The sequence below is a fragment of the Myotis daubentonii genome, chromosome 2, assembly GCF_963259705.1.
Source record: "Myotis daubentonii chromosome 2, mMyoDau2.1, whole genome shotgun sequence".
Taxonomy (NCBI): domain Eukaryota; kingdom Metazoa; phylum Chordata; class Mammalia; order Chiroptera; family Vespertilionidae; genus Myotis; species Myotis daubentonii.
Window position 1 is genome coordinate 105435823 of NC_081841.1, and position 68593 is coordinate 105504415.

General features: G+C 46.0%; 2 protein-coding genes across 2 annotated transcripts; one reads left to right on the forward strand and one right to left on the reverse strand.

Annotated features, from left to right (window-relative positions):
* Nucleotides 1-21332: 21332 nt before the first annotated feature.
* LOC132228152 (small ribosomal subunit protein uS2) lies at nt 21333-22290 on the reverse strand. Its single transcript, XM_059684096.1, has one exon. The coding sequence runs from the start codon at nt 22210-22212 to the stop codon at nt 21352-21354; it is 861 nt and encodes a 286-aa protein (XP_059540079.1). The 5' UTR covers nt 22213-22290; the 3' UTR covers nt 21333-21351.
* A 16331-nt stretch (nt 22291-38621) lies between these two features.
* On the forward strand, nt 38622-58268 carry MEDAG (mesenteric estrogen dependent adipogenesis). Its single transcript, XM_059684097.1, has 5 exons — nt 38622-39058; nt 50013-50122; nt 51783-51895; nt 53867-54152; nt 56159-58268. The coding sequence occupies exons 1-5, from the start codon at nt 38778-38780 to the stop codon at nt 56281-56283; spliced, it is 915 nt and encodes a 304-aa protein (XP_059540080.1). The 5' UTR covers nt 38622-38777; the 3' UTR covers nt 56284-58268.
* The last annotated feature ends 10325 nt before the right edge of the window (nt 58269-68593 follow it).

Genomic DNA, 68593 nt, shown 5'->3' on the forward strand with positions numbered 1-68593 from the left:
TAGATTCCACATATAAGTGAGCTTATGAGACACTTGTCTTCTTCTAACTGGCTTATTTAGCTTAGAACAATACTCTCCAGGTCTATCTATGCTCTTGAAAATGTTGTTATTTTTTTTTTTTTTTTTACAGCCGCATAGTTATTCCTGCTGTAAATGTACCACAGCTATTTTATACACTCATCTACTGATGGGCACTTGGACCATTTCTAAATCTTAGTTATTATAAACTAGAGGCCCGGTGCACAAAAATTTGTGCACTTGGGAGGGAGGGCCCTCAGCCAGGACCCCTTGGGGGATGTCCACCTGTCCACTTAGGCCCATTCCCCGGGGGATCAGGCCTAAACTTGCAGTCAGACATCCTTCTGGCAGCCAGGAAGCCCTTGAGGGATGTCTGACTAAAGGCTTAGGCCCCCAAGGGATCGTGTCTAAACCATTAGTTGGACATTCTTAGTGCTGCCACGGAGGTGGGAGAGGCTCCTGCCACCACCACTGGGCTGGCCAGCCATGAGCCAGCTTCTGGCTGAGTGGCACTCCCATATAGAAGTGCACTGACCACCAAGGGGCAGCTCCTGCATTGAGCGTCTGCCCCTGGTGGCCAGTGCGCATCATAGCAACCGGTCATTCTGCTGTTCAGTCAATTTGCATATTAGCCTTTTATTATTATTATTATATAGGATGTCCCTATTTCCCCCCTTTTGCCCCCTCTAGCCAGCTCTTGCCCCCCACTTCTCTCTGGCCATCACCATACTGTTGTCTGTGTCCATGGGTTGTGCATATATTTTCTTTGGCTAATCCCTTCTTTAAATTCACTTCTTTAAATTTTTATTTTCAGATAAGTGCTTATAACTGCACTATTATATATTTTCTATTATATCATTTAGAATTAAGATTTTTTTAATTGAACCCTTGTAAATTTTAGCACAATTTAATAAATTATGCTAGAAGCAATTAGGAGATTTTTCATGTAATGCATACACATTTCAATTAATATTTTATTAATTTTTAATTTTTTAATATTTTAATTTGAAATAATCTCATACATGTAAAAAAAAACTATAAAATACTACAGCATATTATATGTACCATTCACCCAATTTCTTAGGTGTTAATAATTTAAGCATAACCATTATGCAACTAACAAAATTTGGAATATATTTTTCTTATAATCTCTTTAATGTTACTTAATCCATTTACTTTGTTTTTGTTAATCTTCACCCAAGGATATGTTTCCATTGAATTTTAGAGAGCGTGAAGGGAAAGGGAGAGACACATTGATTGGTTGTCTCCTGCACATGCTTTTATAGGGACTGGGGATCAAGCCAGCAACTGAGGTACATGCCCTTGACTGGAATCGAACCTGGGACCCTTCAGTCCAAGGGCTAATGGTCTATCCACAGAGCAAAATAGGCTGCAGCTTAATTCATTTACTTTTAATCTATCTGTGTTTTTATATTTAAAGTGGGTTTTGTTTTTGATCCACCCTCATAATCTGTCTTTTAATTGATGCATTTATGCCATGACTTTCAGAGTGCTCACTGATAGAGTTACTACCATATCAGGTAGATGCTGGGGCTTCTGAGGCGGGCCTGCCTTGCCACCCGGGACCCACTGATGGGGTCCCAGGCGGCCGGCCTGCCCTGGATGGTGGTTCACTGGCAGTTCGCACTGTCCCACCCTGCCTGCAGTATGCAAATTAGCCGCCATCTTTGTTGGCAGTTAATTTGCATATCACACTGATTAGCCAATGGGAGGCATAGCAAAGGTATGGTCAATTATCATGTTTGTCTATTATTAGATAGGATTGTGGTGCTATGAACATAGGGGTGCATATATCCTTTCTGATTGGTGTTTTGGGTTTCTTGGGATATATTCTTAGAAGTGGGATCACTGGGTCAAATGTCAGTTTCATATTTAATTTTTTGAGGAAACTCCATACTGTTTTTCACAGTGGCTGCACTAGTCTGTATTCCCACCAGCAGTGTACTAGGGTTGCCTTTTCTCCACATCCTCTCCAGCATTTGTCATTTGTTGACTTGTTGATGATAGCCATTCTGACAGGTATGAAGTGATATCTCATTGTCATTTTAATATGCATCTCTGATGATTAGTGAATGAGCATTTTTTCTTGGCCTTCTGTATTTCACTTAGGTCCTTTGCCTATTTTTTTTTTAATTGTGTTGTTGGTCTTCCTTTTGTTAAGTGGTATTAGTTCCCTGTATATTTTGGAAATTAACCCTTTATTAGATGTATCATTGGCAAATATGTTCTCCCATGCAGTGGGCTCCCTTTTCATTTTGTTGATGGTTTCTTTTGCTGTGCAGAAGTTTTTTATTTTAATATAGTCCCATTTGTTTATTTTTTCCTCAGTTTTCTTTACCTTAAATGTATCGGTAAACATATTGCTATGAGAGATTTCTGAGATTTTGCTGCATATGGTTTCTTCAAAGATTTTTATGGTTTCACGTCTCACATTTAAGTCTTTTTATCCATTTGAGTTTATTCTTGTGTATGGTGTAAGTTGGTGGTCTACTTTCATTTTTTTTGCATGTACCTGTCCAATATTCCCAAAATCATTTATTGAAGAGACTGTCCTTACTCCATTGTATGCTCTTGCCTCCTTTCTTAAATGTTAATTGAGTGTAATGGCTTGGGTTAATTTCTGGGTTCTCTGTTCTGCTCCATTGATCTATATGCCTGTTCTTGTGCCAGTAGCAGGCTTTTTTATTACAGTGGGGCTTTATAGTACAACTTGATATCTGGTATTGTGAATCCTCCAACTTTGTTCTTCTTTCTCAAGATTGCTGTGGCTATTTAGGGTCTTTTTTGGTTCCATGTAAATTTTTGGAATATTTTTTCTAGATCTGTGAAATATGCCATTGGAAATTTAATAGGGAGTGCATTGAACCTATAGATTGCTTTGGGTAGAATGGACATTTTAATATGTTGATTCTACCAATCTATGAACGTGGTATATTTTTCCACTTGTTTATATCTTCCTCTAGCTCTTTTTTCAACGTCCTGTAGTTTTCCAAGTACAGGTCTTTTACTTCCTTGGTTAAGTTTATTCCTAAGTATCTTATTTTTTGTTGTTGTTGCAATGGTTAAATGGGATTTTTTAAAAGTTTATCTTTCTGAGAGTTCACTATTGGTGTATAAAAATGCCATAGATTTCTGGGTGTTAATTTTGTATACTGCTACATTGCTGAATTTATTTATTAAATCTAGTAGTTTTTTGATGGAGTTTTTAGGGCGTTCTATGTACTATATCATGTCATTTGTGAATAATGATAGTTTTACTTCCTCCTTTCCAATTTGAATGTCTTTTATTTTTCTTCTTGTCTGATTGCTATGGCTAGGACTTCCAGTATGATGTTGAACAAGAGTGGTGAACGTGGGCATCCTTGTCTTGTTCCTATCCTTAGAGAAAATGTTTTTAGCTTCTGCCCATTGAGTATAATGTTGACTGTGTGTTTGTCATAAATGGCTTTTATTATGTTGAGGTATGATCCTTCTATTCCAACTTTGCTGAGAGTTTTTATCAAAAATGGGTGTTGGATTTTGTTGAATGCTTTTTCTGCATCTATTGATATGATCAGTGATTATTGTCTTGCAATATGCTTATGTGATGTATCACATTTATTTATTTGTGAATATTATACCAGCCTTGCATCCCCAGAATAAATCCCACTTGATTGTGGTGTGTGATCTATTTAATGTGTTACTAGATCCAATTTGCTAATATTTTGTTGAGGATTTTAGCATCTATGTTCATCAGGGAAATTGGCTTGTAATTCTTTCTTTGTCATGTCTTTATCTGGTTTTGGAATTAGAGTAGTGCAATCCTTATAGAAAGATCTTGGAAGTGTTCTTTTCTCTTGAATGAATTTTTTTGGAATAGTGTGAGAAGGTTAGGTGTTAGTTCTTCTTTGAATATTTGGTAAAACTGTGTGAAGCCATCTACACCGGGGCTTTTCACCAGGAGATTTTTGATCACTTCTCTATTTCATCAGTTGTTATTGTCTTATTCAGGATTTCTGATTTTTCCTGATTCAGTTTTGGAAGATCGTATTTTTTTCAGGAATATGTCCATTTCATCTTGTTGAGTTTGTTGGAATAAAGTTGTTCATAGTGTGTTTTTTTTTATGATCCTTTGTGTTTCCATGGGGTCAGTTATTACTTCACCCCTTTAGTTTCTGATTTTGTTTATTTGGGTCTTCTCCTTTTTTTATTGTTTTTTTAAATTGTTTTATTGCTTAAATTATTACAAAGAGTATTATATATGTCTCCTTTTTTCCCCCGCTCTTGACAATCCCTGGCCTCTCCTACTCCTCAGTGTCTTATGTCCATTGGTAATGCTTATATGCATGCACACAAGTCCTTCGGTTGATCTCTTACCCCCCCCTTCCTGCCCCTCAACCCTCCCTGGCCTTCCCACTGTACTTTGACAGTCTGCTCAAGTCTGCTCTGCCTCTGTATCTATTTTTGTTCATAAGTTTATAATGGTCTTTATTATCCATAAATGAGTGAGATCATGTGGTATATTTCTTTCATTGACTGGCTTATTTCACTTAGCATAATGCTCTCCAGTTCCATACATGCTGTTGCAAATGGTAAGAATTCCTTCTTTTTTACAGCAGCATAGTATTCCATCGTGTAGATGTACCACAGTTTTCTAATCCATTCATCTACTGATGGGCACTTAGGCTGTTTCCAGATCTTAGCTATGGTGAATTGTGCTGCTATGAACATAGGGGTGCATATATCCTTTCTGATTGGTGTTTCTGGTTTCTTGGGATATATTCCTAGAAGTGGGTTCACAGGGTCAAATCATTTTTAGTTTTTTGAGGAAACTCCATACTGTCTTCCATAGTGGCTGCACCAGTCTGCATTCCCACCAGCAGTGCACGAGTGTTCCTTTTTCTCTGCATCCTCTCCAGCACTTGTCGTTTGTTGATTTGTTGATGATAGCCATACTGACAGGTGTGAGATGGTACCTCATTGTTGTCTTGATTTGCATCTCTCGGATGATTTGTGACTTTGAGCATGTTTTCATATGTCTCTTGGCTTTCTGAATGTCCTCTTTTGAAAGGTGTCTATTTAGGTCCTTTGCCCATTTTTTGATTGGATTGTTTATCTTCCTTTTGTTAAGTTGTTTGAGTTCCCTATAAATGTTGGAGATTAAACCCTTATCAGTGATAACATTGGCAAATATGTTCTCCCATGCAGTGGGCTTTCTTGTTGTTTTGTTTATGGTTTCTTTTGCTGTGCAGAAGCTTTTTATTTTGATGTAGTCCACTTTGTTTATTTTCTCTTTAGTTTCCAATTCCCTAGGAGCTGTATCAGTGAAGAAATTGCTTCGGCATATGTCTGAGATGTTGTTGCCTTTGGATTCTTCTAGTATTTTTATGGTTTCCTGTCGTATATTTAAGTCCTTTATCCATTTTGAGTTTATTTTTGTGGATGGTGTAAGTTGGTGGTCTAGTTTCATTTTCTTGCATGTATCTGTCCAATTTTCCCAACACCATTTATTGAAGAGACTATCTTGGCTCCATTGTATGTTCTTGCTTCCTTTGTCAAATATTAATTGAGCATATTGGTTTGGGCCAATTTCTGGGCTCTCTAGTCTATTCCATTGATCTATATGTCTGTTCTTGTGCCAGTACCAGGCAGTTTTGAGAACAGTGGCTTTGTAATACAGCTTGATATCTGGTATTGAGATCCCACCTACTTTGTTCTTTCTCAGGATCGCTGCAGCTATTCGAGGTCTTTTATTATTCCAGATGAATTTTTGGAGAGTTCGTTCTAGATCTGTGAAGTATGCTGTTGGTATTTTAATGGGAAGTGCATTGAATTTATAGATTGCTTTGGGTAGTATGGACATTTTGATGATGTTGATTCTACCAATCTAAGAACATGGTGTGTTCTTCCATCTGTCTATGTCTTCCTTTATCTCTTTTTTCAACGTCCTGTAGTTTTCTGAGTAGAGGTCTTTTACCTCTTTAGTTAAGTTTATTCCTAGGTAGCTTAATTTTTTTGGTGCGATGGTAAATGGGATTGTTTCTTTAGTCTCTCTTTCTGTAAATTCACTATTGGTGTATACAAATGCCATAGACTTGTTGGCATTAATTTTGTATCCTGCTACATTGCCAAATTCATTTATTAAGTCTAATAGTTTTTTTATGGAGTCTTTAGGGTTTTTGATGTATAATATCATGTCATCTGCAAATAAGGACAGTTTTACTTCTTCTTTTCCAATTTGGATGCCATTTATTTCTTCTTCTTGTCTAATTGCAATGGCTAATACTTCCAGTACTATGTTGAACAGGAGTGGTGAGAGTGGGCATCCCTGTCTTGTTCCTGTTCATAGGGGAAATGGTGTTAGTTTTTGTCCATTGAGTATGATGTTGGCTGTGGGTTTGTCATATATGGCTTTTATTATGTTGAGGTATGATCTTTCTATTCCCACCTTGCTGAGAGTTTTTATCAAAAATGGGTATTGAATTTTGTCAAATGCTTTTTCTGCATCAATTGATATGACTATGTGGTTTTTTTCTTTCAATTTGTTTATGTGATGTATCACGTTTATTGATTTGCGGATATTGTACCATCCTTGCATCCCTGGGATAAATCCTACTTGGTCATGGTGTATGATCTTTCTGATGTACTGCTGGATCCAATTTGCTAGAATTTTGTTGAGGTTTTGGCGTCTATGTTCATGAGGGATATTGGTCTGTAATTCTCTTTCATTGTGTTGTCTTTCCCTGGTTTTGGTATTAGGGTGATGCTGGCTTCATAGAATGAGCTTGGAAGTGTTCCTTCCTCTTGGATTTTTTGTAGTAGTCTGAGGAGTATAGGTTTTAGTTCTTCCTTGAATGTTTGTTAAAACTCCCCTGTGAAGCCGTCTGGTCCTGGGCTTTTGTTTGATGGAAGCTTTTTGATGACTGCTTCAATTTCTTCCATAGTTATTGGCCTGTTGAGATTTTTAGATTCTTCCTGATTGAGTTTTGGAATGTTGTATTTTTCTAGGAATATGTCCATTTCCTCCAGGTTGTCTAGTTTGTTGGAGTAGAGCTGTCCATAGTATTTTTTAACAATCATTTGTATTTCTGTGGGGTCTGTTGTTATTTCGCCTCTATCATTTCTGATTTTGTTTATTTGGGTCCTTTCTCTTTGCTTCTTGTTGAGCCTGGCTAGAGGTTCATCAATCTTCTTTATCCTTTCAAAGAACCAGCTCTTGGTTTCATTGATTTTCTGTATTGTTTTTTTGGTCTCTATGTCATTTATTTCTGCTCTAATTTTTATTATCTCCTTCCTTCTGCTCACTCTGGGCTTATCTTGTTGCTCTCTTTCTAATTCTTTGAGTTGTAGATTTAGATGATTTACTACCATTTTTTCTTGTTTGTTGAGATAGGCCTGTAGAGCTATAAACTTCCCTCTCAGGACTGCTTTTATTGTGTCCCATAGGCTTTGGATTGTTGTGTTTTCATTGTCATTAGTTTCCAGGATGTTTTTAATTTCTTCTTTGATCTCATTGGTAACCCAATCAATATTTAATAACATGCTATTCAGCTTCCAAGTGTTTGAGTATTTTGAGTTGTTTTTATTGTAGTTTATTTCTAATATTATGCACTTGTGGTCTGAGAAGATGGTCGGTATGATTTCAATCTTCTTGAATTTGGGGAGACTTTGTTTGTGACCCAATATGTGGTCTCCTTTTGAAAATGTCCCATGAGCACTTGAGAAGATCGTATATTCCCTGGCTTTGGCGTGAAATGTTCTGAAGATGTCAAATAGGTCCATCTGATCTAGTGAGTCATTTAGGATTACTGTTTCTTTGCCAATTTTTTGTCTAGAGGATTTATCCAGTGATGTCAGTGGTGTATTAAAGTCCCCTACTATGATTGTATTGTTGTCAATCTCTCCCTTGATATCTTCCAGGATTTTTTTTTTTATGTATTTGGGTGCTCCTGCATTGGGTGCATATATGTTTATCAGGATTATATCCTCTTGTTGTATTGATCCCTTTAGTATTATGAAGTGGCCTCCCTTATCTCTTGTTATGGCCTTCACTTTGAGGTCTATTTTGTCCGATATAAGTATTGCTACCCCAGCTTTTTTTCATTTCCATTTGCCTGAAAGATATTTTTCCATCCCTTCACTTTCAGTCTTTGTGAGTCCCTTCTTCTGAGGATGGTCTCTAGTAGACAGTAAATGTATGGGTCATGTTTTTTTTATACATTCAGCCACTCGATGTCTTTTGATTGGAGCATTTAGTCCATTTACGTTTAAAGTTATTATTGAAAGGTACTTGTTTGTAGCCATTTCTATTTTTTGTGGCTGTTTCTTTCTGAGCTTTTTATTTCTTCTTTTTTACACCAGTCCCTTTAGCATTTTTGCATTGCTGGCTTGATGGTGATAAACTCCCTTAGCCTTTTTTTGTCTGTGAAGCTTCTTATTTCCCCTTCAATTTTGAATGATAGCCTTGCTGGATAGAGTATTCTTGGATTCAGTCCTTTGCTTTGCATCACTTTGTAAATTTCCGTCCATTCTTTTCTGGCCTGATGTGTTTCTGTTGAGAAATCATTTGATAATCTAATGGGAGATCCCTTGTATGTAACTTTCCGTCTCTCTCTGGCAGCCTGCAAGATTCTCTCTTTGTCCTGAACATTTGCCATGTTAATTATGATGTGTCTTGGTGTGAGTCTTTTCGGGTTCACCTTGTTTTGGACTCTCTGGGCTTGTGTGTCTTTTTTCTTCCCCACCTCAGGGAAGTCTTCTGATATTATTTCTTCAAATAGGTTTTCCAAGTCTTGTTCCTCTTTCTGTTGTTCTGGCACCCCTATTATTCATATGTTGTTTCGTTTCATGGTGTCCCATATTTCCCTTAGGCTCTCCTCCTGTCTTTTAATTTTTTTCTCCAATTGCAGTTCAGTTTGGGTGTGTTTTGTTTCCCTGTCTTCTGATTTGCTAATTTGGTCCTCCACTTCTCCTAGTCTAGTGTTGAAACTTTCAATGGTGTTTTTTATTGCAGCTATATCACTCTTCATTTCTTCTTGCTTCTTACATAATTTATTGATTTTTTCATCTGTTTTTTCTTGCTTCTTGCATAAGTTGTTGATTTTTTCCTCCATCCGGTTTATGCATTCTAGGACCCTTAATCTGAATTCTTTTTCTGTCATGCTGCATGCCTCGGTTTCACTTAACTGCCTTTCTGGTGAGTCCTCCTTTTCTTTCCTTTGGGGATTTCTTTGTCTACCCATATTTGATCTCACCGACATATCTAGATGTTGAGTCGTTCAGGGGCTGCTCCTTGGGTGGCAGTGGCTCCTCGGGCTGTGGTTGCTCCTCTGGCAGTTGTTGTGGCAGCTGCTCCTCAGTTGGCAGGAGCTCCTGTGGTGGGTGCTGTTCACCGCTGTGGTGGCTCCTCTGGCTGGTTGGGAGAGGCTTCACACACAGCTGCTGTTCCTCAGACAGAGGATGTGCTGATCACGAGGCTGCTGTTCCTTGGATGGGGCAGGCTACACATGCAGCTGCTACTCCTTGAACTGGGGCGGACTGCTCATGTGGCTGCTGATCCTTGAATGGGGGCTGGTTGCATGCTGCTATTGTTCCTCTGATGTGGTGGGCTGCTTGTGGGGCTACTGCTCCTAGGACTGGCAGCTGCTCATCGGACAGGTGCAGGCTGTTTTGGCTCTGCTCCTCGGACCGGTGCATGCTGCGTAGAGCTACCACTCCTCAGATGTTGGAGGTCTGCTCGTGTGGTTGCTGGTCCTCGGACCGGAGTGGGCTGCCACTGCTCCTTGGATGGGGGCAGGCTGCTCACACAGCTGCTGTTCCTCGGATTGGGCAGGCTGCTCGTGCGGCTGCTGCTGCTTGGGCGAGGGCAAGATGCTTGTGCAGCTGCTGCTCCTCAGACTAATGCAGGGTGAGGGCTGTGCGCAGCTGCTGCTCCTTGGATGTGGGCGGGCCACGCAGGGCTGTCTCTCCTCAGACGTAGGAAGACTGCTCGTGTGGCTGCTGCTCCTTGGACAGGTTGGACTGCTTGTGTGGTTGCTGCTCTTTGGACGGGGAAGTGGGCTGCTCACACAGCTGCTGCTCCTTGGACAGGGGCAGGCCACATGAGGCTGCTGCTCTTAGGCTCGAGGCAGGCTGCTCACGGGGCTGATGCTCCCTGGACAAGAGCATGCCGCTCACGTCTGGGTCCTCTCTTTGTTTCTTGATGAGTCTAGCTAGAGGGCCATCAATATTTTTTATCTTTTCAAAGAACCAGCTCTTGGTTTTATTGACCTTTTTATTGTTTTTTCAGTCTGGTTGTCATTTATTTATGTTCTGATCTTTATTATTTCCTTCCTTCCACTTACTCTGGGCTTTTCTTGTTGTTCTCTTTCTAATTCTTTAAGTGGTAGGGTTAGATAACTTATGAAAAGTTTTTCTTGTTTTTTTGAGGCCTGTGATGCTATGAACTTCTCTCTCAGGACTGCTTTCACTATGTCCTAAAGATTTTGGTTTGTTGTATGTTCATTTTCATTTGTCTCCAGGATGTTTTTTATTTCTTCTTTGATCTCATTCATTGTTTAATTGCATGTTATTGAGCCTGCATGTGTTTGAATGTTTTTGAGTGTTTTATTATAGTTGATTTCTAGTTTCATGCCATTGTGATCTGAGAAGATGCTTGATATGATTTCAGTCTTCTTGTACTTGTGGAGACTGTGTTTGTGGCCTAACATGTAGTCTGTTTTTGAAAATGTCCCATGTGCACTTGAGAAGAATTTATATTCTGTAGCTTTGGGGTGAAATTTTCTGAAGATGTCAATTAATTCCATCTTACCTAGTGGGTCATTTAGGATTGATGTTTCTTTGCTGATTTTTTTGTCTAGAAGATTTATCCAGTGATGTCAGTGGGGTATTAAAGTCCCCTACTGTGATTGTATTGCTATTAACCTCTCCCTTGATATCCTCCATAAGTTTTTATATATTTGGATGCTCCTATGTTGAGATCATATGTGTTTACCAGTGTATATCCTCTTGTTTTATTGATCCCTTTAGTATTATGAAGTGGCCTTCAATGGCCCTTGTTATGTCCTTCACTTTGAATTCTATTTTTTTCAGATATGAATATTGCTATCCAGCCTTTTTTAAATTTCCATTTGCCTGGAAAATATTTTTTTCCATCCCTTCACTTTCACTCTGTGTGTCTTTTGTTCTCAGGTTGGTCTCTTCTAGACAGCACATATTTGGTCATATTTTTGTGTCCATTCAGCTACCATTTAAGCCATTTATAATTGAGTTTACTATTGATGGGTACTTATTTATTGCCATTCTTATTCTTTTTTTCTTCCTTTATTGATTAAGATATTACAAATGTGTCCTTATCCCACCAAAGTCCCCTCATCCCCCCAATCCTGCCCTCATCCTCACCCCTGTAGTCCACATCCATCGCTTATGCTTATATGCATGCATACAAGTCCTTTGGTTAATATCTCCCTCTCACCCCCACCCTCCCCTATCTTCCCTCTGAGTTTTGAACATCTGATAGATGCTTCTCTGTCTCTACATCTGTTTTTGTTCATCAGTTTATGTTGTTCATTATAATCCACAAATGATTGAGAGCATGTGATATTTATCTTTCTCTGACTGACTTATTTCACTTAGCATAACACTCTCCAGCTCCATCCATACTGTTGCAAATGGTAGGAGTTCCTTCCTTTTTACAGCAGCATAGTATTCCATTGTGTAGATGTGCCAAAGTTTTTTAATCCATTCATCTGCTGATGGGCACTTAGGCTGATTCCAAATCTTAGCTATTGTAAATTGTGCTGCTATGAACATAGGGATGCATATATCCTTTCTGATTGGTGTTTCTTGTTTCTTGGGATGTATTCCTAGAAGTGGGATCACTGGGTCAAATCGAAGTTCCATTTTTAGTTTTTTGAGGAAACTCCATACTGTTCTCCACAGTGGTTGCACCAGTTTGCAGTCCCATCAGCAGTGAATGAGGGTTCCTTTTTCTCTGCATCCTCGCCAGCATTTGTCATTTGTTGATTTTTTGATGATAGCCATTCTGACAGGTGTGAGGTGATATCTCATTGTCATTTTGATTTTCATCTCTTGGATAATTAGTGACTTTGAGCATGTTTTCATATGTCCCTCACCCTTATGTATGTCCTCTTTCAAAAAGTGTCTATTCTTAGTCTTTATGCCTGTTTTCCCTTTCTCTCATTTTTTCTTCTTACAACAGTCCCTTTGCATTTCTTACAGTGTTGGTTTGGTGGTACTAAACTCTTTTAGCCTACTTTTGTCTGCAAACCTCTTTATTTCACCTCTAAGTTTGAATGATAGCCTTGCTGGATAGAGTAGTCTTGAGTTCAGTCCCTTGGTTTTCATTACTTTGTATTCTTCAATGCCATTTCCTTTTGGTCTGAAGAGTTTCTATTGAGAAGTCAGATGACAGTCTAATGGGAAGTCCCTTGCAGGTAACTTTCTCTCTCTCTCTTGCAGCCTTTAAGATTATTTCTTTGTCTTTAATGTTTGCTATTTCAATTAATATGTGCCTAGATGTGGGTCTTTTGGGGTTCATCATGGCCGGGACTCTATTTGTTTCTTGAACTTGAGTGACTTTTTCCTTCACCAGGTTAGAGAAATTTTTCTGCCATTACTTCTCAAAACAGGTTCTCCATTTCTTGCTTGTATTCTTCTCCTTCTGGTACCTCTATGATGAGAATGTGGTTACCTTTCATGTTGTTCCAAAGCTCCCTAAATTCTCCTCTTGCTTTTTAATTTTTTTTTTCCATTTGCTGCTTTTGAATGTGTGTTGTTGTTTTTTTACCTTGTCTTCTAATTCACTGATTTGGTCCTCAGCTTCTTGTAGTATACTATTTAATCCTTCCAAGATGTTATTTATTTCAGCTATGTCATTCCTCATTTCCAATCAATTCTTATTTATTCTTTCAACCCCTCTTTTCATGTTGGTGTAACTCCCATTACTTTCCCGAATTTTCTCATAATTCTCATTGAGTTGCTTGCAGTTCTCACTGAATTGTTTTAGTACCTTTATCATCACTACTCTGAATTCTTTATCTGACAAATTGCTTACCTCCATTTCATTTAGTTCCATTTCTGACAATTCCTCCTTTTCTTTCATTTGGGAGTTGTTTCTTTGTCTCCCCATTTTTGTTGTCCTTTTGTATTTGTTTCTACATATTAGATAAAACTGCTATGCCTCCCACATTTTTGCAGTGGTCTTATGTAGGTATTTTGTGAGACCCAGTGGGGCAGTCTCTTAGATGTCCTGGGCGTGGTGCTCTCGGAAAGCCCCTTACTTGAGTTATTTGGGTTCTCCTGTTGTAATTGGGTTTTTATTGTTATTCTTCCATTAGTGGATAGAATCTCCTCTCAGCTGTTGTGGAGGTGATGATCTAACAGAACAAAATACAACAAAACAAAACTCAAAACAGAAGAAATAAAACAAAAACATAAACAAGACCCCTACAGCATCAACAAATGGAACCACCAGAGAAGAGAGAATTAGAAAAGAGAAAGAAGAGCAAGAATTATAGAAAAAATAAAGTAAAAATGTGAGGAGAAAACACAACAAAGCAAACAAAAAAAGCACAAATATAAGCCACCAAGAAAAGGGGGGGGAAATATGTAGATGCAGAGCTGAAATAAAGTAAATAAGAATAAATAATTAGAGGAATAGGGGAAGGAAAATGGTTTAAAATAAAGGAGGGAGAAAAGAAATTAAAAGACAAAGAAAATTTAAAAATGAAAATAGAGGAGAAAGCAGACAGATCTAAAATAAGAAAAAGAAAAAGATGAGACAGCTGGAGTAAAGGAAAAAAGAATGAAAAGAGAGAAAAAAGTTAATAGTGAAAAAAAGAAAACAATTGACTAGGAAAAGGGAAGAGGAAAATTAGATATATGAATGAAACAACAGAGACTAGAATAATAACTAATCAATAAAGCAGACAGATAAAGAAGATAAATTTAAAAAGGGAAAAAATAAAGGCAAGAGAAAACCTCAAAAAAGAAAAGAGAAGAAAAAAGGGAGAAAAAAGGAGAAAAGAAAAAAAAATGGAGAAAAAATTTTTTAAAGTAAAGAAAAAAGTGAAATAGTGTTTATTTCAGCAGAGTTTAATGCCCCATGGGCGCTCACTTTGGATCCCACTCTTCTATTCTGTCTGCCAATTCTGGGCTTCATTTAGGTACTGTGGACAAAAGGGGCCACATGCTGACCTGATAAGCTTGGGAGAGGCCTGCATGGCAGTTTTGCAGACTCGGAGACCTAAAGTAACCACAAAGGATGGTCTGAAATTAAACCTTAACTAAAAGCAGTTATGGTGGGCAGTTACGTCCTAAGCCGATATCTTCACTGAAAAGGTCAACCTTTACCATAACTGAGCCTATCTGTCTTTTTGCATCTATGATAACATACCCTTGAAATATCTGGGTAACTTGTGATTTCCCTGTATCTGGAGCCCCTGGGGGCACGGCCAGGTGTGCTGGGCCCAGGACAGATGCAGCAGATTCTTTCATTTGTCATGTTAATTGTTCCTGCACCCACCTAAGTATGTGTCCATCATTTTACTTTTTATCCTATCACAGAGGTTTCTCCCACTTCGCTTAATCCCACCTCCTTAGTGTCACCAATGAATTTCATGTATAAATATGGATGTAACCCCACCATTCTCCGGAGCACAATCTCAATTCGTTGAGGTTCTGCTTCCCGGCATATGTCGACAGTTTGGCTCAAATAAACTCACAAAAATTCTTTACAGGTTTCAATGGTTTTTTTACGTTAACAGTACTTAGGTGTTAACCACTGTCAGGCATTGTCTTTTGGCTTTCAGCAACCTGCTTGAACCCTTAACTGATCCACCAATCCACCACTTGTGTCTGTCTCCACAGGCCTTGGTGGCTAGGCAGGAGGGGCCAATCTGCCCTCTAAAGTAGGTTTGTTATCAGCATGGGGCCCAGGGCTGGGTCAGCGCACTTCCCCTGGTTTCTCAGCCTCCACCTCTGCCTGCCTTTGCCTGCTAGCCAGCTGTCAGTCTTAATCACTCAAATGTCTGCTTCTGAAAGTTTTTAGGCGGGGGAGGTGCTGTTTAGCTTTCAGAGAAAATGGTGGGTGTGTTTCTCTTTCCCAGAGCTAGTCCTCTGCGAGTGGCCCAAAATATTTCTCTGCCCTTGGCTAGACAGAGATCCTTGTATAGAGACCAATGGGATTGGCTGGGAACCTGGAGTTTTTATCAGTTCTCCTGTGTGTGGGAAATATCAATCTGGTTCCCAGGATAGTGGGGTAGACGGCCCCTCCCTTAATTCAGTCACTGAGGGCTCCTGGAGCTTGGCCTCTGCTTTTGTTTCTTCTGAAAAGCTAAACATGCAGGGTGTGGCATGCAGGGCACCTGAGGGTGGGGCAGGCTGAATTACCTAGGGCGGGTTTTTTTTCTTTTCCTGCCCTCTGGCTGCTGGGAGTGGCTAGCTCCTCTCAGGAAAAATGGCCATTTTCAATTTGGGGGCCTATGACCAAATGTTCCTGGCTGCTGTTCCATCAAGTCTCCCTGCAATGCTTCCCACCCCAGCCTCTCCCCAGGCACCTCAGTCCACGTTTCCCTCCTTGCACCAAAGCCTCAGGTGAGTAGTTGCAAATGAAAACTCCTAGGCTCTGGATTTAGAGAAGAAAAATAACAAAAACTCCAACCAGCTCCAGTCTATGGGCTCCAGGCTCCATTGCAGCCAGCAGCCATGCTGCCTTTCACGCTGGGTGTTATGGGGGCCACAGGTCTTGGCTCTGGTGCTCGGGGCTGTGAAGTCCAGCTTGGGGCCCAGGCCTCTAGCAGTGGTCAGCAAACTCATTAGTCAACAGAGCCAAATATCAACAGTACTTCTTTAAAATAGACTCGCCCAGGCCGAAAACCGACTTCTGCGCATGGGCTACAAAGTTTCAATGGCACTGTATGTGTGCACCCGCACGTGGTATTTTGTGCAAGAGCCACACTCAAGGGGCCAAAGAGCCGCATGTGGCTCACAAGCCGCAGTTTGCCAACCACGGGTCTGAGGGAACAGACTCTCCTGTAGTCAGGAGTCTCCTCCTCTCTCAGACTGCTGGCCTGCCACCCCTGGGAGCTGGGTCAGCTCCTTCAAGACCTCACCCTTCTTACATATTTCCAGGTGTTTTCTGTCCTTCCTTGTTTTCTGTCCTCACTGGAGCTCAGTTGGTAATTCCAGGTGAATGTTCTCCAATTTAGTTGTAATTCCAGTCTGACCCTGGGATGAGGCACATGACAGGTCTGGCCTATTGGGCTGCCATTTTCCATTCCCTCTCTATACCCTGTTTCCACTCTTGCAGTTCAAGGCAATCTATGTCAAAAAATTAGCTGAACAGCCCTGGCTAGTGTGGCTCAGTTGGTTGAGGGTCGTCCCATGCACCAAAAGGTTGCCAGTTCAACTCCTGGTCAGGACACATATCCAGGTTGCAGCTTCAATTCATGGTCAGTGTTCATATAGGAGGCAACTGATAGATGTTTCTCTTTCACATCAATATTTCTCTCTCTCTCTAAGTTGTGTTTTAATTATTCATTTCTTTTCCAACAGATATTTACCAAATGCCTACTATGTATCAGACATGAGACTAAATGTTTAAATTAAATGATGTTGGTACCAGTATCTCCAGTGAAAAAAAAGAAAAAAATTTGATATTTTTAATATTTTTGCACTTTTTAAAAAATATATTTTTATTAATTTCAGAGAGGAAGGGAGAGGGAGAGAGAGAGAGAAACATCAATGATGAGACAGAATCATTCATCAGCTGCCTCCTGCACACCTCCTACTGGGCATGAGCCCTGACTGGGAATGGAACCAGGACCTCCTCATTCATAGGTCCATGCTCAACCATTGAGCCACACCAGCTGGGCTTTGCATTTTTTTAAAAGTTTCAAACTGTTAAGAGGTTATTTATATTTAAAGTCATGCAATAATTTGCTAGAGAGGATCCTCTGTTATAAAACCTCCTTTCTACTATATGTGTCCATGGTATCCACCTCATATGCCTTGAGAATGGACACTTCTTGGGTAGAAAGACATGTGAGTGGTTGTATGTTGTAAGTGTTTGATGCAGTCTGAATACCTCACAAATACCGAATTACAGTCTTTTCAACATCTAAGTCTCTTTTGGGTGTATGTTAAGTTGTTCACTCATTGAAATCTCTGGAGAACCAATAAGATTGGTTTTTACCTTTGTATTTTAGTATGTATCATAGTAGATCAAAAATCCATATTTAACAGGAAAGGGCATTATATATAAATTTGAGACTCAGATTTTAGAGTGACAAGAAAGCAGAAAGAAGATCACCCTGTGGGGTAAGGCACTCACCACGACGTCAGGGAAACAGCCTGGAATGTAATTCCCCTGGCGGTGAGATGGACCACTGAAAGAAGACACAACTAACACATTTAACTCCTTATATCTAATAGAACCTCAAAAATTAAATTCACAGAATCAATGGATGAACATTGTTTCAAGATTTAAAAACTCAATAAGGTTCTCGTTCCTCTTGTCCTGTCCTGCCTGAGAGCAGAGAAAAGAGAGAAATTAATTTGGTTGCATTTTGGAACTCAAGTCTGGGAAAGTCAGTCCCGAATAGTGGAAACAACAAAAGCTCTGGAATGAGAGGGAGAAGGGTTCAAATCCTGCCTTTGGTAATTTAGGCAAGTTATTTAATCCTCCTGGGATTCCTTTCCCCACCTGGAAAACAGTGACAATATTTACCTTAATGAGGTGTTATGGCAATTAGATACAAGTACATAAAGTGTTTGGCATATACCAGGCATGGGAAACGGCTGCTGTTATTTTGTACTTTTTATATAAACTGGGGCAACTTGGACTCATTAAAAATATGTTGTCACTTATTTCTTGCTTTTCTTAACAGAAAAAAATATGTGTTTTCAGAAAGTGTCCAATAGCACAAAAGGAAAGAGCAAATTAAGAACACATAGTACTTTCCAGAGAATCAAAATTTCTTACTCAAAGTTCAGTCGTGGCTGTGAAATGAGGGGGGACACTGCTGTCTTATATCCCTTATTACTAATTTTACTAATATTTATCTGAAAGAAGGAGGGAGGCCTCAGTTCACATCCTTGAATAGCCATTCAAAATGTCTCATGTTTCTGATAATGTCTTGCAGAACCTTGAGCAATCTACACTAATAATGTACAAATATGTAAATTGACCATACCTTTGCATGCCCCACAGCCAATCAGGAGGGAATATGCAAATTAGCAAGACAAAAATGGCAGCAGCCATGGAGCCAGCCAGAGCAGGCAGGAGGCTTGTGTTGCCTCCAGCAATGGAGGAAGCCAAGCTTCTCGCCTGCCTGGGTCTGCCGCCAAAGGAGGAGCCTGTGGGCAGTGGCCATGGAGCCGGCCTGAGCAAGCAGAAGGCTTGGGTCCCCTAGGCCAGCCACTGAGGGAGGGGCCTGCAAACGGCCCTCAGCCCCTCACCCAGGCTGGCCATGCCCCCATGGGGTGAGGGTCCATGTCAGGGGGCATGGAAAACCTGCAAACAGCCATCGCCCCTTACCCAGGCTGGCCAGGCACCCCAGCAGGGACCCCCACCCTGAAGAGGGTGTGGCCAGCCTGAAAACAGCCCTCAGTGCCTCACCCAGGCTGGCCACAACCCCCCAGTGGGGACCCTCACTCCATGGGGGCATGGTTGGCCTGAAAACTACCCCAGCCCCTTGCCCAGTCTGGCACCATCCCCAGTGGGGAACCCCAGCTCAATGGGGGCGTGGATGGCCTGCAAACCACCACAGGCCCCTCACCCAGGCTGCCCCACCTCTAAGGGAACCCCCACCCTGATCTGGGACACCTTTCAGGGCAAACCAGCCAGCCCCCACCCATGCACCAGGCCTCTATCTATACTAATAAAAGGGTAATATGCTAATTAGACTGGGATACCTTCCAGGAGACCTTCCAGACATTCTTCTGGACAAAGCCATGGCAGTGAGGCCGAGGTAGAGGTGGTTAGGGGCCAAGAGGGGAAGGCAGTTGTGGGTGATCAGGCCAGGATAGGATGGCAATTGTGGGTGATCAGGTCATTGAGGGGAGCCATTGGGGGTGATCAGGCTGGTGGAGGGTAGTTGGGGGTGAGCAGGCTGGAGGAGGGGGCAGTTGGGGGCAAGCAGGCTGGCAGGTAGAGTGGTTAGGGGCAATCAGGCAGGCAGGCAGGTGAGTGTTTGGGAGCCAGCAGTCCCAGATTATGCAAGGGATGTCTGACTACTGGGGATCAGGCCTAAACTGGCAGTTGGATATCCCCCGAGGGGTCCTGGATTAGAGAGGGTGCAGGCCAGGCTAAGGGACAATGCCCCCCCCCCCCATGCACAAATTTCATGCACCGGGCCACTAGTCTAACAATAGAGATGTATGACTGGATTTTTCAGCAGGTTTTGGGTATCCTTTCAGAAACTTTAAAAACAGTTTCTTAACTGTTCACTCATAAACTTGGTGCTGTCTCCCCTAAGGTAATGTCTCTCATCTTTGAAGTTGAGTCCATGCCAGTGTCAGCTGTTCACTGAAGGAAATGGGGTGGCCTGGCCGAGCACTTCTGATCTATTCTTTATATGCCCTATTCTGATTAGAGAAAATAACAAGGTGAAAGTTTGCCAATATTGTGCAATGGAAGTGGGAGTTTGCATAATACTGATAAACTTGGCAGGAGATTTATGGAGAATCAGAAGCAACTTAGGAGATGCAAATTTTTCAGCAGAAAAACATGATAATTAATTACTTATATTTAAAGTAATAGAACTTGTTTTTCCTTTTTTTGGACAGTATGTAAAGCAAATTCTGAAACATTCTAAAGGTATAAAGGTGTCATTGACTTAATTAAATCATGTCTTTATCCCAAACAATGTCAAATGCTTCCCTTTACCTGGCTTAGGAAAATTAAGTGAGTTAATTGGTCATTAAGAATCAGGAAATATTTTTGGAGAAGAACATTAATGTTCAAAAAAATTGAACAACTTGGATAATTATAAACTTCTAGAATCATTGAGCCTAAAGAAGAAACCATATATTTTTAAATTCAAGTTGCAAAATAAGTTTGACATAAATTCAATTTTAAAATGTAAACATAAAGTTTTAAATATTTTAGTAGAAAATTAAAAAGAAAATTATAATTTGATGGGTAGCAGTAGAAAAAATCTTTATAACTATGAATCTCAGGACAAAAGTCATAATAAAAATATTGCTAGGTTTGAGTATTTAATACGCACACATTCACACATACATGCAAATGTCTGCATGGTGAAAAAACATACTCTGATATGCTTTGGTATTTAACCAAACTAACAGGCAAATGATAAACTTTAAATAAAAGTTAACAACTTTAATTTATAAATAGCTCTGGCAAACCAATAAGCAAAACAAGAATCCATATGTTAACAATGGACATAAACAACAAATTCACAGTAGAAAAATAAAAATGGCCAAAAACATAAGCAAAATTTTTTAACCTTTTTGGTAACAAAAATAAATAAAGATTAGAATAATAAAACTCACTTATCTGGTGGGGAAAAAATGGAATAGAATGAACATACTCAAGATTGGCAAGGATTTATAGAAATAAATACTTTTATGCTGTGTTGTTTGGAATTTAAATTAGTACAACTTTTAGGAGAGCAATTGGCATTATGTACTCAAATCCTGAAAAACAAGCATAACATCTGATTCAGTTTCTAGGTATGAATTGTAATCAAATAATTGGACAAGTTACCAGAGATCTAAGTGCATAAACACAAATGGCAGTATTTTTTAAATAATAGTGAAAAATGAGAAACAACTTAACATACTGACAATATGGTATCAAATAAATGATAATTTACACATTGAAAGAAAGGCTACCAAATACCATGAATAGTTTGATGTAATTTTATTTAAGAAAATGCATATATATTAAGAAGTGTACACACACAGACACACACAAAACAGTGCCAGTCACTGTTCTGGTGCTTTACATATAAGAATTCATTTAATCCTCACTATAGCCCTGTGAAGTGGGTATTATAAAAAAACAAACAAACCTCTATTTCACAAATGAGAAAACTGAGGCAGAAAAGTAAGGTCACACAGCTGGCAACGGCACAGCTAGGATTCAAATCCAGGTCCTGTGGCTCCAAAGTACTTGGTCTTCACTCATAACTGTCCACACTGGGTGAAAACATGTTTTTCTTTTTTTTTTTTTTTTTTTTTTTTTTTTACGACTTTTAGAAACTGTTTATTTTCCATCAACCTTATTTCCGTTCTGTTAAGAATTTGTGGAAGAACAGCTTAGGACCACTCAGTGGTTGTTCCTACTCATTCAGTAGCCTGAGCAGTGGGAGCTGCAGACCAGTCTTCAGTGGCAGGCTGAGCACTCCAGTCTTCAGTAGGAAACTGCTGAATGGGTACAGAGGGCACCTGCACGCCTTCAGACCAGTCTGTAACCTCAGGCTGAGCAGCAGTGAACTCGGGAGCAGGAGCAGTCCATTCGCCCTGAAATTCCTCCTTGGTCACAGCCTTTTCAGCAGCAGCCTGCTCTTCCTTTTCAATCTCTTCAGGATCTCTGTAGAAGTAAAGATCAGGCATGACTTCCCACGGGTGTTCACGGGAGATAGTGCCACGCATGCGGAGTACTTCCCGGGCCAGCATCCACCACATCAGACCCACTGAGTGAGCCCCCTTGTTGTTGCAAGGGATGGCGATGTCCACATAGCGCAGCGGAGAGTCGGTGTTACACAGAGCGATGGTGGGCAGGTTAACGTAAGACGCCTCTGTGAGAGGCTGGTGGTCAGCCCTGGGGTCAGTAACCACCAGAAGTCTTGGCTCCCGGAAGGCTGCCTGGATCTGGTTGGTGAAGGTTCCAGGAGTGAAGCGGCCGGCAATGGGAGTGGCTCCAGTGGCAGCAGCAAACTTCAGCACAGCTCGCTGGCCAGTGTTCCTGGACGATATGACACTGACGTCAGCTGGGTTTTCGATGGCAACAATGGCCCGAGCTGCCAGCAGAAGCTTCTCCCAGGTTCTCTTCAGATTGATGATGTAGATGCCATCACTTTTCCTTTTGTAGATGTACTGTTCCATTTGGAAGTCAAGGTTGGTGCCACCTAAGTGGGTTCCTGCTGCAAGGAACTTGAGGACATCCTCCTCCTTCATTTGCAGGACATCAAGGGCTCCGGACATTGTGAAAAGTTTCCCTTTAAGTTACGTGGGAACCGAGAACAACGCCGTATGGAGCCCTCCCTGGGTAGCGCGGAAAAGCGAAAACATGTTTTTCAAGTTCAAGTTTACTTTACACGAAGAGAGAAAGGCAAATGACCAGCCTGACCAGCCTCTGGGTGGGAGGATGATGGAGGGAATGGGAGACTCTAGTTAATACTTTAAAAATCAAATCAACCCTGGACGGGTGGCTCAGTTGGTTGGAGCATCATTTCATACACCAAATGGTTGCAGGTTTGAATCCAGTCAGGGCACATACCTAGGTTGTGGGTTTGATCCCTGGTCAGGATGCATACAGGGAGGCAACTGATGGATGTTTCTCTCACATCGATGTTTCTCTGTCTCTCTCTCAAATCAATCCTATATAATAAAAGAGAAACATGTAAATTGACTGTCCCTCCGCTACACTCACCAGCCAATCAGGAGTGGGTATGCAAATTAACCCAACAAAGATGCCAGGTTAATTTGCATATACAGGTGCAGAGCAGGAGAGGTGGTGGAGAGTGGAGTGGCTTGGGGAAATTGGCTCCCCAAGTCACCAGATGGAGAGCGTGGAGGTAGAGCTGGTGGCTTGGAGGGCTTGGCAGAGTGGGAGGCCATGGGATGGAGACAGAGCAGGAAGGGAAAACCAAGATTGTGGGGAGCACCAGGAATGCTGGGAATAGTAGTTTTGGTGGCAGCCCCAGGACCGGAAGAGGAAGCCCAGAGCCTGGGGAACACCAGGAATGCTGGGAATCATAGTTCTGGTGGCAGATGGATCTCCTAGACCAGGGTGGGCAAACTTTTTGACTCGAGTGCCACAGTGGGTTCTTAAACTGGACCGGAGGCCAGAACAAAAGCATGGATGGAGTGTTTGTGTGAACTAATATAAATTCAAAGTAAACATCATTACATAAAAGGGTACGGTCTTTTTTTTCAATAGTTTTATTCATTTCAAACTGGCTGGATCCGGCCCGTGGGCCGTAGTTTGCCCACAGCTGTCCTAGACACTAGAGCAAAGTGAGCCTAGAGCAAGTTACTGTTGTGGTGGGGGATGAAAGGAAAGCAAAGGTGAGAGACATAAGTAAAATCAGAGTGTCTAGGAAAAATTAAAGGGAAGATATCCTAAAACTTCCAGGAAATCTCCACCAATGAAGCAAAGAAAAAAAAAATGCCTCTATAATTCTGTGAGCAACAAACCAATCTGAGATGGGGTCTCAGATAATTCGCTCATATGATTGCAAAGACAGACAGAAACTCCCATATTGAAGAGGGCTCCCCTTAGGGCTCCCAGATTGGAGAGGGTGCAGGTCGGGCTAAGGGACCCCCCCACCCCCAGTGCATGAATGTTGTGCACCAGGCCTCTAGTCTATAATAATTAAAGGGTAATATGTTAATTAGACCAGATGTCTTCCGGACATCATTCTGGATGTCCTTCCTGTCAAAGCCGGGGTCGGAGGGAAGCAAGCTCAGGTTGTGGATGCTTGCAAGTGGCCCAGGGGAAGCCAGCCTGGGTCCTGGGTGCCTGCAGGTGGCTTGGAGGAGGGAAGCCCAGATCCCAGGTGCCAGAAGGAAGCCAGTGCTGGCAGCCAGGGGAAGGAAGGCCTACACTTGCATGAATTTTCCTGCACCTGGCCTCTAGTCTTATATAATAAAAGCCTAATATGCTAAGTGTCTGACCGTTCGTTGGACTGTTCAACCAGTCGCTATGATGTGCACTAACAACCAGGGGGTAGACGCTCTGACCGGTAGCTTAGCTTGCTGCTGGGGTCCGGCCAATTGGGACTGAGCAAGTTGGGCGGACACACCCTGGAGCTCTCCTAAGGTCCCTCCCCAACCCCTATCATGCACTGGTGGGATTCCTCGGCCTGGCCTGTGCCCTCTCGCAATCTGGGACCCCTTAGAGGGCTGGTTTTGGCCTGATCCTTGCAGGCCAGGCCGAGGGACCCCATCAGTTCATGAATCCATGTACAAGCCTCTAGTAAAATATAAAAATAAAAAAATTAATATATTTTGTTGTTTTTGCACTTAATACATATCACCCAGCTGTAAAGAATTGCAAGTTTTTCAAATTTTCTGAGCTCTCACAAATGTTGAGGAAATATTCATTTTTTCCCTTAGTTCTGCTGCTTTGGTAATTTAAAATAAGATTAAAAAACCAGCTCAGCCTCCCAAACCCCTGCCTCTGCTGATCCCTTGACTATAATGCCTCATAATGACACAAAGTGTGTTTTTCTTTTAAAAATTTCCTTTCTTTCTGAACATTCTGTGCCTGTCTCTTTTTTTCTTTTAAAAGGATGACTGGGCTGGGCCCAGCATTCCTAAGACCTGACGTTGGACCAGCGTCCTGCCTCTTCCCAGTGCTGTCAGCCTCATGTTGCCAAGAGCCTTCTTTTTCTACTCTGTGTTTTCTCACAATCCCAGAGGATGGTGGTGAGGAAAATTCCCATTTTTCTCCTGACTCAAATCATTTTGGCTCTTGAGATTGTTACAAATACCACGGTGCTTAGAGATAGATAGTACAGTGTTTCCTGGTATTATATTTTTTAGAAAGAGAAGACTTTTTCTAAATCTGCATCAGCTTTTTCTGCTCAGAGGTAGCCTGGGTAATTCTTCAGCAACAGTAGTGATGCCGAGGGTGCTGATGGCTGAGGCAGTTTTCTGGGGTTGGTTCTGTGCCCTGTCCTATGCAAAGGGCCTTGCAATGATACTTTATTGGCCATTCTAACAGGAATGGCAGGCAGGTAAGAGCACCGCACCTCTTGCAGGGCGCTGTGGGCCAGGGTCTTGTGTATGGTCAGAGCTCAGAAGAGGGAGAACCAGGATCTTAACCCTGGCCTGTCTGCTTCAAAGTCTATGCCTGACCATCCAGGTCAGGGTCTAAAACCAGAGGTTCCTATTGACTGCGTGGAGACTGAGGGTCCAGTTCTCCCTCCCTCACCCACACAAGAAAGCACCAGGGCTCAGGGATCAACCAATGTTTGTGGAATGAATAAATGACTAGGGGAAAGGAATGCACAAACTGAGTCACCACCAACTTGCCAAAGAGTGTGAAAATGGCCCTTAAGTTAATTTACTCTTTATTTGAGAAAGAGACTTTGGGGACTGAGGATGTGGGTTTTGGGGGTGGCTTTTATTCTCTTGTAGTCTGTAGTCTCTTCAATGGGGCCATTGAGGGGTTGAGGAGTTGTGTTGCCTAGAGAAGAACTGACTCTACTAGATCCCAGTCTGGACACAGGAGCAGGAACTGGCAAATTTTCTCTGTACAGGGCCAGACAATAAATATTTTAGGCTGAAGGCTCAACAGTTTCTGTTGCAATTCCTCACCCTGCTGTCATACCCATATGTCAACAAATTAGTGTGGCTGTTTTTCAATAAATTTTATTTACAAACACTGAATTTTGAATTTCATAAAATGTATACATATTTAATCCTCACCCAAGGGTATGTTTATTGAGTTTAGAGAGAGGGGAAGGGGAGAGAGAGAGGAAGAGAGAGAGAGAGAGAAACATTAATGTGAAAGAGAAACATCAATTGGTTGCCTCCCAATGCCCCTGGGTGGGGATCAAACCTGCAACATTTTGGTGCACAGGCTGACACTTCAACCAACTGAGCCACCAGTCCAGAGTTGTATAATTTTTATATGTTATAAAATACTGGAGGCCTAGTGCATGGATTCATGCACCAGTGGGGTCCCTTGGCCTGGCCCCTGCCCTCTCACAATCTGGGATTCCTCGGGGGATGTCGGACTGACAGTTTTGGCCTGGTCCCCGCAGGCCAGGCCAAGGGACCCCACCAGTGCACCCGGCCTCTAGTATGTATATAAGATCTTTGGTTAATCTCTTCCCACCCTCCCTCCTCCCCTCTTCCCTCTGAGATTCATCAGTGTGTTCCATGTTTCCATGCCTGTGCGTTGAGCATCTGCCTCCTGGTGGTCAGTGCGCATCATAGCTACCGGTTGAACAATCTAATGGTTGAATGGTTGCTTAGGCTTTTATATATATATACTAGAGGCCCAGTGCACAAAAATTTGTGCACTCGGGGAGGGGGGGGGCGTCCTTCAGCCCAGCCTGTGCCCTCTCGCAGTCTGAGATCCCTCAGGGGATGACCACCTGCTGGCTTAGACCTGCTCCCCGGGGGATTGGGCCTAAGATGGCAATCAGACATCCCTCTGGCAGCCCGGCAGCCCTTGGGGGATGTCCACTTGCCAGCGGGGAGCAGGCCTAAACTGCAGTCAGACATCCTTAGCACTGCTGAGGAGGCAGGAGAGGCTCCCACCACCACCGCTGTATTGGCAGCCATCAGCCTGGCTTGTGGCTGAGCAGAGTTCCCCCATGTGGGAGCTCACTGACCACCAGAGGGCAGCTCCTGCATTGAGCGTCTGCCCCCTGGTGGTCAGTGTGTGTCATAGTGACCAGTCATTCCCAGTCTTTCTGCTGTTAGGGTCAGTTTGCATATTACCCTTTTACTATATAGGATAGAGGCCTGGTGCACGGGTGGGGGCCAGCTAGTTTGCTCTGAAGGGTTTTGCGGATTAGGGTGGGGGTCCCGCGTGGGTGCCTGGCCAGCCTGGATGAGGGGTTGATGACTGTTTGCAGCTGGCCGCACCCCCTTCAGGGTGGGGGTCCCCACTGGGGTGCCTGGCCAGTCTGGGTGAGGGGCTGAGGGCCGTTTTCAGGCTGGCGGGTGACTGAAGCTCCCAACCTCTCCTTTTTTTCTTTTTTCTTTTTTTTTATTCTGGGATTTATTTACCTTCTATGGCTGTCACTGGAGCTGAGAGCCGGCTTTAGCTCTGAGACCTCAGCTGGCTGAAAGCAGGTATCTGGGGTTTGTTTGGCTTCTATAATTGAAACACTGTTGCAGCTCCAGCTCTGAGGCCTCCGCTGCTGAAAGCAGGTATCTGGGGTTTGTTTAGCTTCTATAATTGCAACATTGTTTCTTAGAGTGCAGCTCAGAGCCCGGCTGCAGCAGGCAGGGAACCTTGGCTTCCTCCTTCATTGGAGCAAGCAAGCCTCCTGTTCGCCTCAGCTGCCTGGCTGCCAGCCACCATCTTGGTTGGGAGTTAATTTGCATATCGCCCTGATTAGCCAATGGGAAGCATGTCGGAGGTACCATTAATTACCCTATTTGTCTTTTATTGGATTAGATAGACTAGAAGCCTGGTACACAAAAATTTGTGCACTGGCAGGGGGAGGGGGCATCTCTCAGGCCAACCTGTGCCCTCTCACAGTCTGGGACCCCTCGGGAGATACCCACCTGCTAGCTTAGGCCCACTCCACTGGTTGCAGATGGCACACCCGATCCCGCGGTGCCTGCCTCGTCTTCCCCAGTCGCACACGGCAGGCCCGGATCCCATGCTGGAGCGGACAGTGGCTGGGGATTGCGCTGTTGCCTGCCCCCCTGCCCCAGGCCGCACACAGCAGGCCTGGATCCTGCAATGGGGCAGGCGGCGGTTCATGATCATGATGCCGCCCTCCCGCCCGCCCCGCACATGACAGGCCCGGATCCTGCACTGGGGTGGGCGGTGGCTGGGGATTGCGCTGCCGCCTGCCCCCACCTCCCTGGGCTGCACACGGCAGGCCCAGATCCCACACTGGAATTGCGCTGCCACCCACGCAGGGTGGCTCAGCGGGATCTGCCTGCAGTATGCAAATTTAATGGCCATCTTTGTTGGGTTAATTTGCATACTCTTCTGATTGGCTGATGAGCATAGCGAAGGTACGGTCAATTAGCACCTTTGTCTTTTATTAGTGTAGATTACTTTTCATTTTTCCAACTGTTTAAAATATTCTTCATCACTGGTGTACAGGTACAGAAATGGGCAGCAGATTGTACTTGGCCTGTGGGCTGTAATTTGTCCGCCCTTCTGTGGAGTCCAGGCCAATGGGAGGGGTGGACCTTTCCATCCAGGAGGTCAGTTTAGCTGCTGAAAATGAGAATGACAAGTGCTATTCCATTGTACCATCTGTGTAACTTTGGGCAAGTTATTAGAGCTCTGTGTGCCTCTATTTCTCCTTCCATAGAATGGGAATATGAGTCAACCCCTGTTTGGAAGATTAAGTGACATGATCCATTGAAAGCAGAATGGTGTCTGGCAAAGGGAAGTCCTCACTAAATATCAGCCATTATCTCTATGGTTACTGTTATAGCTGATGCTATTCCAGGAGGATATGCAATCCCAATGCTGGTTGGCACTTTTGTTTCTTCCAGGAGCAGCAGTGACTTTAGAGGGTGTTATGGGGTTTGCTGGGCCCATCTGTTGGCCTCACAATCTGCTAATTTTAGAGTATTAAGTGTTTAGAGGAGGAGGGGTTCCAAGAAACCTGCTAGTGCAACCTCCAGTACAAGGTAGAAATCTTATCTGCAGCTACCATTATACCAGGGGTGGGCAAACTTTTTGACTTGAGGGCCACAGTGGGTTCTTAAACTGGACCGGAGGCCGGAACAAAAGCATGGATGGAGTGTTTGTGTGAACTAATATAAATTCAAAGTAAACATCATTACATAAAAGGGTACGGTCTTTTTTTTCAATAGTTTTATTCATTTCAAACTGGCTGGATCCGGCCCGCGGGCCGTAGTTTGCCCCCTGCTGCATTATACCAACCCCATTATAAGTTCCAGTGATGTCCTTGGTTGTCCCCTGTACTTAATCAGCACTTCTGTTCTTGGGCTTCAAGACCCTCCATCCTGGCTGCACTCTTGGCCCACTCCTTCTTTCTCTGTTTTCGTCCATCTCTTCCTTCAACACTTGCAGCTGGCTTGATGTGAGGACTTCAGCATCCTTGTGCCCCAAGCACTGAGCCATGTAAGCACCCAGTCAGCGTTTGTAGAACTGAGTTGCAACTCCATGCCCACACTTGGTTCTCATCAACAGACTCGCTCCTCTCCCACCATTTGCGCTTCCTCTAGACCAGTGGTTCTCAACGTTGGCTGCACATTAGAATTACCTGGGAATCTTTTTAAAATCCTGATTTCTGGGCCTCATCCTCCGGAAATTCTGTTTCTTTGTTATGGGGTGGGGCCACAACATTAGTAACAAAGAAACAGAATTTCCAGAGGATGAGGCCCAGAAATCAGGATTTTAAAAAGATTCCCAGGTGATTCTAATGTGCAGCCAAGGTTGAGAACCACTGCTCTAGAGCCTAGACCAGTGATGGCGAACCTATGACACGCGTGTCAGAGATGACACGCGAACTCATTTTTTTGGTTGATTTTTCTTTGTTAAATGGCATATAAATATTAAAAATATAAATCTTTGTTTTACTATGGTTGCAAATATCAAAAAATTTCTATATGTGACAGGGCACCAGAGTTAAGTTAGGGTTTTTCAAAATGCTGACACGCCGAGCTGGGGTGGTTGGCAAACTGCGGCTCGTGAGCCACATGCTGCTTTTTGGCCCCTTGAGTGTGGCTCTTCCTAAGCCTTAGGAGTTCCCTAATTAAGTTAATAACAACGTACCTACCTATATAGTTTAAGTTTAAAAAATTGGCTCTCAAAAGAAATTTCAATCGTTTTACTGTTGATATTTGGCTCTGTTGACTAATGAGTTTGCCGACCACTGCCCTAACCCAATTCCCCTCAGTGCCCACAGCCCTCCTTGCCCCACCAGCAATCAAAGAGAAAAGCCGAAGTGTTGAAGAACAGAAGAGGACTGGCCAGGGTGTGCTTCCATGTGAATTCCGTCCCACGAGGGAGTGTTTGCTTGGGCAGACAAGAAGCAGTGAACTCAGAGACTAACATAGCCAGAGAGCCCAGTGAGCTAAGCACACAAGGGAGAGAGTCAAGTTTTCCATTCTAGTTCAGCCATGATTACAGTTGTCAGGGATCAGTGCCATTTGAGCTGATTTGCATGGGTGAATCTCTTCAAGGAGCTGGGTATTTATTTTGCCATATGTTCTTAGCTTTCATAGGACTTCAACAGATATGAGTGCAGAAAAAATGATCTGCAGCATGTTCAGTATATTTTTATTCATTTACTTAACAAACACTCAATAGTACGTATTATGTAAGGTACCATTCTAAAAAACGTCATATATAACCATGACTGAAGCTGCCTTTCATTCATTTATTCATGTGCTCAATAAAAATAAATTGGATACTGTCTGTGAGACCACATTGTGTTAGGAATAAAACAACATAAGATACAGGTTTTTAAATTTCTCTCATGGATTTAGTGGGAGAGACAAACACATAAATCAGTAACAACGACTATAATAAAAGCATATACGGCGGATGCCATTTGTCACTCAACCCCGAGGAAGTGATGTTTAAATTTTGTTTTGAAAGGTGAGTGAGACCTGACTGGTTTGGCTCAGTGGATAGAGCGTCGGCCTGCGGACTGAAGGGTCCTGGGTTCAATTACGGTCAAGGTCATGTACCTTGGTTGCAGGCACATCCCCAGTGGGGAGTGTGCAGGAGGCAGCTGACTGATGTTTCTCTCTCATCGATGTTTCTAACTCTCTATCCCTCTCCCTTCCTCTCTGTAAAAAAATCAATAAAATATATATTTTTAAAAAAGTGAGTGAGGATCTTGAACAGTGAAGAGGGAGCAGTGTTGCAAGAACAGCATTGAGGGAGAGCCAGCCTACACCTTCAGGGAGCTGCAAGCCATAGTCCCCAAGCAGCCGAGAGCAAAGCCTTCAGTCTGCTCTGCCCGCCATAGAAAGTACCACAGACTGGGGCCTTAAATAACAACTATTTTCTCACAGCCTGGAGGCTGGAAGTCCAGGATCAAGGTGGTGTCAGTTTAGGTTTCTCCTGAGGCCTCTCTCTGGTTTATCAATGGCTGCCCTCTCACTGTGTCTCCATATGGTCACCCTTCCATGCAAATGTGCCTGGTGTCTCTCTACTTTTAGCGACACCACTCAGATTGGATTAAGGCTCCACCCTACCAGCCTCATTTAACTTAATCATGCCTGTAAGGCCCTATCTCCAACTTCAGTCACATTCTGTGGTACTAGAGGTTAATATTTCAACATATGAATTTGGGGGTGTACACAATTCAGCCATAAGCCATGAGAAGGAGAGGTTAAGGGGCCGGGGGGGGGGCGGGGGTGGTGAGGCTGGTATGACGGCTACTGAGATAGTCCAAGGGAAAAGTGATGGAAGGATGAGCAAACATCAGCAGTGGAGGTGAGAAGAAAAAGATTCCTGAGATTTGTAGGATGATCTGCAGGGGGGATGCCAGCTGGCTGGGGTGGAGGGTGTGGGAGGAGTGAGGAAGTGAGAATGCAGGAGATAACGTCAATGTTCTGGAATGAGCATGGAGACAGAACACAGAGGTGGAGCACATATGGAGGTGGAGAAAGGTGCCAGTGGACAATCCTGGGGAGAGCTCAGCAGGGAGGTTTAGAATCAGAAAGGAGGAAGAGATTCAGGAATCATCAGCTTATATAGTATCATTAGAGCCAAGGATTTGGACAAAGTCACTTGGGGAAAGGGAAGGTGGCCAACAACAGAACTCTGGGACTCAGAAAGGGTGGAAGACCAGGAGAAGACGAAAAACTGTGCCAGACACTGTTAGCATTTAACACTACAGAATATCCTGGTGTAGGCATAAAGCAGAAACTTAAATAGCACCGACTGTGAATAGGCAGTGCTCAGAGTCCTTTGCAGTAGCTCATTAAATGCCATATTTATGCCCGAGGGAACTGAAGCCCATAGGCGTGATGTGCTCAAGGTCTCAGGCTGGACGTGAACTCAAACCCAGGTGATAAGGCACCAAAGTTGAGCTCTTCACCACATTGCTGTTCTGCCTCACCCTATCTTGCATCAACCTTAGAGACGAGAAGAGATTTAAGAAATTTGCTCAAGATGATATGGTCACGTCAGGTTTTAAAGTAAAACCTTTGCACTTTCCACTATGCAACTTCTTCACAAGCTAAGGGGGAAGAGAATCGCAGGGACAAGTGTCCTCTAGTGTGATTAGAACAGAAAGCATCCATTAGATTTGGCTACTGGGTTTTAAAGTCTTGAAGAGTGAATGGTAGCAGGGGAGAATCTAGATGATTCTTTCTGGGAGTTTGGCTATCCAGAGAAGAAAAGAGATGGGAAAGTGTGAAAAAGAGAAGTGGGATGTAAAAATGCTTAAAAAATATTTTTTGTTTAAGAGGAAGAACCCTGTAGCTATTTGTACACCTAGGAAATCTAAGAATGAGGAGAGCTGGTTTTCAATCTGCTGTGGGTTTGCTTCCTTTGAATCAGGGTCTCTGAGCCTGTGGACCTTCAGGGTCTCTGCGCCTGGGATGGCAAGGTCATCACTGTGTCTTCTTTAACTGAAAACATAGCCACAGACTCGCTGATGGGCTACTGCTCTGTGGTAAATGGTCGCTAAGTCTGAATGGTAACATCATAGCTAAACTGCTAGTAAATAGCGATGAGGTACCATACCCATAATACCAGAGGTTTAAAACTGTTAGAATTCACTGCTGATGACAAGGCTGCTACAATTCTTTTGGAAGACAATGGTACACATTTCAAGAACCTCACACCTTGTCATATCACTTGTCTCAATAATGTCATATCTGAGAGTTTGGATGCAGAAACAAATGAAAGTATGAAGATATTTACTGAAGCATTGTTTATAAATAGAAAATCAATCAAAGTATTCACATGTAAATAAATGTCTAGTAAACCCACTTGATTTTTTTTTAATTAAATCTTTATTGTTCAGATTATTACATTTGTTCCTTTTTTTTCCCCCCATAACTCCCCTCCTCCCAGTTCCCGCCCCACCCTCCGCCCTCACTCCCCACCCACTGTCCTCATCCATAGGTGCACGATTTTTGTCCAGTCTCTTCCCACATCTCCCACACCCCTTTCCCCGCCAAGAATAGTCAGTCCATTCCCTTTCTATGTCCCTGATTCTATTATAATCAACAGTTCATTCTGTTCATCAGATTATTTATTCACTTGATTCTTAGATTCACTTGTTGATAGATGCATATTTGTTGTTCATAATTTGTATCTTTACCTTTTTCTTCCTCTTCCTCTTCTTAAAGGATACCTTTCAGCATTTCATATAATCCTGGTTTGGTGGTGATGAACTCCTTTAGCTTTTCCTTATCTGTGAAGCTCTTTATCTGACCTTCAATTCTGAATGATAGCTTTGCTGGATAAAGTAATCTTGGTTGTAGGTTCTTGGTATTCATCACTTTGAATATTTCTTGCCACTCCCTTCTGGCCTCCAAAGTTTCTGTTGAGAAATCAGCTGACAGTCGTATGGGTATTCCCTTGTAGGTAACTGAGTTTCTTTCTCTTACTGTTTTTAAGATTCTCTCTTTATCTTTTGCTCTTGGCATTTTAATTATGATGTGTCTTGGTGTGGTCCTCTTTGGATTCCTTTTGTTTGGGGTTCTCCGAGCTTCTTGGACCTGTAAGTCCATTTCTTTCACCAGGTGGGGGAAGTTTTCTGTCATTATTTCTTCAAATAGGTTTTCAATATCTTGCTCTCTCTCATCTTCTGGCACCCCTATAATTCTGATGTTGGTATGCTTGAAGCTGTCCCAGAGGCTCCTTACACTATCCTCGCATTTTTGGATTCTTTTTTCATTTTGCTTTTCCGGTTGGATGTTTTTTGCTTCCTCGCATTTCAAATCATTGACTTGATTCTTGCGCTCCTCTGGTCTGCTGTCGGGCGTCTGTATAATATTCGTTATTTCAGTCTGTGTGTGCTTAATTTCTAGTTGGTTCCCCAATATAAGATCGAGGGTCTTATTAGTTTTCGTGTAGATCTCATTAAGTTTATCGGCAGCTTCTAAACAGTTCTTGAGAGACCTTAAAAGTGTGGTTCTGAACTCTATTTCTTCCATTGACAATTTTGTCCTGTTTCTTTGTCTCCGCATTTTGTTATGCTTCCTTGGTGCACCCCCTAGTGGTCTTTGTTCGCAGTCTTATAGTTAAATCTTGATTGTTGTAGCTAATTCCAGGGAGGGTTTGACCTCCAGGCCAAGTGGCTATGAGAATCAGCTGTGTCAGCAGTGAGAGAACTTCTGCCCTCTAGGGAGGTGCTAATCTAGCCTTTGCCTGAGGCTATCCGGCAAATGCCTTTGCCTGAGGCTATCCGGCAAATGCCTCTGTGCAGGGCTTGGGCGGGGCGGGTCGCACAGGATCAACAGGGTGGGCCGGAGAGAGCAGTTATGGCGGCTCTCAGTCCTGTCCCAAGGGGCTCTGCCTCTCTGAGTCCCAGCACCCGCTGCAAAGCTCGGAGAGAAAGCTGCACTCGCTCTGACCGAAGCCAGACAGTCCCGCTTCTCCCGTTTGAGTCTGGGTCCCTAAAGACTCGCCCGGATCTGGTGCCCAGAGTCTGCGACTCCCTCCCGATTGAAAACAACAACCGCGCCCTCCGCCGCCAGCCCGCTCCTCGCACTCTGCACCTCAGAATTTGACTTCAGCACTGCGCCTCTTCTGAGTGTCCGTATGCGTTTCTCTTTCCTCCTAGTTGTAGGATTTCCACTCAGCCAGCGTTCCTGTGGTTCTGGGTGATGTCCCTTCCGTTTTTTGGTTTCACTTTTGAAGTAGTTGTTCAAAGCAGCAAACTCCGGCGTTAACCTATGCCGCCATCTTGTTTCTCCCCATTTCTACCATTGTATCTGCAGGAGGAGGCACAGAAGACAAACCCACTTGATTGATAGAAGTTAATATGGTGGCTTAAAATACGACAATTTTTGAAAAATGGCATTCATACAGTGTTAAGTGAGGAAAGCAGGATAAAAATTTTTCAATATCATCACAAGTACGTAACTATATAAAAAAGACTAAAATATCTTCACTAGCAGTAATTTTGTTTGCCTACCTCTTACTTTGATAATGAAAATATAGTAAACATAAAAAGATTGCTATAACTCTCCACTAATTAGCAACAGCCAAATACAACCAATATTATTTTTTTCTATTCACTTTTCATATGGTTCTCTGGTATTTTGGTAGAGCACACATTATCCATAAAGAAATGCAGTGGTTTTCCTGAAAATGCATCAAGTGGAACCTCTGCATCACCCATTAGGAAAGCATCTTCAAAATGTTATCTTTCTGCTCAACATCATTTTACTGTAAAAAAAAACAAAAACAAACCCACACTCATTTGGAAAATGCAGAAAATTGTAAAATCAGAGAACTATGGAGAAGCAAAGAAAAGTCTCACTTAATTCTTATATTGAGATAATTAATGTTGATATCCTATCTAATAAAGAGGGAATATGCTAATTGACTGCCCCACCCTCAAAGATGGCAGCACCCACAGCCAATAAGGAGGAGATATGCTAATGGCTGCCATGCCCTTGAAGATGGAGGCACCCACAGCCAATAAGGAGGGAATATGCTAATTGGCTGTCATGCTCTCAAAAATGGCAGCACCCACAACAACAAGATGGTGGTGCCCAGTCCCCTCAGCCCCGCTGGGGTGGCAGGCGTGCAGTATCCTCAGCCCCCCAGTCTCCCAGGGCTGGTCCAAGGTGCAGGCAAGCCTTGGATGGCGGCTGCCCAGCTGCCCAGGGCCGCCCGAGGCTCAGGTAACCAGGGATGGCCGAGGAGCTGCCGGCAGTGGCAGCAGCAGAGGTGTGATGGGGGTGTCGCCTTCCCCTGATCGCAGTGTTGCCTCCCACCCCTGAGGGCTCCCAGACTCTGAGAGGGGCAGGCCAGGCTGAGGGACCCCCCCCTCCAGTGCATGAATTTTCATGCACCGGGCCTCTAGTTTTATAATAATAGGAACAGATTTTGATGGGAGGGACTGCTATGATTGTGTTAAACTAATATAGCTAACTCTGACATAAAATGGATGTTACATTTCACTCCTCAACAAAGCCAAATCATCCATTGACAGTGCAGGTTTAAGGGCAATCAACAGTATTGAGCTCGGTCTGTGTGGGACTGGGCTGGGCTCCACAGTAGACCTGCGCTCAAAGACCTTATTAAGAAGGCAACTTTGTAGCCATTGTTGAGAGTGTATTCCATCAGTAGACCAGAGACTTGCTGTATGAAAAATATGACTAGGCTTCAGCAATAAGTCTGGACATGGTGCCAGGAGATGAGCTGTGCTGATCCCTTCATTCCTTCTCATTGCTGGCGCACAGGGCCATCGTCTATCTATCACTTCTGAATCTTGCAAACCACTGGCCCTGGAACATAGCAGGTGCTCAATAAACACTTATGCAAGTAAACTAGAGGCTGGGGTTCAAATTTCTACCCTAGCACTTCTCTGGCTTCACGCTCATAGAAGCTAATGACTTTTAAATCTCAATCATTGATCCTGTCTTCCCTCCAAAACTGCAGACCCAGCTCACTAGCTGCCTCATGGACTTTTCCACTTGGAAAAGTTCCATTACCATCTGTCTAGGTGCCCAAGCAAAAGACTAAATGTCTCTTTCCACTCCTTTGTTTCACTCTTCCCTCGTCTATATATTTGCTCAGCAAATCCTGCTGACTCTAGTTAAAACATATCTCAAATTCATCCTGTCATTTCCATCCCCATAGGTGCTATGTGAACCAGTTCAAAGCCTCATTATATCTTACCTGGATCATGTCTCCAGCCTTCCTGCTTCAAAACGTCATCTATGTGGCCATAACCAAAGGTATCTATCTAAACTCAGGTATAATTTCTTCAAAACATTAAAAAAAAAAACCTCCCCACTTCCTTCCTTCAAAACATTCAAAACCTTCCCATTGCTTTAGAATCCAAATTCTTAGGCAGCTCAGAAGGCCTCTCATAGTCTGGCTCCAACTTCCCTTTCTGGTCTCATGTCATCTCTCACCCCAAATAGGCCTGGTATGCTTTAGCCATATAACATTCTCCAGTCTTCCTCAAATAGATCATACCTTCTCTCTTAACACAGACTGGTCTAGAATCTTTTCTCCCAGTTTCCTGTTGATGGTGCTCCTTCACCTGGGAACTCCTTCCCTGTTCAGAGTCCAGCCCATTGAGAAGCATTTCTGGGGCCTCTCCCAGGTAGTAGCCACCACTGTCTTGACCTTACTTTCAAAATACTTAGTTTGTACATCTATTATATCACTCATCTTGACCAGGTTCTTTGTTTTGTTGTTGTTGGTTCTTTCAGAGCTTAAGATGCTGCCTGATGCACAGCAGTGAGCATGTCAATGTTTGGGCGGAGAACCACCACCTGTGTAGGGTTGCTGGTCTAAGGCATGGTACCACATCTCTCCCGGTGAATGCAGCCCCAGCCCAAGGTCCTGCCTCTGGCCTCAGCCCTCCTCACACCCATCCTCAGTGCAGTGGTCAGGCTTCACTTCACCAAAGAATCCTCTTGGATGCTGGTTTCACAGGCAGATTCCCCCTTCTTCTCTGTAAAAGATTGATCGATTGTGGTCAATGCATGTTGGGTGATTTAGATTTGTTCAGAGAAGCCCGCATGTGGGGGATTGAGCCTGAGGCTGAGGGACACAGGTCAGGAGGAAGGACTGGTGAATGGAGTTCATTGATATTCTGGGATTTAAGTGAGATATGATAGGACTCTTCATTGGACTTGATTAAGTCTGAATGGGCCCATGATGGGCATACACAAAGACTAATGAAAGCTACTCTCTAAGTTGTACTCAACTTTTAGGAGCTAGCTTAGAGTTCTAAATTATAGGACTTCGGGAATCTGCTGCTCAGCTCCTCAGAACTTGGCGGGATTCTCCTCCCATTAACCCAGGGACATCCCCAGCAATGCTTTTCACTCGGTGCTGTGGTGGCTGGAATGCTTGTCCCCCCATTAGATTGTAAATTGGGCAAGGTCAGGGTTTGTGTTTATTTTCCAGTCTTCTCAGAATTTAGTCGGTTATCTGGCTCCTAGTAGATGTTTCGGAAATAGTTGTCATGAAACTAAATAGTGCTTTCATACCCCAGGAAATCAAGCCATTGGATGTGTCTGCAGAATGGGCACTCAACTTTCTGTAGACCGATTGAAAAAAGTGAACTTGTTGGGGACTCGCGGAGGCAGTCAGGAGGAAGCCCTGCTGGCCCCTCCAACCCCCTGCTGGGCCGGCTCCCCGCGGCCTGCGCTCCCGCGCAGAGAAGCTATGGGGCGAAGCGCACAGGGGGTTCACAGAGGCTTCATGAAAAAGTGACGTGACGATCTGTGGGCTCTGTACCAGGGGGGAACGCAGGGTAAGGGCCAGGTCGGAGAGCAGGCGAAGGGCGCGCCTCCTCCACTGGCACGCTCCGCTCGGGTGCGGCGTCTGGGGCCTGGGTGGGTGCTGGCCCTTCCCGCCCACCAAGCGCCGACCCGGCTCCAGGGCCCCTGTCCCCACCCCGCCGCCGGTGTCCTCCCAGCCCCCGGTGAGGAGTTGCGGACCCGGGCCGGCGCCCGGGAGGCGGGTGAGTAAGCGTTGGCGGCCGGCCGGCGGTGGGGCGGGAGCGCGCCCAGCTGAGTGGTGCGCACTCGGGCCGGAGCCTGGGGTCGCGCCCGCGGCCGGCCGGGCGGGGCGGCGCTGAGGGCGATAAAAAGGCCGCGCGGCGCCCGCGCCGTCTCCTCTCCGCTCCGCTCCGGGCTGCAGCGCTCCTCACGGGTGGGCGGCACCGGGGAGGGCGGACCGGGACCTCCGGGGCGGCGGGATGGCGGCGGCGGCGACGTGTGCACCCCCGGCCAGGCCCAGCCTGACATCCATCTCGTCGGGGGAGCTGCGCAGCTTGTGGACGTGCGACTGCGAGCTGGCCCTGCTGCCCTTGGCCCAGCTGCTGCGCCTGCTGCCCGGCGCCCTCCAGCTGCGCGGGGACCAGCTCGCCGTGCCCGGGTCCGGGGAGCCGGCTGCCACCAGCGGGGGCTTCAACGTCTTCGGCGATGGTCTTGTGCGCCTGGACGGGCAGCTCTGCCGCCTCGGCCGCTACATAAAGAGGTGGGTGCGCCACCCCCCCACCCCCACTTCGAGGTCCCCGGGAGGGAGTCACCGCTGGCCTCCGCTTCTTGGAGCCGTCACCGGGGCCGCCAGCTCTCCCGCCCGGGCTTTTCTGCCCTGCGCCCACCTCGACATTTGCAGCTGCGCTGGAAGCCGCCCGGGGGAGCACCCAGCTGGCCAGTGATTTTCCCTTTCTGACCCCTTAACTGGGTCAGATGAGCTCAAACTGGGGCACACCCTTCGGGGATGTTTCAGAGGAGAGACTCACATCCTGGCTTTAGATTGGTGGGAGGGGGGAGAGAATGCTCAATTTTGTGCACTGCGAGCTTTATCCGGTGAGGAGACCCAGTGGAGAGTCGTATAAAAGTTCAGTGTCCCATCTTTTAGTGTTTCAAGTAAATGAATAAATAAATCACAGCTGAGAAGGGAACAAAGTCCCATAAAATCTAACCCAGGGTCCTCTGTGCCATCGTGTGGGCAAAAGTAAGTGTTGTGTGCAAGTGTGTATGTGTCATACTTTTCTGAGAACTGACTGCCTGGAATCGTGCAAGAGCAGCCTAGAGCTTAATTCATAGATGAGTAAGCCGGCCAGCTATTACAAAGCCTTTGCTACTGGGAAAGACAGCAGCACTATGCCACCCCGTGGGTGAGATGCAGCCAAGAGGAGGCAAGCAAGAAAAGACATTTAAAATGCCTTCTTCAAGCTGCTGGGAAAACCTTGCTTTTCCACACAGTGAGAAGGAGGGATTTGAATGCCTGAAAAAACCACCCCTTAGCAAGAATTTCTCCCTTCCTTAGTGAATAGAAAATCCCAACTCATACGCAGGAATTCCAACCCTGGGAGGAACGGAATTAGAAATCAGATTTGTAGAGATTTAAAAAGAAGTTAGGCATTGCATTTGAGAACGATATGAAAAATAGAAATGCCCAGAATTAGTTGAAGATATAGGTTAGGCTTTTGACAGAGCCAGCACTCCCAGTCTTAGCAAACAGTGCTGCAAATTTTTAAATGATTTTGTAGTCTGGTCATTAAACTCTTGCTTCAAACATCTCCTACATAAAAGAATATAAAACAGCAGTGGAACCCTGGCAGTTTAGAGTTCAGAATAAATAATAACCAGGCAACACAGACCAGGGTGCAAACAGTCAGAAATACAAGATTTTTGTCATCTAAGCAATTGTGTGAGGGTTTTGTACTGTGGGAAAGAGCAAGGAGAACCTGAAAATAATTCAGGGACTGGAAGGAACCATCTGTCTTCCTCTCAGGAACATACTATGGCAGGGAAAGTAGGCTTTTGTAACGGGGTGTGTAGTCCTGAAGGATGACTGGGAAGGAACCTAGTGTGAATGGAGAGAGCCCTCCAGAAAGAGAGGGAAGACTGAGTCGTAGGCCACAGTGCAAGGTTTGCCCTCATGGATCACGAGGTGGATGCATAGTCAGAATTCAGACTTCCAAAGTTGCTGCTCCTCAGCTTGGCCAAATTTACCCGGTTGTCTTCAGCCTTGGGGCTAGCATACAACTTCCTTTCTCAAAATATTGCTCCAGAGCAGTGATTTATTCCCTCCTTCCCCTCCTTTCTTCCTTCCCTTCCTTTCTTCCTCACGTCTTCCTTCAATAAGTTTTGGCCAGTTTTACTAAAGACACATTTGGCATGATTTGCTTTTTACCCATCTGTTCTGGCAGACTGCTAAAGGTCACACATCTCCTGGTACCAGCCAGTGTGCATACTCTAGTGTTTCTAGCAGCTGTGCCCAGGTCAATATTTCCAGGGTAGTGGTGAACATCAGTTTTGGCTAACAAGGAGTAACACTCTATTTGGGACTTCCCCAAGGTTGGGCAGTTGGAGAGGATGACCAGTTTCTCTTTGCCTTGTCTGTCATCTTCAGAGTTGGCTGTACCCCCACACGTACTTTCCACTTTTCATGAGTTGGGATCTAGAGCTGATGGACTCCAGTGACTTTTTCATCTTTGCAGTCACCATATTCCTGCCATAGGTATGATGGCCCCCACCCAAGAGCAGTCGAGAAGGTGTGTGTGTGTGGGGGGGTGGGGGTGGGGGCGGGGGTAGGGGAACGAGAAAGCAGAGCAATCATCCTTAATCACTTTGGACTGTAGACTTTGGGGGATCAATCACATGTAGGCCTTCTCCCCAGAAACAAAGAGACACACCCAATGTTGCTGACCGTTTGGGTAGTTTATGAGATAGTTGAATTCAGCTAAGAATCCTTGCTCTGCTAATTATTTTTTTCCATTGCACAAGTATTTTTGGTTTGGGATAAGCCCACAGTGTAAGCAGGACTTTTTTCCAGGGCCTCAGAGGTGTGTACTGTGGCTTTCACTAGGTCCTTTTCTGAGGAAACCGAAAAGTTCAGAGCTGCTGACCCTGACATTCCTATGGCTCACTCGCTCAACTTACTGTGGTTTGTTTTCTGATACTTTAACACTTTTCTACATACATACCTGCCAAATAAGCCCAATGCAACATAGGGTGATGGGAAGGTTTCCTGATGGCCCTCAGGGCTTTAAAGCTTCTGAGGACCTGCTTTAAAAATATTTGTCCTACTTTGTGGGATTTATGGCAAGACCTTTACTATTATTTTTTCCTTCAAGCTCGGGATTTCTGTTGGTATTACAAACAAAACCTGCTCAAGACACAAGGTACAAATCATCGTTAACTATCACATACACACCTTTTTCCTGTAATGCAGCCTCTGAGTGAAGTGTAATGGCAAACGATGGGCAAAGTGGAGCTATAATCCCTGCTTTTCAGTGTTTCCCTAGCATGAGAGGGGCTGCTTGGGCAATAACAATTAGCCCGACAATAATAACAGGGGTCACTAATATTTGCTTGGGTACCAGGAATGGGGCACAATGTTTCACAGCTGTTATTTCACAAAAGTTTATGAAGTTGGCGCTGTTGTGTCCTCTTTGTGCAGTTGAGAAATTAGGATTGGGAGAGGTCAAGTCCTGCACCTGAATAGGATCCTGGGAAGCATGGAGTCAAGGCTCCTATGCAGCCTTGTCTAACTATGAACCCCTGTGTTCGGCACACCGCCCAACCCGAAATCTTTCTGCATTACTGTAGAAAGCAGTTTTTTGGTAAGTTTCCTGAATCTACAAAAAAAAAAAAAAATAACGGAAATTACATTAGTCAGGACTCATCTTGTATAATCAACCCAAAAGCAAAAGTAAGTCCAGTGGTTGTAAAGAAGCCACTAAAAGCAGAGAGGTGACCTGTTCCTGCCTGTGTTCAACCAGCTTTTAGTGATGACAGTCACACTCGCCTGGAGGGCAGCCGCCAGGGGCAGAGAGTGAGGGGTTGAAAGAGGAGACTCATGGAGTTAAAGTAAGGACCCCAAGGCAGAGCTGGAACATAGTCAGATTTGTACTGGGGAAGCCTCACCCCCACCCCACAGTGGAAGTGCTTGGGCTCCCTCTGCCTGCCCAGGCGCACCTCTCAGAAGTGACCTTGCCTGAGGCCAGGAGGTGTGGAAGCAGTGACAGCTCCACATACAGAGGGCAGAAGGGTTACCCTTGCTGCGGCTGAACTCAGCGGGCTCCCATCCTGCCCTCTTGGCTGGTCTTCGGCTTTGGTTCCCATGTTTGAGTTTTGGCTTTGGTGATTTGCCCAGTTCAGCAACCCCTTCACAGGGCACCGAGTGATACTGATGAAGTAATTTTCATTGCGTGTTGAGCTGTGTTTTTATGAGTACAGTCTCAAGCACATGTGGACGGGCAGGAGGGCCAGCACCAGATGGCCTTGGTTGGAATCCGGGTTCTGCACTTACGGCCTCAGTGACTTGGGAAAGCTACTTCATCTCCGTGACTCAGTCTCCTCAGCTGTAAAATAGGAATGGTAATTCCTCACTCTTACAGCGTTGCTGTTCAGAGTAAAAATTCATAAAGTGCTTAAAATAACTTTCAGCACATATTGATTACTTGACAAACATTAGCTGTTATATTATTATTAAGCAGCCCCCAAAGCCAAGTGCTTCACACACATTATTTAATCTTTTAGCCACTTCATAGATTTCCTTTTTTAAAAATATATTTTTATTGATTTTAGAGAGGAAGGGAGAGGGATAGAGAAATAGAAACGTCAATGATGAGACAGAGACATTGATCAGCCCCCTGCACGCCCCCTACTGGGGATCGAGCCTGCAACTCAGGCATGTGCCTTTGGCCAGATCAAACCTGGGCCCCAGCAGTCCGCAGGCCGACACTATCCACTGAGCCAAACCAGCCAGGGCACGGATTTCCGTTTGTCAGCTAGATTTTACAGGTGAGGATATGGATCTTGTCAAAGTTAAAAGTCACAGAGATAGAAATCAATTCCAAATCAGATGATTGAAAAGCCTCAAGCCTTTGCTGCCTTCTCTCCTGCCTTCCTTCCTCGGGAGCCTTGTTCTGGGCTTCCAGACACACTCTGGTTTACTTCTTGCTTTCAGCTCACCTGATGCTTGCCACATGCCTACCTAGAGGAGTGGAGGCCGCCACCCCATTGTCCCCAAGGCCTGGCGAAGCCATGACTCCTCCTGGGATCCCTATCTTTCTCCCGCTTTGCTCACCCATCCGTGGAATGCTGGGCCCAACAGGAGGATCACTTTTCGAGTGTGTGTCTCAGCTCAATAAGTGGTTCTGACCCCAGGACTCTCCCACTTTGCTCTTATTTAAGTAACTGGGACATAACCCTGTTGAGAGTGGACACTGAATGTAGAGAATGAGCATTCCTCCAGTATTTGTGTGTTTGAACCATTAACTAGTTTGTAAACCTCTGAGTGGGAGGGACCATGTCTTAAACCATTGTTTTGCAGACTTTAAATAAGCATGCTGGTCTCCTGGGGATTGTGTGGATGTACGTTCTGATTGAATAAACCTGGAGAGGGGCCGGGGAATCTGCAGTTTCACACGCTCCCACATGATGCCAGTGCTGCTGGTTCAAGGGCCACACTTGAAGCAACAAGGTCTAAGACAGTTATCGTTTCATATTGAAATGGTGCATCTTCTTATCTGTCTCCTCAGTGGACTATATGCTTCTTGAAAGCAAGACTATTTCTCAAGCGTCCCCCCTCAGCACATCATTGGTGCAAATGTTTATTGCATATATGAATGAATGAATGAATGAATGAATGAATCGTTCTGTGCACTATCACAGTGTTTCACTGCATTGTGTGTCAATAGTTGGTGAATGAATGAATGACCATGTGTATCCTCAGTGTGTGGCAGAGACAATATAGTGATAAATCTAAAATTTTTTGCTTAATTTCACTACAGTAGGGACGGAGGAAGACTGAGAGGAAGTGAAAGAGAATTTTGATGCGGTTCTGTAGAAAGCTATCATGTTAACACTGGAACCACAGGAAGGCCATCCTGCGTACTCCGAAGGGCAGAAGGTTCCTGCAGGCTTTTGCTATTAAAGCAGCGGTTCTCAACCTGTGGGTCGCGACCCCTTTGGCGGTCGAACAACCCTTTCACAGGGGTCGCCTAAGACCATCCTGCATATCAGATATTTACATTACGATTCATAACAGTAGCAACATTACAGTTATGAAGTAGCAACGAAAATAATTTTATGGTTGGGTCACAACATGAGGAACTGTATTTAAAGGGCCAGAAGGTTGAGAACCACTGCATTAAAGGTTTATGAACTCTTAAGCAATTTTTGGGCCTTCTACAAGAACTGTTCTAACATGTGTTTCTCTTTTTCTCTGCTCCCCTCTCTACACACACACACACACACACACACACACACACACACTCTAGAGGCTCAGTGCATGAAATTCATGCAAGGGGGCGGGGGGGGGGGTTGTTCCTCCTCCTGGCCTGTACCTCTCCAATCTGGGACCCCTTGGGTGATATCAGTCAGACATCCCTCTCACAATCCAGAACTGTTGGCTCCTAACCACTCACCTGCCTGCCTGCCTGATTGCCCCTAACTGCTTCTGCCTGCCAACCTGATTGATGCCTAACTGCTCCCCTGCTGGCCTGATCGCCCCCAACTGCCCTCCCCTGCCGACCTATTGCCCCCAACTGCACTCCCCTGCCAGCCTGATCGCCCGAACTGCCCTCCCCTCCCAGCCTGGTCACACCCAGCTGCCCTCCCCTGCCGACCCATTGCCCCCAACTGCCCTCCCCTGCTGGCCTGATCGCCTCCAACTGCCCTCCCCTGCTGACCCATTGCCCCCAACTGTACTCCCCTGCCAGCCTGGTTGCCCCAAACTGCCCACCCCTGCTAGCCTGGTTGCCCATAATTGCCCTCCCTTGCTGGCCTGGTTGCCCCCAACTGCCCTCCCCTGCTGGCCTGGTTGCCCCCAACTGCCTTCCCCTGCCAGCCTGATCACCCACAACTGCCCATCTTGTGGCGATGTGAGAGCAGCCATCTTGTGGCAGCCATCTTGTGTTGGCCATCTTGTGATGATGTGAGGGCGTTGCATGAGGGCACGAGGACCATCTAGGCTTTTATTAGTATAGATATTTCAGAGAGGAAGGAGAGGGAGAGAGAGAGATAGAAACATCAGTGATGAGAGAGAATCATTGATCGGCTGCTTCCTGCATGCCCACTACTGGGGATCGAGCCCACAACCCAGACATGTGCTCTTGATCAGAATCGAACCCAGGACTCTTCAGTCCACAGGCAAACACTCTATCCACTGAGCCAAACCAGCTAGGGCTCCATATTTTTTTAATGAACACACACACATTCAGATGGAAGCTAAAGGTTTGAATTTTCATTCATCCTTGAGCAGTAAATCGTTAGAGCCAAGGGAACTTTGGAGCAGCGTTTTCAGATCATGCTACAGATGATGTGAAACCTGAAGGCACTTCAGAAAAAGGGAGGTGTCTTAGAAGGTGGGCAATCTTTCAGCCAGTCCTGATTCACTAGAAGCAAAGATAGTGGTGTTTTCTCATCCCACCTTTCGACTATTGCCTTCATTCAGCTGTTCTCTTTTGCCTTCAAACAGGAGAGATGAGGACAGAAATTGGAGCAATGAAGGAGAAACTCTTGCTCATTTCCCCAGATGCTCAGATTTCCCTCTTTCCTGGTCACTCAAAGGAACCCAGCCCTGGTTGGTGTCAGCAGCTTACAGAACTTCATCACCCGTGGCTAGCAGAGTTGGCCAGGATTACAGATACTAATTATTTTGTTGAGCATCTACTATGAACCCAAGTATAGTACATATGTCAACACTACTTGCACTGCATTGAATTGACAAACAGAAGGTAATACTGTTGTATCCCTTTACAGAGGGATGAAAGCACAGGTTCAGGCCAGTTAAGTAACTCACTTAAGGTCACAGTGGGTTGTGTCTGTGGGACTGAGTTCATACAGTCAGTCAGTTAGGGCATGAATTGGATCTTTTCATTTCGAATCATTATGCTCTTCATCACATTGTTCTGCTTTTCAGTCTTTGGATTGGAGGCAAGTGTAAAAAACTTCAGCCTAGAAAAAAGCATTTTGGGGCCAGGGTAAAAGCAACAATGAAATGAGAGTTTAAAGGAACCATCTTCAGTTGTTTGCTTCTCCTCCCTAATGATAACATCAGCAAATATAGTTAAGTACCCAGTACACAGAAGCAATGTTTGCATTAGTCATTCAGAAATGTGCACAATTCAAGATGAAACAACTAGTCCCTAATACAGTCTAGTACGGCTCCTCCAAAATAAAACAAGTGATTGGATGCCAGATACTTAAATATCTGTGAGACTTAACAACTCGATTCGCAGTCTTTTTGCATTTTGGTGACTTACATATCCAAATTTCATAACAGCGAGTTCCAAAGGAATGCTCATATTTCTTTATTTCATTGGAATTTAGAGGTGTTTAACAATTGGACCATAACTGGGAGGTTGGGAATAGATGACTTGAGGAGGTATTTCTTGCAACCTGGATCAGTAAATAGGGATTTTGCCACCATCTCCTTTCTGTGAGTTCTGTTACCCGTTCTCATATAAGCAGCGTTTCCACACCTTTGAGGTACAGGGATAACTGACATGCTCTGCCATGATGTTAACAGGCCCCTTAAGATCCTTAAAAGTGCCTCTAAATCATCAAAGGAAGAATACATTATGTTGAGCATAGCTTTATTATTCAGGGGATCTTATCCAATTCAGACTCTAAAAGAAAAGGACGACTCATGTGTAGGTGACCCATTAAAGTCAGCATGTGGCTATCCAGAAGCTCCACCCCCCCCCAGCCCCCTTCTCTGAACACGCCAAATCCATAGTGTTCCGAAAGCCTTCCATAGCATTCTGGAGCAAACTGATTATTTTCACACCCAGTGGTCATTTCTCAGCTGAAATTTTTATCTTTTCCCTACCAATGACACCTTGGATCAGACGTCAATGGATTGTATAGGCAGAGGCACGTGGTGTCATTTGCATCATCAGAATAGTAATAAAAACTACAGATTTTCTGGTTGTGCTGGAGAGTGACAATCTAACCATGGATGTTGAGAGAGCAGAGGAGGTGCTTTGAGGAAATGTGACTGCTAATTGACTCTGTGATAAAAAGGTGGGAGACTGTGAAAACCCACCTTGGATGGCTCACAGGTGGTACCTGACTCCTGCCCTGACATCGCTTATTTCTTTTTTATGTTTAATCCATTCAGTCTTGCCCTTTTCTTCTATTGCTATAAGAGATTCCCCCCTCTACACCTCTCCTCTCACCCTCTGCACCCACAGGTCTCACCGGCCCCTCCTCTTCTCAGTTCTCTCTTGTCTGCTGGACCATGTCCTTGGCAGCTGAATAGATGGAAGGTAGAGGGAACAGGAGAGCTCTGGGAACCCCTGTACTGCTACCCTCTTCCCCAGCCTCACTTCTAGGCCCTGAGCTCCTCAGATGTGATAAGGCCCATGTGAATGCCTACCTGGTACCCAGCACATCTTAGGTACTGAAGGAATGTCGTTCAGTGAAGGAATAAGAGCGAGTGAACCGAGTAGTGGTGGCCCCCCTTTCTTTTCCCTTCTCCTTTGCCTCCTTTCTCCAGTCCCTTTTGGCAGTTGATCAATTATGACTAAGAAGAACAGGAAAATTCTCTCTCTGCTAATAACACAAGTGCTTCTCCCTTTCAGATACCCCGTCTCATCCCATTCTCCCTCCACACAGTTCTGACTTGGTGAAGGCAAGGGCAGGGGAGGGATGGAGAAAGGACCAAACAAAGTCCCCAGTCTGGCCTGGCCAGTGTAGCTTAGTGGTTGAGTGTCTACCTATGAACCAGGAGGTCACAGTTGAATTCTCAGTCAGGGCACCTGCCTGGGTTATGGGCTCCATCCCTAATAATGGGTGTGCAGGAGGCAGCCAATCGATGATTCTCATTATTGATGTTTCTATCTCTTTCTCCCTCTCCCTTCCTGTCTGAAATCAATGAAAATATATTAAAGACAAAACAAAACACAAAACCCAGTCTGCATTATCATACCCAGTCTGTCCCCTTATTACTCCTCAGGTCCCCCACCCCTTCTCCATTCCCACCCTTGTCTTCCCTACTCCTGTCCTCCTCACAAACACCCCTGCACCCCTTCCCTCCCTTCTTCCTCTTCCCCACCACCTGACCACCACCAGTGCCCATGGGTTGGGAAGTGGAGACTGTGTTAAAAGCCTGGCCAATCAGAAGACAGGAAGCACTTTAGAGGCTCCCTCAGGGGTCAGGTTTTAAATGCTCTCAAAATCAGGTCTGACAAGCCCAGAAAAAAATAGTGATATATTTCTAAGAAACCAAGTTGGGAGACAGACAGCAGAAGCTGTGTTTTTCTGACTCAGGGGTAGATATTCTCCCACATGCTCTTGACCCATGCCTAGGCCAGGGTCCTGTGTGCTGGCCCCTCTAACTGGATTTTGGGATATGGGCGAAGGGAGCTCTCCAGCCCTGTGATTTTTTCAGGTCAGACACTGAAGGACAAGCCGGAAATAAACTCTGGAGCTGTCTCTGCCTTTGACTAGGTGTCAAAAGCAGACATGCTACTGCCGTGTTGCAAAAGCAGCTCACACTGTTGCCAGGCTGGCTGTCCACCAATGCACGTGTCCCCAGAGCTGGGCCATCAGTGGAACCAGTGCCATGATGAAGAGGACTGTGGCAGTGCATCCTCCAGCCTGCTGGACTGGATGCCATTCAGACTGGCTAGATCCGTGGTCGGCAAACCGCGGTTCACGAGCCACATGCAGCTCTTTGGCCCCTTGAGTGTGGCTCTTCCACAAAATACCACGTGCGGGCACGCATATACAGTGCGATTGAAACTTCGTGGCCCATGCGCACAAGTCGGTATTTTGTGGAAGAGCCACACTCAAGGGGCCAAAGAGCCGCATGTGGCTTGTGATCCGCGGTTTGCTGAGCCGCAGTTTGCCGACCACTGGCCCAGGTCCACATGGCACCTGAGCTTGGGTTTGGTTAGAAAATTAGCCATCTTCTTGAAGGAAGCTAATTTACATTTGAATCTGCCTTTTTATCAACATGTGGGTAGAGACCTAGAAAGACAGCTGGAAAATATGTAGAGTAGGGGGAGAAAGCTGACATACTGGATGATAGAGAAGGAAGGGAAAATTGTAGACCCACTGGTCATATGGGATGACTGCCCTGGGGACGACCAGCTAATTCCACTCATTGAGTGTAATTTGTTTTCAATCCAGACAGACATAGAGCTCTGAGAGCTTCAAATGAACTCTTGTATCCCTGAACTCTTGTATCTAGTTTCTGGTCATGATCTGAGAGCCAAGCGTTGGTGTCAGGCCACCCTAGGACCATGGCCACCTTTGGGTTGCAAGTTTATCTCAGCTGATCAGGAGAGAGAGGGGGCTTTATCCGTATGTTATAAAACATGGTTGCCTCTGCAATGACACATTTTAGGGGACCTCTCTCAAATGGACTAGGGATGTGGCAGGCACCTGTGCAGACATCCCCTTCCCAGCTTAGATGGGCAGGTATATTACATTTGCTGTTATCTCTGCTTTTTTCATAGATATGTGGAACTGACCAACTACTGCGATTATAAAGACTACAGGGAAACTATACTGAGCAAACCGATGCTGTTCTTTATTAATGTACAGACCAGAAAAGACATCTCAAAAGGTTGGTATTTAACTGTTTTGGTTTGGTTCTGCCTTGCTGGGCTGTGGACTGTGGCATGCTGATGTCAGAAATTGGGTAGGGGGAAAGCAGAGTGGATGTCGGCTTGTGACAAGGTTGGAGCCAGAAGCCCGGTGTGTCAGGCCATCTGAAGCACAGCCCGAGCCTGCAGATCAAACCTCTGCATAAGCCTGGGGCAGTAGCCATCTGTCTGAGTTTTCCTTCATACTTTCTGTCAAGGCAGGAAGTGATTTTATATTCTGAGCCTGCAGGGGTTGCAAAAATGACTGAAATGATGAAGATGAGGGTATGTAATACTGTCTACCACATGAGACACTTAGGTGTTCTGGGTCTGCTCTAGCGTCAATTGGTACAACAGCTCCACAGGGCTTTTCATTCAAACGGGAACATTTTTGGACACGAAAGGAGGTACTGTGAACAATTCTTCTGGGACTAACTCAGGCAAATTAGGATGCATGGTCAGCCTACCTGAGGTACTTGTACTATCCCCATTTTATAGATGACAAAACTAAGATAAAGGAAATAATACCTGTAGATGCTTTTATGTTTCATGCTATGATATTTGAATTTCAGTTTTAGAAATGTCTCTTTATGGTTTCTTCCAAGAAATCAGACTGGCTGTTAACAGCCATATTAACATAAGTTCCAATATGAAAATATCTCAATTTTCCCTTCTTCCTCCTGCCAGAGAGGGGAAATCATGGACATAATGATAGAAATAGAATTTTTGAAATTTATTGCAATACAACATTTTTAAAGTTATTCCAAGGTAACAAGAAAGGATCTACAAGTTCCAAAGAAACTTCTTTAAACATTCAGTCTCATCCAGATTCTTGGAGCTGATGCTCTGCTCATTTCAATCCAGAGTCATTCAGATTTTCTTTCACTTCTTAATTCAGAGTCGGAATGTTCTGGGCAGGAAGGGCCAGAACACACAGTAACTAGCAACACTCATAGAGCATCTGAACCCTTGATGTTATTTGGCTTGATGATGGCCATGAATCCAGAGAGTTCTCTAGGGATATAATTCACAGATGTATTAGGTACACCTCCTGATCCATCTCTCTGAAGGAATCGTAAGAATAAGAGGTCTGCTGAAACCGGGGATTGTTTGGGCACAGAAGAGAGTCCTTCTCAAATTGCCTTGATTCGTAGCACCCTAGACCAGCCCTTTGGCAGAATGAAAGTCCCTGGGGAAGAAGGGTTTAGGGGAGGGGGAGACATGGGGCAGCCTTCTCTCCTGGACTTGGCTGATGTTTTGCTTTGCAAATGACAACATGTCGGCGACAGTCAGGTCGCTATTTAAATATCCAGCAAGGCAGTGACAGGAACACTAGCCATCCCGCATTTCCCACTTCAGCTCCCTGTGCTGCATACTAACATGGAGGCTCAGTTCTAGTTTCTGATAATGACGGTTTCCCAGACAGAAGTGACAAAGTGCAGCCCAAGGAGGCCTGCTTCCTTCTCGTCTGCAAAATTCTCTGAATGTTTCTAGAAATCTGGTGAGGCTTTGCAGTGAGCGGGGCTAAAAATGAATAAAATCTGCAAGTAAGGTGGGAATCACTGCTTTGTCCAACACTAAGAAGTATGTTATGCCACACATGCACACTTCTTTTTTTGAATTCTGCTTCCAAATTTCTAGAAAGAACATATGCCTTCCTTGTGAACACAAGGCACCCCAAGATAAGACGACAGATAGAGCAAGGGATGGATATGGTCATTTCCTCAGTGATTGGAGAAAGCTATCGGCTCCAGGTGAGTGTTAGCCTGTCTGAATCCAGGACTGAGGCCACATAGAGAGGGGTTCGAGCACTTCATGTAGGGCCGAGTCCCTAGAGCTCAGCTATAACTTAGCTGTGTCCAGACATAGATGTTTTCTATTGCTTCATAATCACTACCAATACAATGAGCAGAGTTTGTAGCAACTTATTAGAAACTAGAGGCCCGGTGCACAAAAATTTGTGCACTCGGGGGGGAAGGGTGGGTCCCTCAGCCCGGCCTGTGCCCTCTCGCAGTCTGGGACCCCTCGGGAGATAACGACCTGCTGGCTTAGGCCTGCTCCTGGTGGCAGAGGGCAGGCCCAATCCCTAGGTGCAGCCCCTGGTCGGGCTCAGAGCAGGGCCGATTGGGGAGTTGGGGCACCGCCCCATCATGCACAGAGCAGGACAGATTGGGAGGTTGCGATGCCACCCCCAGTCACGCTCAGGGTAGGGCCGATTGGGGGGTTGGGGCACCGTCCCCTGTCACACTCAAGGCAGGGTCGATGGGGAGGTTGCGGCGCCACCTCCTGTCACGCACAGAGCAGGGCCAATCAGAGGGTTGGGGCACTGCCCCCTGTCACTCACAGAACAGGGCCCATCAGGGGGTTGGGGCACCGCCCTCTATCACCCACAGAGCAGGGCCAATCAGAGGGTTGGGGCACTGCCCCCTGTCACTCACAGAACAGGGCCCATCAGGGGGTTGGGACACCGCCCTCTATCACCCACAGAGCAGGGCCAATCAGGGGGTTGGGGCGCCGCCACTCTCACACTCAGGGCAGGGCCGATGGGGAGGTTATGGCTCTACCCCGTCACACACAGAGCAGGGCCCGTGGGGAGGGGGGGGGGCTCCCCCCTATCAGGCACAGAGCAGGGCGGCTCAGGGGGTTGGGGCCCCTTCCCCTGTCACACACAGAGCCGCAGGGCGATCAGGGGGTTTGGGCGCTGCCCCCTGTCACGCTGATCCCGGTGCCAGGAGGCATATTACCCTTTTACTATATAGGGTAGAGGCCTGGTGCATGGGTGGGGCCGGCTGGTTTGCCCTGAAGGGTGTCCTGGATCAGGGTGGGGGTCCCCACTGGGGTGCCTGGCCAGTCTGGGTGAGGGGCTGAGGGCTGTTTTCAGGCTGGGAGTGAGTGAAGTTCCCAACCGCTCCTTTTTTTCTTTTTTTTTTTTTTTTTATTCTGGGCCAGCTTTACCTTGAGGCTTGGCTCCAGCTCTTAGGCCTTCGGCTGCTGAAAGTAGGTTTCTGGCCTTTGCTTACAATGTTGCGAATCTGCTGGCTGAAGTCCGGCGGTATTTGTTACAATGTTTCTTAAACTGCCCGCTCAGAGGCCTGCAGCTGCAGGCGGGGAACGTTGGTTTCCTCCAAGGATCCTCCGTCACTGAGGCAAGCAAGCCTCATGTTAGTTTCAAGCTGCCTGGCTGCCGGCCGCCATCTTGGCTGACAGTTAATTTGCATATCTCGCTGATTAGCCAATGAAAAGGGTAGTGGTCGTACACCAATTACCATGTTTCTCTTTTATTAGTTTAGATGGGATAATAATGAATGTCAGTTTGACCAAGCACTTCAAGGTCTGTAGATGTAATATGATTCAAATACAAATGTTTGTTTTGAAAAAGTTAAGGCAATCGTTGAACGTCAACCTATGAACCAGGAGGTCACTGTTCAATTCCCAGTCAGGGCACATGCCCGGGTTGCAGGCTTGATCCCCAGTAGGGGGCATGCAGGAGGCAGCCAATCAATGGTTCTCTCTCATCATTGATGTTTCTATCTCCCTCTCCCTTCCTCTCTGAAATCATTTTTAAAAAGTTAAGGCAACTGTTTAAAATTTAATCTGCCAGAATGAAAGAAAAATAAGAGGTGTGACATTTTGGACATTTGGGCAGTTGTTAGTAATATAGAATTCTAGGTTATAACATTATCATTATATGCATGAAATTCATCAAATTTGTCTCTCTCTTTCAGTTTGATTTTCAAGAAGCAGTAAAGAATTTTTTCCCTCCGGGAAATGAGGTGGTTAATGGAGAAAATTTGAGCTTTGCCTATGAATTCAAAGCTGACGCATTATTTGATTTCTTCTATTGGTTTGGGCTCAGCAATTCCACTGTAAAGGTGAATGGAAAAGTTCTGAATTTGTCAAGTACAAGACCAGAAAAGAAGGAGACAATTAAATTATTTCTGGAAAAAATGAGTGAACCATTAATTCGAAGGAGCAGTTTCTCTGACCGAAAATTCAGTGTAACTTCTAGAGGTATGTTAAAAATTTTCATAGTTAAATAAAAGGATAGAATAGTATAATGGGAGAGGAGAGTCAATGCCTGTAAAAGGTAAGGCCTCTAGATAAAGCGAAAATATAATATATCACATTATTCAAAAAGTAAGAAGTGAGACATATTTACTACCAAAAAGAAATATAGTGTTAGGCTCCTTAAAGTTTTCTGACATAGTAGTTATATTGTGCAGCACACCCAGAAAATAATTTTAAAATATATTATTAATTTAAATACATATTAATGCTCATTTGAATGTTGTTAACACTTATTTAAATATTATGAAAGAATGATGCTTTCCTCATGTGCATATTCTGGCAACAGATATGAACAAAGATGTCAGCTGGAGGAGGAGTCTACGTGGTCAATAGCCATCAATTTTACATCAATTAAAATAACTGGCCCTGGCTCATGTGACTCAGTTGACTGGAGCACTGTCCATCCATGTAACAAAAGGTTTCGGGTTCAATTCCAGTCAAGGCACATACCCAGGTTATAGGTTCCGCATACATGAGGCAACTGATTGATGTTTCTCTCTCACAACGATGTTTCTCTCTCTCCCCATCCTCCCTCTCTAAAATCAATAAACATATCCTTGGGTGAGGATTAAAAAAAATTGGAAGGGTTCTCCAGAGTTTGTGAGGTCACAGTGAACAAATGACATATTATATGTGGTACATTCTGGATTTTGATATCCGTGCCTCTTTCCTAGGAGTTGAGGAGACTTGTCAGACTGGTGTGGCTGAGCAGGTGACACCGGCCACACCTTCTCTAGTCAGTTCTCTCTGTCCTATGCTATTTGGGCTGTAAAGCAACTTCCTTGAGCCAGGACTTTTGCTGCTAATTCCAACAAACAACCAAAAACAAAACAAACAAACAAAAAACTCCACCAGTCTCTATGAACCTGCAGTTTCAAAAAGTTTGAATGTGAAATGCAGGTCTTCATTAATTGTATTTAATACAGTTGCTTTCTTCCAATGTTTTAGCAAAAATGCTTACTCTAGCTATTTCTTATTTTGGAAGTAGCCCATCTGTCTCTGTTTCTCTCTGTCTCTCCTTCTGCTTCCTCCTCCCCTCATTCTCTCTCTTCCCTCCCTCCCCCAGTATCTGTCTCTCCCTCCTCCTCCTCTCCTCTCCTTTCTCTCCTTCCTTGCCCCCTATCCCTCTCTTCTCCTTCTCCCCAACTCTCTCCCACTCTCTTTTATGCCTTCCTCCCCCTTTTCTCCCTCCTCCCTCCACATTGCTTTAGCTTTCTCTGCTGGGTGTTCCTTGCAAAGATGCCTCTGTACTCTGCTCCTTTGCAGCAGTGTGTGTGTGTGTGTGTGTGTGTGTGTGTGTGTGTTGGGGAGTGTTACCCTGATCTTCTTTGGGGAAAGATGAGCTTTCCTGGTTGTGGCAGTCCGAGGTGCCTGGTCCTTCTTGTGACACCCCTCCAGCCTTACCCACTACCATAGCAGCCTGGGTAGGGTTTTACTGTTTGACTGTTGCTCACCCTCTGTCATGTAGGTTGTGCAGGGTGTCCACTGCCATCCTGGGGGCAACAGGGGTATGTGAAGTTGGGTGGTGCTTCCTTAAAATTCACTGTGAGCCATCCCTGGGCCACTTACACTCCAGAGCCGTGGGGAAGGGTTCTTCAGGGCTGGCCAGCAAGGTCATGATCATGGCAGAGGGCAGAGCCAAGATGCAGCAGTGGCCCAACCTTTGTCCTAGGCTGTCCCAACTTTGGGCCTTTTGGCATCAAGTGAGAAAAGGCTCATGCAACTCACTGCAAAGCTACTCCGGCCCATGGAAAAGCAAATGACAACCCAGGGCCTACTGGGAAACAAAATGTAACCCATCTCTATTGCGCTTTTGAGATTTCTGAGGAAGCCAGGATCCTCTCTTCAGTATTGAAGTGGTTCCTTGAGTGTTGTGTGAGTTCTCAGGGCACTGTGGGTTTGCTTCTGTTTTCCAGTGATGGCAATAATGCCTGCTTTACTTCTTTCAGGTTCAGTAGATGACGTTTTTAACTGCAGCCTGTCACCCAGATCATCTTTGACGGAGCCTCTCTTGGCAGAATTACCGTTTCCAAGTGTTCTGGAATCTGAAGAGACACCTAACCAATTTCTCTGATTGGACTGAACATGTCTAGTTCCTCCTACACTCCAGGCCAACTGAAGGTTGAGGGGAGGAGCGGGGAGGTGGGAGGCAGGCCTTCCACCCTCTGGTCCACCCCTCTGCTTCTCCAAGAGAGCGCTCCTCTCACATTTCCCTGGGTGCTGCCTTGCCCTGGCAGGCTCCATGTAGCTGACTTCAGGATGGCCGGGCACTGGCCCCATGGCTGGGTATCCCCGCCTTTGAACACTTCTCCAAAGAGGTAGAGGGACCAGTGGGGTCCTGCCACCCTGAGTGCTTTGTGTAGAACCTTGGCACCCAGGGAGTTTCTTTGGCAGTCTCTGTAGGACCAGTCTGATATGGGCTTTGACCATGATGCTTCATAAGTCACAGTTTGGCCCTCTGCTTGGGACACCCTTGTCTGAACCCGAACTTAGCCAGCACGGTATTAGCTGTGCTGTTCTTTTGCAAACTTGGCTGGCACCTTTCACTGGAAGGCAAATGTATTTCTCATCCTGCCTTAGGAGAACTATTCTAGGTAAGGTTTACTGGCGATTAGCCAGGTTGGCTGGATGGCAGCCCTGCCACCTGCTGCCTAAAATTTGAACTCCCTTGGCCTCCCTCTTAACAAAGTGGCTGATGTAGAAAGAGGCCAAGTGATGTGCAATGAAACAGTGACAGGGGAAGGATCATGATTATAGCAGTGTCCTCTTTCTATACAGAAATGATATGAAAGCACATTATGTCAGTTGGGTATTATTATTATTATTTACTTTTTTATTGAATTTATGAGGGTGACAGCCTATCTAATAAAAGAGTAATATGCATGTTGACCATCACTCCAGCACACAAGATGGGGGTGACCAGGCCTGCAGGGGAGGGCAGTTAGGGGCAATCAGGCCAGAAGGGGAGCAGTTAGGCATTGATCAGGCTGGCAGGGGAGTGGTTAGGGGCAATCAGGCAGGCAGGCAGATGAGTGATTGGGAGCCAGCAGTCCTGGATTGTGAGAGGGAAGTCTGACTGTAGGCCCGATATGGACACAAGATGGCTGGCAGGGGAGGGAAGTTGGGGGGACCCAGGCCTGCAGGGGAGGACAGTTGGGGGGGGGACCAGGTCAGCAGGGGAGAGCAGTTAGGGACAACCAGGCCAGCAGGGAGGGCAGTTGGGGATGACCAGACTAGCAGGGGAGGGCATTTCAGGGCGACCAGGCTGGCAACAAAGGGCAGTTAGGGGTGACCAGGTCAGCAGGGGAGGACAATTGGGGGTGACCAGGCCTGCAGGGGAGGGCAGTTAGGGGCAATCGGGCCAGCAGGGGAGCAGTTAGACATCGATCAGGCTGGCAGGGGAGTGGTTAGGGGCAATCAGGCAGGCAGGCAGATGAGTGATTGGGAACCAGCGGTCCTGGATTGTGAGAGGGATGTCTGACTGTAGGCCTGATCCCGGGCTGTCAGACATCCCTCGAGGGGTCCCAGATTGGAGAGAGTGCAGGCTTGGCTGAGGGATACACAACCCCCATGCACAAATTTCGTGCACTGAGCCTCTAGTTGGTTAATAAAATGATATAGGTTTCAGGTGTACAATTCTAATATACATCATCTCTATATTGTATTGTGTGTTTACCACTCCAAATGAAGTCTCCTTCCATCACCATTTATACCCCTAATACTAGTTGGTATTTTACATAAGCCTTTAACAATCCTAACACTAAGAGCAAAATAAAAGAAAGCTACAACATTACCACAATACATTGTTAAATCAATCCATTTCTCACCTATAGCTACAATGGAATTCTTCAAAAAGAAAAAAAGATCCTATCTAAATATAAAAGCTGATTGAGTAAATCATTCCATATGCTTATAATGAGAAATACTTATGAATCCTGAGTATAATTTTTCTATCCTTGAAAAAAAGTCCTGGTATTTCAATAGCATTACCAATTATCTTTTTTACATTTGAAATGTTATGTACTATCTTTGTGCAATTAAAACTTTCTTATAATTCAACATATAATTGATTAAATTTGTGACCGTGTGTGTGTGTGTGTGTGTGTGTGATCTTTCCATTGTGCTTTGTATATATTTGCCTGGTATCTTATTAAATGACAAGGAGAATTGTGGTTTTCACAGCCACACTCCAGAGCCTTTTGAAGAGCTGGGCTATGCAGTATTTGGAGAAAAGAAACAAAATTTGATATGATCTTAGTAATAGAAGAGGATAAACAGTTGTTATTCAACTCAGTGCCGAATGAGTATTAACAATAAAATGAGTTTTATGCCAGGACAAACAAACCTTGGGTAAATATCAAATATTAAATGCTTTCCACAGAAAAGAAAAACTTTTCACAAAAATTGACAAAGAAGATTTTTTGAGAGTAGCTGAGTTAAGAAAACCCATCAGTAATCACTCCAGGAATGAACTAAAAGTCTGGAAGTTTTCATTTATAAAAAATAAAATTGTCAACTGTGAACCAAATGCATTAAGTCATTCAATATTCACTCAGCAAAATTTATTGACTTCCTGTAAGGAAATATATACTGTGCTAATGTATCCTATTAGCAAACTAGGGGCCCGGTGCACGAAATTCATGCACTGGGTGTGTGTGTGTGTGGGGGGGGGGGGGCGGGGGGAGTGTCCCTCAGCCCAGCCTGCCCCCTCTCACATACTGGGAGCCCTCAGGCGTTGACCCCCATCACCCTCCGATCGCCTGATCGGCCCCTTGCCCAGGCCTGACGCCTCCACCAGAGGTGTCAGGCTTGGACAGGGGACCCCCATCTCCCCCCGATCACTGGCTCTGACCCCCGCCCAGGCCTGAGGCCTCTGGCCCAGGAATCATGCCTGGGCAGGGGACCCCCATCTCCCTCTGATCGCTTGCTCCACCCCCCGCCCAAGCCTGACGCCTCTGACCCAGGCTTCAGGCCTGGGCAAGGGGACCATCATATCCCCCCCAATCCCCGGCTCCGCCCCCCACCCAGGCCTGTTGCCTCGGCCAGAGGAGTTGACCCTCATCACCCTCCGATCACCAATCACCGGATCGGCCCCTTGACCAGGCCTGAGGCCTCCAGCAGAGGTGTCAGGCCTGGGCAGGGGACCCCCAGCTCCCCGCGGTTGCAGGCTCCACCCCTGCCCAGGCCTAATGCCTCTGGCTGAGGCGTCCGGCCCGGGCAGCTGGGACCCGCAGCTGCAGCGGCCCCGCGATCGTGGGCTTCGCTTTAGGCCCAGGCAAGGGACCCCTAGCTCCCGGGACTGCCAGCTTCGACCGTGCCCAGCTCCCATTGCTGGCTCCACCCCTACTTCCTGCTATCACTGGCCAGGGCGGCAAAGGCGCCTGATTCTCTGATCATGGCTGGGGGGCAGGGCAAAGGCGGCCCCAGGGCCGCCTTTGCCCTGCCCCCCAGCTCTTAGCTCCCCCCTGGGTTTCCGATCACTGTCATTGGCAGGGGGCTTCTTCCTGCTTTCCCTTTCGCCTCCCTGCATTGTGCCTACATATGCAAATTAACCGCCATCTTGTTGGCAGTTAACTGCCAATCTTAGTTGGCAGTTAATTTGCATATAGCCCTGATTAGCCAATGAAAAGGGTATCGTCGTACGCCAATTACCATTTTTCTCTTTTATTAGTGTAGATGTCACAGAGAAGTGATATTGGGCAATCTTTAAAATTGGATCTTCCTGGATAAAAGTGGCCTCAATCTGGGTGGAAAATGGCCAAATTCAGCTATTTCAACAGTTTACGATCAATCCTATATAATAAAAGGCCAGAGACTGTAACAGCATAATGACTGGAATGACCAATAGACCAGTCGCTATGAGGTGCTTTGACCACCTCTTAGTCCCTCCCCACAGCCCACAGGCTCTAATTGCTGGATGGCCAATGGGGAACCATGGGGAGTCGGGGTGGGTAGTGGCAGGGCAGGGCTGGACTGGGGACTGGTGAGCGGGCAGAACGCTGACCTCTTGTTCCCTCCCCCAGCCCGCAGACTCAGATCGATCGCCAGCCAATGGGGAACCGGGGTGGGTGGAGGCGGCAGGGTGGGACTGGGGACTGGCGAGCTGGCGGAAGATGGCCCTGATTGCAGGCTAGGCCTACGGACCCTACCTGTGCATGATTTTTTGTGCTGGGCCTCTAGTAGAAATATAAAGGACAAGAGTGACCTAAGCAATTCATCCATTCATTTCATTAATTCACTCATTTATTCATTCAACACATATGATTGAGCACCTACTATGTGCAGTTCACCGAGGTAGATGCTGGCATATAAAGGTACCTAAAGCATGGCCTGAGCTTTCAAGGAGCTTCCAGTCTTGTAAGAGAAGACAGGTGTACTAGCTATTAAGAACAATAAAATGAGTGCTATGAGAGAATTTCAAAATGGAAAACATCTACAATGCTTATCCAGTTTTGGAGATAAAATTGATGATGTATAACTGTAAAATTTAGTTTTAAAACAAATCTACAAGGGTTGATTTATTAAAATGTCTGATTTAGCTAAGCTCTCAGTGAAAGATTCACCTTGGAGACTATTAATTTATTCCAACAAGAATGCAAATCTGAACATTATCTACAGAATGAGGGAGTGTTCTTCTCATTACCTCAGGGTGAAAGTTTGATTTTTGGCTGAAGGATAATATTGCCCAATGTGATTGTCTACTTTAATCATCAGCTCAACTGTCTTTACTGTTTCAAATACTCTATCATCAAAGAGCAAAGTTATATCCCTCCTTAAGAAATTCAAGGCCTAGCTGGTTTGTCTCAGTGTTTAGAGCCTTGGCCTGTGGACTGAAGGGCCCCCAGTTCGAGTCCTGTTAAGGGTTGTGGGCTCGATCCCCAATAGGGGGTGTGCAGGAGGCAGCCGATCAATGATTCTCTCTCATCATTGATGTTTCTACCTCTCTCCCACTCCCTTCCTTTCTGAAATCAATAAAAATATATTTTAAAAAGTAATTGAAAAGAATGCACATCCATTTCTAAAGGGAATCTATAAAGAATTATAAAATTCTTTAAGTAATGGCAATGTCATTAGAATAAATTATTACTTTTGAAGAAGAGTGCATTCATTTAGATGGATAAATGTTGGTATAACTGATTTAAAATGAGTGTTCACACTTGATATTCACCACTTGTATAAACTTTTTAAAAAATTGAATTTATTGGGGTGACACTGGTTCACAAAACCATACAGGTTTCAGGTGTACAACTCAATAAAACATCATCTGTACACTGCATTATGTGCCCATTGCCTCAAGCAAAGTCTCCTTCAGTCCCCATTTCCACTCCCTTTACCCACCTCAATCTAACACCCACCTCCCTTTTCCTCTGGCTATCACCATAATACCATTGTCTATGTCCATATGCCATATATATATATATATATATATATATATATATATATATATATATATATATATATATATATATATATTTTGCTAATCCATTCACTTTCTTCATTCAGTTCCCCTCTCCCTCCTCCCCTCTGACAGTTGTCAGTCTGTCCCATGTACTCATGCCTATGTTTCTATTTTGTCAGTTTATTTTGTTTCATTCAATTCACATATAAGTAAGACCATATGATATTTGTCTTTCTCTGACTGACTTATTTCACTTAGCATAACAATCTCCATATTCATGCTACGGCAAAAGGTAATATTTCCCTTTTTATGGCTACACTAGAGGCCTGGTGCATGGTCTCACAATCTGGGACCCCTTGGGGGATGTCAGACTGGTAGTTTTGACCTGATCCCCGCAGGCCAGGCCAAGGGACCCCATGCACCAGGCCTCTAGTATTCATATAAGATCTTTGGTTAATCTCTTCCCTCACTCTCCCCTTCTCTCTCTGAGATTCATCAGTCTGTTCCATGTTTCCATGCTTGTGTGTTGAGCATCTTCCCCCTGGTGGACAGTGTGTGTCATAGTTGCCTATCGAATGGTCACTTAGGCTTTTATATATATATAGACTAGAGGCCTGGTGCAGAAATTTGTGCATGAGTATGGTCCCTAGGCATGGCCAGTGATCAAAGCATGAGCGTTTGGCATGGAAGGAAAGGTCCCAGCTGACCTCTGTGCCCTGGGCAACACCTGGGCCCCCTGGCCCCTGCGTGCCCCCCTCCGCCTGAGTCACAGCACCTGAGTCCCCCTGAGGAGATGCAGTGAGCATGGCCAGATGCCATAGGCTGGGGTGCAGCGTGGGCCTTTGGGCGGCCCAGCAGTGCTGTACGGAAGCCAGGTGGGCAGCACGCTCTCTCCTGGCTGGCCTCACAGACCGGCTCCTGCACAAACCCACAGGGAGCCTGGCTGACCTTTGTGGTCCCAGTGGCTGCAGGCTCCTTGCAGGTGCTCGGCACCTGAGCACGGGTGCTTCCCTGGTGCATGAGCCCTGGTGTCCCAGGGGAGTGTAGTTGGAGGAGTGAGAGTGAGCTTGTCAGATACCCCGCATTCTCACCACACCTCCATCCCCATCACCCCCAACCCCAGGTAGCCGGTGAGAGGTCGCAGTATGCTGCCAATGCTCCCCATGTTCTGCTCCACACCCTGGTGGTCAGCGCATGTCATAGCGAACAGTTGAACTCCTGGTTGAACTCCTGGTCAAGGGGACAATTTGCATATTAGGCTTTTATTATATACTAGAGGCCCGGTGCACAAAAATTTGTGCACTTGGGGGGTCCCTCAGCCCCGCCTGTTCCCTCTCATAGTCTGGGACCCCTCGGGGGATGACCAGCTGCTGGCTTAGGCCTGCTCCCCAGGGGATTGGGCCAAAGCTGGCAGTCAGACATCCCTCTGGCAGTCCGGGTGCCCTTGGGGGATGTCCACTTGCCAGTGGGGAACAGGCCTAAGCCATCAGTCAGACATCCTTAGTGCTGCTGTGGAGGTGAGAGAGGCTCCCACCACCGTTACTGCGCTAGCCATCCATGAGCCCAGCTTCTGGCTGAGCGGTGCTCCCCTTGTGGGAGCATACTGACCACCAGACAGCTCCTGCATTGAGCATCTGCCCCATTGTGGTCAGTGCGTGTCGTAGCAACCGGTTGTTCTGCTGGCCTGTCGATCTGCATATTAGCCTTTTGTTATATAGGATAATGTCTTATTATGGGCAAGGCCTCTAGTTCAATTTTTTTTAGGTAGTTAAAGGGAGGGGCAGAATTTTCACTTGAGCCTGAAGCTAAAATTGCCCTTAGCTCAAAAATCTGCATACCACTGAGACACATCTTGGTGAGGCTCATTCTGAACCCATACACTGTTCTATTATGTGTATAAGTATTGGGAGCCATCTTATCTCTTTAGTGAAAGGAACCTTTTGTTATGTTACAATGACTAACTTTATCTCATGAGTTGTGTTTTGGCTTCAAGCCTGCAAGTATTCATGCAGCAACTTCAGCACTTCTGTTCAATATTTACATGGCATATCTTTTATTTTATTTTCTCTAAATCTTTCTAGATTTTTATGTATTAGATAGGAATAGCCCATGGACAGAGACAGTAGTCTGGCTAAGGCCTGGAAGGGGTGGGTGCAGGGTGGAGGGGATCAATGGGGAAAAAAAAAAAAAAACTGAAACAAAGGGACATCTGTAATACTTTCAACAATAAAGGTACATTTTAAATAAAGAAAAATATCTTAGTTGAAAAGAGTTTTATGTGAAGTAATATAATTGCTCTACACTGTACTTTATATTCTCAACTCCTCTCAAAGAGATATTAATTGACGCTATGTCACTTAATATTAATTGACCCCATGTTCAAGGACTGCAGGATTGACTTCCACCACACCGACCCAGCACTGACTGCCATGGGGCTGCGATCAGACCCTGCTTTTTTTCTCCCGGTCTGTCCCAGACCAAGGGTTCCATCTCTGTGAAACCCGGGTCAGTCTTTGCATCGGGCAAGTGGAATCGCTGAGGCCTATTTGAGAGTTGCCAAGGCTGGGAGCATGATCTCAGAATAGTTAAAAACACATTCGTGAAATGATGCTAGGGGTTCTCATTAAAAAGCCCACACGTGTCTGTGCTGCACCAACAGGGTTGCTTTAACACAGATGCCTCCAACCGCAAGCCCACCGGCTCCAGGAGCGGGCGGGAGGTTGAGAGTGGCCGTGGGTAGATGAGGCTGGTGCCAGGCGACTTGGCAGGTGTCAGCAGCTTGGCTGTCTGAGCCCCAAGTGCGGGGAGACAGGCTCTGACGTCACCACCGCGCGGAGGATTTGACAGCAGCGGCTTCAGAGCTTGTTGTTATTTTGTTTTATTTATATCTCCTTTTCCCTTTAAACCTCTAGGTTGCCTTTGTTGGAGAGAGGAGCAGCCTTTGCAGCCTCCTGGGTGGAGAGCAGGCCTTCGATCTGGGTTCACACGCAGCGAGACAGACTCCTGTTTAGAAACACGTGTGGGTCTTGCATTATTTGCTCTGTTACCCAAAAAGATGGTTTTAGATTCTGGCACATAAATGTGTTTCCTGCTTATCCACGACGGCAGGCGAGCGCAGCCACAGGCACAGCCACAGTTCTTCACTCCTTCGCAGGCCTCTGTCCAAGGGCGGCGGTGCAGGCGCTTCACGCAGGGAGGGGGGCGGAGGGCAGGTGGGGCAGCCCTGCTTGTCCCAGACCTTCTGTCTCAGTTCCCGTCTTCCTTCTCTGGGTCTGTAGGGTCTTCCTTTGGAGGCGGATTCAGGCGTCTGGGGGGACATGTTTATCACACGCTGTTTTCCGTGTGGGTGGTCAACAGGGGGGTGTTCCTGAATCAGGCTTCCTTCGGCATTGCAGTGGGGGGGTGGGGTGGGGTTGGGGGGGGGGGGAGAAGACAGCATGAAGGTGCAAACACAACCTGTGGGGACTTCCCGCTGAGCGCCTTCTGTATACTTTCTTTATACTTGGTGGGCGTCTCCCCTCAGAAAGGGCGCTCCCTGCGTCTGCGACCAGTAGGTGTGTGTGTGTGTTGTGGGGTGCGGGGGAGGAGGATGAGGCTGGTCGGCTGCTGCAGTGCCCTCATAGCCAGTGTCAGCGGGTGGGGCAGAGTACCTGGGACCCTGGACTCCCTCTGGGGTTCGCAGAATCTCCCCCTCCCTTTGTTCTCCCATTCTCCGCGGAGGAGGCAGCTGTTGGCAGAGAGCAGGGCGGATGGATCCGCCATCAGACCTACCCCCGGACCTCTAGGGAGGTTTCCTGACCCTTCTGTGTCCCCGGCTCACCTGAAGCCCCTAAAATAGTCGGGGTGCCCACTGCTCAGCGGCTCCCGTGAGTTCATGGAGGTGGGCCCTTGGTCATCGGTTTTTATTTTTTTACTACATTGTTTCCGTGTGCAGTGATCACACTTCATCTGGAGCAGGGCGGGCTCAAGTGACCTTGTGGAGTGTCTAGGGCAGGGAAGCAGCCGCAGTGCCATGGTTGTCAGTGCCTGCAGCTCCAGACCACCCCACTTGGTTTTAAACGCAAACCCGCCTTGGACAGGCCTTCAAGGTCTTTTTTCCTTCTGTCTGCTCACATTCAAGTGCTGGCAGCGCTGGTCCCTTGGTGCCTGGCCTGTCCTCTTCAGATTCAACCTGCAGGACTACTAAGGGAGCCAGTCCAAGGGAGGGGAAGCAGCCTCAGTGCTGATCGCAATCACGGGGCGCAGGCAAGGCGGCACACAGGCCTGGGGTGCCACCTTGCCTGCACCCAGGCTCTCTTATGGCAATGCAGCTCTCTCTCCCTCCAATTGCCATGCGATCACCGGTCACAGGCCATCCGGCACCCCTGGCCCCTGGGGTTCTGGCGGTGCCACCTGGCCTGCCCCTGGCTCTCTCTCCCGCCAATAGCCATGGCGATCACGGGGCAACAGGCCAGCCAGCACCCCCGCCTCCAGGGGTCCGGGGGTGCCGGCTGGCCTGGCCGGGGCTGTCTCTGCCCCCGATGCCATGGCGATCACATGGTAGCAGGCCAGCCGGCACCCACGGCCCTGGGGGATCCGGGGGTGCTGGCTGGCCTGCCTGTGGCTCTCTCTGCCCCCGATGGCCATGGCGATCACAGGGAAGCAGTCCAGCCGGGCTCTCTCTGTCTCCAATCCACAATCCAATCAGGGATCACCACCGCCTTTGCCCGCCCCCCACCTCTTGCCTGCCACCTGGGTTTCCGATCCCTTTCGCCTCCCAGCATTGTGGCTACCTATGCAAATTAACCTCCATCTTTGTTGGCGGCTAACCGCCATCTTGGCTGGCAGTTAATTTGCATATCGCCCTGGTTACCCAATGGGAAGGGTAGCAGTCCTCAGGCTAATTACCATGTTTCTCTTTTATTAGATAGGACTAGGGACCGCACAAAATTCGTGCACTTGGGGGGGGCGGGTACCTCAGCCCGGCCTGCACCCACTCCCAATCCAGAACCCCTTGGGGGATGTCCAACTGCTGGCTTAGGCCCGCTCCCCAGGAAGCATGCCTAAGCCAGCAGGTGGACATCCTTAGCACACTGCCAAGGAGGTGGGAGAGGCTCCCGTCACCACCACTGCACTCGCATCCCTCAGCCCGGCTTGTGGCTGAGTGGAGCTCCCCGAGTGGGAGCGCACTGACCATCAGGGGGCAGCTCTTGAGTTGAGTGTATGCCCCCTGGTGGTCAGTGCATGTCATAGCGACCAGTCATTCCTGGTCATTCTGCTGTTAGGGTCAATTTGCTTATTACCCTTTTATTATATAGGATAGAGACTGGATGCACGGAATTTGTGCAAGGGGCTTGGCCCTCACAGCCTCAGCTGGCCCTCGCAGCCTCAGTCAGCCCTCACAGCCCTGGCTTCGTCCACTAGGTCATCCAGACGGTCGTTTTGCTGTTCAGTCTAATTAGCATATTATCTCTTTATTATATAGGCTATACATACTAGAGGCCCAGTGCACAAAATTCATGCATGGGTAGGGTCCCTAGGTCTGGCCAGCAATCAGGGGTGATCGGGGCCTTCCAGCTACCAGCTGGGATCTTCGTCTTCCTTTGTTCCACACCGCCCCCTGGTGGTCAGCACATGTCATAGCGAGCGATCAAACTCCTGGTCTCCTGGTCAAACTCCCAAGAGGAGACTTTGCATATTAGCCTTTTATATATATAGACTAGAGGCCCAGTGCACAAAAATTTGTGCACTTGGGGGGGAGGAGGTCCCTCAGCCCGGCCGGTGCCCTCTCGCAGTCTGGGACCCCTCAGGACATAACGCCCTGCTGGCTTAGGCCTGCTCCTGGTGGCAGAGGGCAGGCCCAATCCCTAGGTGCAGCCCCTGGTCGGGCTCAGAGCAGGGCTGATTGGGGAGTTGGGGTGCCACCCCCTGTCATGCACAGAGCAGGGCAGATCAGGAGGTTGCGATGCCGCCCTCAGTCACGCTCAGGGTAGGGCCGATTGGGAGGTTGGGGCACCACCCCCTGTCACACTCAAGGCAGGGTCGATGGGGAGGTTGCGGCGCCACCCCCTGTCACACACAGAGCAGGGCCGATCAGGGGGTTGGGGCGCCGTACCCTGTCACACACAGAGCAGGGCCGATCAGGGGGTTGGGGCGCCACACCCTGTCACACACAGAGCAGGGCTAATCAGGGGGTTGGGGTGCCTTCCCCTGTCACGAACAGAGCAGGGAGGATAGGGAGGTTGTGGCCCTGCCCCCTGTCACACACAGAGCTGCAGGGCAATCAGGGGGTTTGGGTGCTGCCCCCTGTCATGCTGATCCCGGTGCCAGGAGGCCTCGTGGCTCCGCTGATCCTGGTGCTGGGAGGCATATTACCCTTTTACTATATAGGGTAGAGGCCTGGTGCACATGTGGGGCCTGGCTGGTTTGCCCTGAAGGGTGTCCTGGATCAGGGTGGGGTCCCCACTGGGGTGCCTGGGCAGTCTGGGTGAGGGGCTGAGGGCTGTTTTCAGGCTGGCGGGTGACTGAAGCTCCGAACCGCTCCTTTTTTTCTTTTCTTTTTTATTCTGGGCCAGCTTTAGCTCTGAGGCTTGGCTCCAGCTCTGAGGCCTCAGCTGCTGAAAGCAGGTATCTGGTTTGTTTGGGTTCTATAATCGAAATACTGTTTCAACTCCAGCTCTGAGATCCCGGCTGGCTGAAAGCAGGTTTCTGGGGTTTTGTTTAGCTTCTATATTTGTAACAATGTTTCAACTGCAAGCTCAGAGACCGGCAAGGCAGGCGGGGTACGTTGCAAGCCTCCGTCACTGAAGCAAGCAAGGCTCATGTTCGCTTCAAGCTGCCTAGCTGCCGGCCGCCATCTTGGCTGGCAGTTAATTTGCACATCACCCTGATTAGCCAATGGGAAGGGTAGCGGATGTAGGGCTAATTACCATGTTTCTCTTTTATTAGATAGGACTAGAGGCCTGTTGCACGAAAAGATTTGTGCAATAGGCCTTCCCTTCCCCTG

Bases quoted from the DNA above. Each gene is read 5' to 3' on its own strand.
- LOC132228152 (XM_059684096.1), bottom strand. From the start codon at position 22,212: ATGTCCGGAGCCCTTGATGTCCTGCAAATGAAGGAGGAGGATGTCCTC.
- MEDAG (XM_059684097.1), top strand. From the start codon at position 38,778: ATGGCGGCGGCGGCGACGTGTGCACCCCCGGCCAGGCCCAGCCTGACA. The intron at 51,896-53,866 runs GTGAGTGTTAGC...TCTCTCTTTCAG, and splicing joins GAGAAAGCTATCGGCTCCAG to TTTGATTTTCAAGAAGCAGT. The intron at 54,153-56,158 runs GTATGTTAAAAA...TACTTCTTTCAG, and splicing joins ATTCAGTGTAACTTCTAGAG to GTTCAGTAGATGACGTTTTT.